Source organism: Larimichthys crocea, chromosome VIII (genome assembly GCF_000972845.2).
Source record: "Larimichthys crocea isolate SSNF chromosome VIII, L_crocea_2.0, whole genome shotgun sequence".
Classification (NCBI taxonomy): Eukaryota; Metazoa; Chordata; class Actinopteri; family Sciaenidae; genus Larimichthys; species Larimichthys crocea.
Window position 1 is genome coordinate 31014653 of NC_040018.1, and position 62604 is coordinate 31077256.

General features: G+C 45.8%; 2 protein-coding genes across 5 annotated transcripts in view; both read right to left on the reverse strand.

Moving 5' to 3' along the window:
* Positions 1–3542: 3542 nt before the first annotated feature.
* Positions 3543–46113, reverse strand: sez6l (seizure related 6 homolog (mouse)-like). 2 transcript variants are annotated; one of them, XM_019278617.2, is made up of 17 exons: positions 45782–46113; positions 21176–21643; positions 20615–20754; positions 19479–19674; positions 18291–18476; positions 18039–18210; positions 17201–17367; positions 16489–16683; positions 15651–15789; positions 14293–14489; positions 9454–9648; positions 8594–8785; positions 7881–8075; positions 6474–6509; positions 6073–6187; positions 4550–4655; positions 3543–4464 (listed from the first exon to the last, which is right to left on the reverse strand). In XM_019278617.2, the coding sequence occupies exons 1-17, from the start codon at positions 45864–45866 to the stop codon at positions 4435–4437; spliced, it is 2814 nt and encodes a 937-aa protein (XP_019134162.1). In that variant the 5' UTR covers positions 45867–46113; the 3' UTR covers positions 3543–4434. The 2 variants fall into 2 exon arrangements, with proteins under 2 accessions (XP_019134162.1, XP_019134163.1); XM_019278618.2 differs by lacking the exon at positions 6474–6509.
* A 12827-nt stretch (positions 46114–58940) lies between these two features.
* Positions 58941–62604, reverse strand: part of myo18b (myosin XVIIIB) — a 30662-nt gene continuing 26998 nt past the window's right edge. For 2 of the 3 annotated variants that reach the window (XM_027281785.1, XM_027281783.1), the window contains 5 exons: positions 62201–62334; positions 62030–62071; positions 60810–60974; positions 59728–60668; positions 58941–59116 (listed from right to left, as the gene is read on the reverse strand). In XM_027281785.1, the coding sequence (XP_027137586.1) occupies positions 59738–60668; positions 60810–60974; positions 62030–62071; positions 62201–62334 (1272 nt within the window). In that variant the 3' untranslated portion in view covers positions 58941–59116; positions 59728–59737. The remainder of the gene's footprint in view (positions 59117–59727; positions 60669–60809; positions 60975–62029; positions 62072–62200; positions 62335–62604) is intronic. The other variant, XM_027281784.1, reaches the window with a different exon arrangement.

Below are 62604 nucleotides of genomic sequence, written 5' to 3' on the forward strand. Positions count from 1 at the left end.
TAATTACTGTAAACACAGATCCTCTGAGTTTGGATGATACCGTCTGCTGAAGCTGAAGCTCATTCAGCCGGTTCTGTTCAGCCCAAACTCAGCAGGTCTCCATCAGCCTAAATCAGAGGCCGCCACACCGGTCTACATCTGAAAGTCAACTCAACATTTTAAGAACGCTTTGAATGATTTGTGTTGTATATTCTCAGGTGTTTGACAAGGACTTGAACTCCTGTAAAGTGGCGAGGGTCAGAACATTGACAGTCCTCTTGGACTGTCTAAAACTGGACGTAGTCTCCTGACGTCCCGCGAGAACTGTCTAAAAACCTGGGACTAGTCTCCGTGACGTCCCCGCAGACTGCCTAGATAAAACCTGGACGTAGTCTCTGTGAGTCCCCTCAGACTGTCTAAAACCTGGACGTAGTCTCTGAGACCGCAGACTGTCTAAAACCTGGACGTAGTCTCCGTGACGTCCCCGCAGACTGTCTAAAACCTGGACGTAGTCTCCATGACGTCCCCGCAGACTGTCTAAAACCAAAGAGAACAAAAATACCAATGTCTACGCAGCGTTTCGTTAATTGAAACTGTATGTATCACGTCTGCGTTCAGATCTGAGAACACCTCGCACACGTTGCTGCTGCTCGTTACCGTTAAGTGTTGTTGTTGAAAATAAACAGGAACAAACACCGGGCTAACGAACGGCTCACAGTGAATTACAGCTGTGGCTGCTCTCTGCTGAACACAAACATCCTGGACTGATGTTTGCAGCATCTCTGACCCATGCTGTGAGTCTGACCCATGCTGTGAGCTGCTCGTATATTAATGATCTCATTGTGTTGTTGCTGCACTCATTACCAGACTCTCTGGGTAACAGTAGCAGCTTTTAAACGCCTTAAACGCAGATAATGTATTTGTGGCTCTGCGAATGCCTGCGCTTCATTAAACTTGTGTGGGTAGCACTCAGTTTCCTCAGAGCGCCTAATATCATCAAGCATCTGGTTAAAAGCTTCTCCACAGTGGAATTAACCGCAGCAGGAAAGCCTGTGAAACTGCCACCGTGGCAGGAAGCATTATCTTCGTATTAGCATTCAGGATGGCGACAGAAGGAATCATTAGCACGTTGGAATGGGTTGGCGGTGGGGAAATGCTGCGGGGCAGGATTTACCTCCCACCCATCAGAGGACATTTCAAGATAACGACAAGTCAGTCCAAAAAAAAAAAATGAAGCCCAAAAAGTGCACGATGGGAAAGTAAAGAGCCAGACTTCAAAGAAACTTTCAGGAATATTAAGAAAGATTAAAATCGTTTCATGTCGGTGATGTCGGAGTTTTACTGATGACAAATCCAAGATGATGAAAGCTCGGCGAGTTCATGGAGACGGATTCCTCTTTACGTCTCGACAGAAATCAATAAATCCAAAAAAAAGAAATAAAAAGAAATTATCAGCTGAAATACAAATACATGCTGCGTATTTATGTCCAGATGAGAATATCTTCCAATGATCCCCAGAGGGGAAAATTCAAAAATAACAAAAAATATCTGGAATTTAAGGAAAAATTTGAAATAAAAATAGAAACTATGAAAAGAGAAATTCAACAATCGTGCAGAGAGACACAGACTGTCTAAAACCTGGACGTAGTCTCCGTGACATCCCCACAGACTGTCTAAAACCTGGACGTAGTCTCCGTGACTTAAGCCTATAACACAAGCAGGCACTGCTTTATTTCAACTTGCTGCCTTTTTTATTACTTTATAAAAAATCTGATGTTTCGAGCTCAGTCTTTTCTTCTTGTTCAGAGGAATCAAAAAAACATCTGTCTGTGATCCCTAAAAACATTTTCATTTTAAAGGATGAAGGTCTGAGCCTAAACACAGACCTGAACTCGGTCTCTGGTGTCACGTTTACCTCCACCCTCAGTGACTATCTTTCATTTAAAAAACAATATTTTTGGAGACACGTTGATCGTTTTGTTCCTTTTCCTGAGCGTCAGGAGTTCCTGACTGTCTCCTCTGTCTGACTTCATGCAGGACGAACACACACAAACAGAAATCAATAAAAGCTGCATACATAATCAGCAGACAGGCGGAGGAATCATCCACCCACTCGTTGGACCTTATCTGCACACTGCAACTGCAACTTATTTATCATTTCCGACATTTTCTGTAATCCAATCAGAATAATAATAAATAATAAATATAACATCATCACCTGAAGATGAACTCGTCGTGCGCTGCGTCCGTAGTGGATCGAACACAGTTTCAGTCTGAAACAATGAGCAGGAGGCGTCCGTGTTCAGAAAGTCTTTTGTACTTTTTATTGAAGTTTTATTTATTTATTTAGGGAAACTGTTAACATCTGTCTTCTCATAATGAAAATGTACATTTATCAATCTGCATAAAACATCACATGTACAGTACATCAAAATAAATACATCATCTGGTGGGCTGACTGATCGCTCAGTTCACTACAGCTACAGCTATTCACATCGCAAACCTCCACATCTGCAACAACATGTTCCTTTTTGAACCCCGAGCCGGTCCGGACCTGTGGACTCCGAGGCCGGTCTACGACATGTGAGGGACTGCACCGGCCATGAAGTCAGAGGTTTAAATACAACTTAACTACAGCTAAAGCCAGAGCTGGACCGGCCGGAGTAAAAAGGCTCGAATGTGACGTCAGGCTGGGGGGAGGTCGGGGACACGAGACATCCTGTGACGGAGACATCACTTCCTGTTTTTATCATTTCGTGGCACCAGACTCACGAGTTTGGATGTAAACAAAAATCTACCTGCCAACGCGCCGAGACTCGTAAAGTCGTAATCCTCAAGATTTCAGGTTGAGCTGCTGACTCTGACCAAACGTTAAAGCAACGCTGACAAACGTTGCTACCAGACGTAGCATGTTGATGCTACGCTGACCTGTAACCAGGTGAACGGGAGTACGTAACGCTTTACGGCAATAAGTCAGACTGATGGACGGTAAACTGCTGCCAACTGTAGCTGCTGTTAGCTGATGTTAGCTCAGTTTGTTAGCTGATGTTAGCTCAGTTTGTTAGCTGACGTCATCTAACATTAGCTCAGTTTGTTAGCTACTGTTAGCTAATGGTAGCTCAGTTTAATAGCTGCTGTTAGCCAACATTAGCACAGTTTAATAGCTGCTGTTAGCCAACATTAGCACAGTTTGTTAGCTGCTGTTAGCTCAGTTTGTTAGCTACTGTTAGCTCAGTTCGTTAGCTACTGTTAGCTAATGGTAGCTCAGTTTAATAGCTGCTGTTAGCTAATGTTAGCTCAGTTTGTTAGCTACTGTTAGCTAATGGTAGCTCAGTTTAATAGCTGCTGTTAGCCAACATTAGCACAGTTTGTTAGCTGATGTTAGCTTAGTTTGTTAGCTGACGTCATCTAACATTAGCACAGTTTGTTAGCTGTGCTAATGTTAGCTTCATTTTTAGCTGCTGTTAGCTAATGTTAGCTCAGTTTGTTAGCTAATGTTAGCACAGTTTATTAGCTAATGTTAGCCCAGTTTGTTAGCTGCTGTTAGCTCAGTTTGTTAGCTGTTAGTTCAGTTTTTGATCATAAGTAATGTAACCAGAACAAAAACACGAGTACAGCTGAACATATTTAGCACAGTGGGATTACGCTCTGACACTAGGGGGCGCTGTTGCAGTGAGATAATCTCCTGCTAGCTAAACAGCATTTTCCCCTTAGACTTCAAACATGTTGAATTATTATTATTATTAATTATTTAAAGTGTCGTCATCGCAACGTAAAGTCAGCGTGCCTGTGAAGTTTATTTAACGAGTGAGATCGCTGAAATCTTTTATTGTGAAACAGCAGCTGCAGGAAATGTTTGGCTCGCGGTTTCCTGTGGTTGTGAATGGCAGACTCCGCCACTGACAATGAAAACTACCACACAGAGAGGTGATTAATTAAATTAATGAATCTAAATACACTGAAACAAAAAAATCCAATCAAACTGTATCAAAAATCTTCAGGATTATAACTTTAACTTTAAAAAATACTAAAAGTGCTTCGACCTCGTCTTTCCTCAGTCTGTGTCCTGTCCCCTACTCCTTCCCCTTCTCCCCTCCTTCACTTCTTTCCTCACCACGTTCGACGCTCTTCGACGATCTTCGGTTTTCTCTCCTCCATCCTCCGTCTCCCGAGCGACGCTGATCCACAAAACGTTGTGTCGTCGACCTCCTCTGTCTCTCTGTCCCGCCTCGTGTCTCCTCTCCTGTTTTCCTGCCATGTCTTCATAAACTGTCACGTCTAAAAGGAGGAGAGAACAGGATCGCTCGCTGCGTCTCATGGCAGAAGGGGCTGGACATCATCTATTTGTATTTACATCGCCTCCTCCTGGGCGGAGAAGGAGGACGGAGGAGGAGAGGATGAAGAGTTAGGACGGGGCGGTCGGTCTCGGTTCAGAAATGTCTTTTGTGAGCCGTCTCATATCGATACTTCATATTCACGAGTGTCCTGTGGACGGCGGAGGAGACAGAGACGGTGTTAGTCCAGCGAACGGTGAGAGGAACGATTAGTGGTGGAGGTCTTTAACACTCACCCCTCCTGTCTCATAGAGCGGGTTGTCGAACTCCGTCTCCACAGTGATCTGTCGGTAAGGGTGGGGGTAGATCAGAGGAAGCCTCAAGTTGGAGTGATATCGACACCTGAAGGAGGAGAAGAGGGAGATCCATCATTCAATTAACATCATGTTAGCGTCGTCAACAAACTGCAGTTCCTCTAACGTCCACTTGAGGCTGGCTCCAGAAGTGAGTCAGTCTCCATAAGTCCCCATGTCCAAATGTCCAACTTCACAGCAGAAATAAACATGTTTACAGCCTGGTACAAAAAACAGTTTTGGTCTCTGTAGCTAATTTCCCCGTTCATGACAACTGTACTGAGGGTGAATTTATATACAACTCACCTGTTCACATTATATTAAGGCTTAAAGTTATGCAGGATTAAGAGCGTGGACGCTTTGATTGACAGGTGGGTGTGGTTACAGGTGGTTTGTTTCAGCAACCGGGCGTCATTCGGCCAATCTTAGGTCCGCAGATTTTGCTCCATTGTTTATACAGTCGGTAGTGGAGTGTGATAATGCATATTTCTACAATTTCAATTACTTTTCATGATCTGTTTTTTGTGATGTTTCCTTTTTTATTATTATATACAGTGGTCCCTCGTTTATCGCGGGGGATACGTTCTAAAAATAACCCGCAATAAACGAAATCCGCGAAGTAAGTTTTACAATTATTATACATGTTTTAAGGCCGTAAAACCCCCTAACCACACACTTTTATACACCTTTTTACACGCATTTTGTACAGCACTCCCTTAGTTAATCAGGACGCAGAACACAATGCGCGTTCATACTGTAAAAAAAAGCATGCAAAATTACACTAAAAAAATCCGCGAACCCGAGAAAAGTAAACCGCGATATAGCGAGGGATGACTGTATATCGGTATCGATCCGATAATGAGTGGATGCGTCATTGAATTGCTAAGCCTCGATTAATTTTTATGACCTTAAGTGTTTTTTGTGATGTTTCCTTTTTTATTATTAAATAGTTAAAACCCAGAACAGAATCAGGACAATATATATGTTTATATAAATTGGTTGTTTCCACTACACCTGACTAGCTTTGTACAAATCCCATAATTTTGCTGTTGTCTCGCTTTTAGCTTGATAATACAGCCACACTCCTCTTCCTCTGCCATTCTTCTGCTGTATTTATAGGCTCGCACTGTGTGTGCTGATGAACCTTCGCCGGCAGCTTGCTTGTTTGTTTGCTTTCCCCCTCCACCCTATCGTGTTCAGATATTGCGCCGTCACGTCACGTGAGGGTGGAGGGTGAGCAAAGTGTGGAGGGTGAGCAAAGTGTGGAGGGTGAGCAAAGTGTGCCTGCTCTGCGCTGACACAGGAGCGGCAAGTCCGGCGACCTTTGCCGAAACCTCAGCATTACAAACAAGAGCGGAACTTAAAGTAAAGAATCGATCCCACCAGGCTAGCATCGATCCGATACCGATGCCGACTTGGTATCGATACTATCGATCCGCCCACCACTAACAGTCGGTGATTTTTACCGTGTGACGTAGACGTAAGCGCCTCCAAGCAGCACAGACAGCAGGAGAACTAGGATGAAGATGGCCAGCGCTATGTTCCCTCCGTCCAGGGTGGAGCCTGCGCTCGCCTCTGCAACTGACACACACACAACACGAATGAAACAAGGTTGAAGGAACGTGGAGTCTAACAGAGGAACAACCTGCGGAGACGAACGCTACGGGGAAACGAATGAACACAAACAGGTGGACGGACGAACACGAACGGTGGATGACACTTGGCAGGCAGAGCACACACACACACACACACACAGATTATTTTTTCATTCTTTGGTTTGTTTGAGTCGAGGAAACAAACGGTGTGGGTCTTTTTGTTTGTGCAGCCCACGCCATCAGAGCACAGCGACGTACACAGGTAGACTCACCTTCCAAAGCATGGTTGCCAAAGCAGTCATGGTTGGCTGCAAGACATCATTCTGTCAGTCAGTGCACATGAAAATCACCATCACACTTCCTGTGCTTTGTATTGAAACAGGGAGGTGACCGCTCGCCAGTCCTCGCCGCTAAACAGCTGCTGCTATCTTTGGTAACACTTCCCCATACACAATAAAAAACAATAAACCCTCCAGACTCTTCAAATGCTCAGCTGTGATTGGACAGTCGCTGTTTGGGAAAGGGTTAGCGAGCGCTCATGAGCGTGGTCGTGTCCGGATGGTAACAATAGATTTAGGTTTGGAAGCCCTACGCGGTCATTTGTTTTATCACGAGTATTTCAAGTATTCAGTCAAGTATTTTTGTCTTTATGTCGAAACAACAATTGTTGTTATCCCGAGAATTTCATCGAGATCTCAAGATCAGGAAACATTGTTTTTTTGTTTTTTTAAATAAAAGAACAGCGCCGGACGAACAGGAGAACGTTGCAATTTAATATACGCCACTATGCTTTTGTTTTCTCGTGATCTTGGAAAACAAAGTTACGTTATCCTGGATCTCTAGATAAAGGGTCTTCAACCAGTCCGTGACCCCTAGGGGGTCCTCAGAGGTACTGCCAATTTTTTGTCATAATAATTGACAATTCTCACCAAAATAATGGTGAATATGAGAGCACAGATCACTGAGAAACTACAGACAAGATGAACAGCTCTTAATAATTATATATATAGGCTAATAACCCAGTATATAAATAGGTTAATAAGGTGAAATAAAAGTTGAATAAAGTAAATATAAAAGTTATTATAGGCCAGGCTTAAACTGTGACACTTTTTAAAATACTAATAACATGTGGGGGTCCCTGTTCTGTTTGTCTCTCGTCCAACAGGACCAAGAGTCCTGCTCTGGATATCGATATAGATGATCTCGTTATCGCAGGAGAAAACAACATTTGTTATTTCGACATAAATAACTCGAGATCTCGAGAAAACAAACAACATAATTATAACATAACTTTATAAACTGTATGAATGTATAACAGCTTGTGGTTGTTGACGATGACTTGACCAAGTTGTTTTGGTGCCTGAACTCAACAAAACTGTGATTAAGTCTAAAAATAAAAAGATTCAATGAGTTTTGGCTCGATCAGAACGTCACGTTTGCTGGATTAAAGTCCTGTTGGACCCATTTCATCCAGCACAAACTGCAGAAGTCTATCTGCCATTACAAGAGTTTGCAGAACTAGTGTTACCGTCTGGACACGACCCATCCGCATGCATAGGGGCATGATCAATCTGTATCAACAAGCATGGGGCAAATAAGTCCTTGAATCTTCCATGTACGTGCATAAATCCAGAGGTTCATTCCACACACACGTACAAATATTTTTTTAAACTCCTCACCCCTGCAGAGCGGAAGTGGGCCGCTCCAAAATGACGGGTTCCCCAGGATGCATTTAATTGCGACCTCCCCGATGAGCTCGTAACCTTGGTAACAGACAAAGGTGAGTGATTCGCCAGGCAGGTAAAGTCTCTTGGACAGGATCTGGTAGCCGTTGTCAGGGAGACCAGGGTTTTCACAGGAAACAGAATCCTCGGCTACATGGTGGAAGAAGAAAGAGAGAAAGAAAAAAGAAAAAGATGGATCCTGGCGAGTTTCTCAACACGAATCGAGTCTTTTTTGCGTCAGAGCTCGACTGACAGATTTGACAGGCTCTGGCTGAGGTGACATGACTCATGGATAATCTCCACCCCCTCCTCCAGGTGGCTGAGGACTGATTGGTACGGTGCATTAGCATTGCATTTACATATCAAACATTTCACACAAACATTAATATCACCACACACACACACAGTCAGTCGTAAGATGAAAAACGCTGGAGATGAAGCGTCGTCTCTGGCATGCAGAGATGCTGCGATCGGTGTCAGCAGAGGAGAGAGAGCCAGAAATCACACAAACCCACTCGTGTTAGATCGTACGGGCACAGAGAGAGAGCCTCTCATCTCCAGTTAACTGTCTGTCCCGATGACGAGGCTCTGAAATCAAAGAGCTGCCAAATAACCCGTAAACCGCACCAGCCTGGTTTGAGGAAATAACGGGCTTTCTTGATACTCACAGACACAGTGAGGCAGTCGGGATGTCCACACAGGCGTCCCTGGCTCGCGGCCGTAGCAGGTGATGGTGGCACCGCCCTGCAGGATGAAGCCGGGGTTGCAGCTGTACTGAATGGTCGTCCCCACCAAGAGTTTCGGGTCGGACAGAGACCTGATGGAGTGCTCCACGTGTCCGGGATCTGAACAGTACATGACTGAGAGGAAGAGAAATGGATTTTAATAAAGAAAGCAAACATAAAACACGACACGGGCAGATTTCATAAAGTATGATTACCTATAAGGTCAATTAGGCAATAACGCACTCGAGGTCGTGCTGTTATTCAGAATAACGACCTCATGTGACCTCAATATAACACGTGCAACCTCGAGTGCGTTATTGTTTTTACACAACATCTCTACACGCTTAATTTATGAGCTAAGAAAACGACATAATCCCAGCAAGTAAACTAAGTCTGGCACTTCTGAAGCTGTGTGGAGGCTGGACCATGGAGACATGCCTGGTGGGGGTTCTCCTCCGTTCTGATGAGTTCTGGTGGGGAGATCGGAGTATTTAGCCTAGGCCATAGTGTCCACCTGGTGCCGTTTGTGTCCTATACTTCTAGATTGTCTCATTTTAGCTCTGTTTTTGTTCTCCACCAACTCCAGAGGAAAATATGGTGCCCGACAGTCAGTCAAAGCCTTTAAGGTTTCCTCGAATGTGTGGGTACAACCATAGCTGTCGAGACATCAAGCGTTGTTCGAGGGGACATTTGGACTTATTATGTCGTGGTCATCGTGTAAATTCATCTCATATTTTAGTACAGTGAGTCCTATAAATAATGACAGATATACATGCTGACATAGACGTGATATAAGGACTGACTCTTTTCGCAGAAGGGCGGCTGTGAGCTCCAGGAGAGGTCTAACTGACAGGTGAGGGTCTCCCGTCCCACCAGGTCATAACCGGGGTCACACTGGTAGGTGATCCGAGCCCCTCGCACCAGTGCAATGTGGGACGTCGTCTTCCAGCCGTTCTGGATCTCCGGCAGGTCTGGACAGGAGTCATTCCGGGACACCTCTGAGAGAAGAGATAAATCAAATCACAAAGGTTCAGCTCGGTTACGGTGCTGTTATTGCTCGTGCTGCAGGTTCGCTACGATGACGCATGTCGTCTTTAGCAGCAGTCACGAGGGTCAAGACGGGGACAAGATAAACAACAGTACATCAGATTTGGACGTGACACCGGGACATATTCTCTGTGAGATGATTGATGGACTTATTGTGCGATTACTTGACCGTGTGACAGGATGATGGATCCCGTCTGTGTTGGACAATCTTCAAATATCATCTCTACCGTGTATCCGCTCTGACGGTTTGCCTCCGCTTGGAGAAGCAACTTTTACCTCAGACTCTGAAACAGCCTCAGTGAAATTATTCCAGGCTGTCACGAGAAAAATGATTTTGTTGTTTCGCCATGTCACGCTGATTTTCTTTATAATGAAATGTAGACAAGATAATCCTGACTGAGAGCGAAGTGAAGCCAAACACAGGAAGTGCCAAAAACAAACTGCAGTTCCTCTAACGTCCACCTGAGGCTGGCTCCAGAAGTGAGTCAGTCTCCATTAGTCCCCATGTCCAAATGTCCAACTTCACAGCAGAAATAAACATGTTTACAGCCTGGTACAAAAAACAGTTTTGGTCTCTGTAGCTAATTTCCCCGTTCATGACAACTGTACTGAGGGTGAATTTATATACAACTCATGTCACAGAGACTACGTCCAGGTTTTAGACAGTCTGCGGGGACGTCACTGAGACTACGTCCAGGTTTTAAACAGTCTGCAGGGACGTCACAGGGACTACGTCCAGGTTTTCGACAGTCTGTGGGGACGTCACGGAGACTACGTCCAGGTTTTAGACAGTCTGCGGGGACGTCACGGAGACTACGTCCAGTCTTAGACAGTTGTGTTCTCCAAGTCAAGAATGAACTTTCTCTCTTTTAAAAGAATATTTGTGTTGTCTGATCCGTTTCCTGTTTAAAGGGATCAAACAGCTAATCAGTGCTGATGCTCATAGAGAAGTGATGATGATTCAGTACATGCTGAATTAATTAGACATTACAATCACAACAGCCTTGACTTGAATTTACAAAACACGACTCGTCACACCAACTTTTCAACCGTCCACCACGATCCAAGTGTTTGCTCATGGTGGGACCTGTCGGGTACGATGCTCTATGTGGAGATACGGTGCTGTAAATAAACTGCAGACTGCACTGAGCTGCCAGGCTTTAACCGGAGTAAACAGATCACCCAGGTCTTCAACTCGTTACGCTGTTCTTTTAATTAATTACAAGCTCTTCTGTCTTTTATCCCCGTACGACCTCGCTCGCACATGGAGATCCTCTGGCAGGAGCCTCCTTTATCTGGTCCAAACTCTGGGCTGAACACTAACAGAGCTTTTAGAATAAAGAGCCCCGAGGACCTGGAGCAGCCAGCCTGAGGATAAATGTCAGGCTGAGTCAGTGGCTTCTTTAAAATCAGCTTTTTTCACAGCACCGTCCCTGATTTCATCAGATTCTAGTTTTCATTCTGCTGAAGGGTTTTTGCCATTTTTCATTTTTGATGTAGTTTGTTTGCTGCTTGTATTCTTTTATTGCTGTTTTCATGTCTCTATGTTTTATATGTTCTTCGCTCGCTACATGAAGCACTTTGTAACTTTGTTTTGATTAATAATTTATATTAAAAGACGTGAAAACAACGCAACCCTGTGAAAGTTGTTGCTCGTTGCGATCTGAAGCTTCGCTCTGCTTTAGTTTTTACAGTTTTCTGATGTTTCAGCTGGTTGTTTGTCTGTTTTACTGCTCATGGCGTCATTTCAGCCACACGAGGCGACAGTGTTCTTCAAAGAAGCTCCGATAAACCTTCTGTACATGACCAAACAGCAGAGTTAGACCAGCTCGTGAACATACTGGAGACAGATATTTCCCTCAGGGGCTGGTGGAGACCAAAATTGGAGCTAGAAGACAGCGAGTACTGGAAAAACACGACTTCAAGTGAGTTCTGTTGCTGCAGGTCGTGTAAATAATCAGCTGTTTGTGTTCCTGCTGCTCTCGAGTGGACAAAAAAATCATCTGTTGTAGGTTTAAGGTTATGAAAACGTGGTCGCAGGTAATAAAAAGAAAAACATTTACTGAAGCTATGAGAACCGACGGAGACTATGTCCAGGTTTTAGACAGTCTGTGGGGACGTCACGGAGACTACGTCCAGGTTTTAGACAGTCTGCGGGGACGTCTCGGAGACTATGTCCAGGTTTTAGACAGTCTGCGGGGACGTCACGGAGACTACGTCCAGGTTTTAGACAGTCTGTGGGGACGTCACGGAGACTACGTCCAGGTTTTAGACAGTCCTAGAAGGACAGAGGAAGAACAACATAACAGGGGACCAAACTTCTACAGGATGAGGTCTGAATGTTTTGCCTGTGATTCCTCTGTCAGCTTCATAGTTTACATGCTGTATCTGAGAAGACGAAGCAGCAGGAGTCTGTTGATCGTTCTGAAGATCTTTCTGAATCAGTAACTTCTCTGATCTCAGATTAAAAGTGTCCAGCTCGAACTTTCTTCGTGTTATCTCGACGGCCTTCAAAAATCAATAGAGTGAAATTCATTAAAACCAACAGCCGTGGAAGAAAAACAACTCTCCCTTCAGATTCACGAAGAGACAAGTTACCACGAGTTTCTGAAGAGTTATGAAGCTCAGTGTGGTGACTCAGCAATGACCATCGGTGGACCTGAGGCGGGCTGAGTGACGCCTGGTATAATGTGAAAACGCCTTAATATAATGTGAACAGGTGAGTTGTATATAAATTCACCCTCAGTACAGTTGTCATGAACGGGGAAATTAGCTACAGAGACCAAAACTGTTTTTTGTACCAGGCTGTAAACATGTTTATTTCTGCTGTGAAGTTGGACATTTGGACATGGGGACTTATGGAGACTGACTCACTTCTGGAGCCAGCCTCAAGTGGAGGTTAAGTTAGGATAGGTTGCTGGTTGCTGGTTCATTGATGCTGAATCGATGACGTACTTGTTAAAGAATCGTTTTTATCTGATTTGACGTCAATAAACATTTTGTTTTTTTCACTTTCACGACAGGAAGTCAGCACCAAGAAACAATTAAATCAAATCAATCAAATCAGCTGATCACAGGTTGGTTACAGGCGGTTTGTTGTTGCTCTTTATATTTTAGATTTTATATTATAATGTAACAAAGAACAAAACAAAACCACCTCCATTAGACGACACACGGCGCTCATAAAAACTGATGCTGTTTAAAGACAGAAAAAAATCATTGCAGCCTGGAGAGATGTATAAACAAGTGTGTGTGTGTGTGTGTGTGTGTGTGTGTGTGTGTGTGTGTGTGTGTGTGTGTGTGTGTGTGTCTGATGATGGATCGGGCAGCATACAGTATTGCATTGCGCTGTACAATATAATAGGACTACAGGGATTTGTAAGTTGAAGGATCCGGGATCAATTATTCATTCTCTATTGACTCTGGTTGTGCTTCCGTGTGCAGCCTGAGTGTGTGTGTGTGTGTGTGTGTGTGTGTGGTGGGTAATTTATTCCCACACACACACACACACACACACACACACACACACACACATATATAATCAAAGGGAGTAGCCTACGTATTCATGCTGTGTCTACTTGATTTACTCCTCTGGGAAGCGTGTGAGTTTGTGGGTGTCGAGCGGGTGACAAGTAAATTGGACGGCGTGCGGGACAGTGCGATGCTGAAATTGGAGTCAGGTGTTGGGGACGGGAAGCTGCTGCATATTACTGCGTGTAAAAAAAAAACAAAAGGAGGAAGTGAGCTTATTTGGCTGCTTGTTAAACTCCGGGCTCGTGCGTAAGACCAACAGACATTGTGAGATGGTGAAACAAATGGGATGTGATTGAATAAGGGCAGAGGGAAATGAAAGGAAAAGACAAACAGCCACGAGAGGAGAGAGAATGGAAGATGAGAAGCAGAGTCGGCAGCTCGAGGAGGAAGGGCTGAACGGAAACCAACGAGAAGATCGAGACCAACAACCTGCCTGAAGACGTCCACCTTTAAAACCACACCTCACAAACAGTTTGATTCTAAAGACAGCTGCTCGCTGTGGGTTTTATCTGTGCGTTTGTTGGGACTATTTCCAGGCGTGGACTAATACACGTTTTCCTCGAAGGCCACAGACTAAAGTCTAAAATCTGGACATAGTCTCCGTGACGTCACCCACAGGTTTCTGGAGATCATCAGAGGAGCTGAGGCAGGCTGAATGAATCCAACACCCACCTGTCAGTCAAAGCGTCCATGCTCTTAATCCTGCATAACTTTAAGCCTTAATATAATGTGAACAGGTGAGTTGTATATAAATTCACCCTCAGTACAGTTGTCATGAACGGGGAAATTAGCTACAGAGACCAAAACTGTTTTTTGTACCAGGCTGTAAACATGTTTATTTCTGCTGTGAAGTTGGACATTTGGACATGGGGACTTATGGAGACTGACTCACTTCTGGAACCAGCCTCAAGTGGACGTTAGAGGAACTGCAGCTTGTGGCTTCACTTCACAGTCACAGAAGTTCGATCAGTTTGACTAAATCATTACGGGTGAAGTCTCGGTTCTGTTGGACTGACGGAGTTGTGGTGGTGTCGGTTGCTCTGACACTGTTCAGAACTCACCCATATAGTTGATGATGAAGCCTTCGCCCTTGCCGAAGACGAGCCCCGCCGGGTCGGAGTGGAAGGTGACGGTCAGGTCGGGGGTGGTGGAGGAGAGCTTGAAGGGGCTGCTCCCCCCGACGTACCGACCCAGGATACGAGTCGTGACCTCGTCGCCGTCCGTGATGGTCAACATGTCGCTGTCGCTGATGTTGAGCCTGAGAACGTGTGAAAGAAACAGAGTCAGAGACAGAGAAGAAGAAAAAGAAGAAGACGAGCCAGTGGTGGCATCAGTTCAGGCCGAGAAACGATGACTCAGATCAGCCGACCGCGTGGGAGACGAGATGACCTCGGAGGCTAAATGTTGCAGTCAGAGTGTTTAACAGGCTGTAAACACAGACGTGCTTTTATTAACCCTGAGACGTTTGTTTCCCCACCACCAGCACACGGAGGCTTCCTCCAGCACACGGAGGCTTCCTCCAGCACACAGAGGCTTCCTCCAGTACACAGAGGCTTCCTCCACCACACGGAGGCTTCCTCCAGCACACAGAGGCTTCCTCCAGCACACAGAGGCTTCCTCCACCACACAGAGGCTTCCTCCACCACAGAGGCTTCCTCCAGCACACAGAGGCTTCCTCCAGCACACAGAGGCTTCCTCCAGCACACGGAGGCTTCCTCCAGCACACGGAGGCTTCCTCCAGCACACGGAGGCTTCCTCCACCACACAGAGGCTTCCTCCACATGCAGAGAGCACACAATGGAACATTTACATATGTGTAAATATGATACCAGAGGACTGAAGTGTAACTAACCATGTGAAACCGTCTTTATTTCATATGTTTACGTCACTTTGTGCTTGTTAAGCATCAACATCCAACATTGTTCCATTGTATCTATGACAGAAACTAATGAAAGGCGTCATGAAGCCCTGCATTCAAATATATTTTGGGGGTAGAGACTTTAGTTTTTAAGGTTCCATCTCAGCTCTTTGGCTTCATGCTTTGACATGAACTGGTAAGAAAGCATCAGACTGCTCTGCATGAACCTACAAACAAAAACCAGCATCAGATTCAACTAGAAGACAAACGTCAGCTCTGAACATTCTCGATTCTCACAGAAGTTTCTGAGACTTTTTTCTGAGACTGTGTGGAGGGAAAGATTCAGTCCAAGCCCAGTGGACCGAGCCAATAAAAACAAGAGTCAAGATAAGACCAGAACAGTCTTAACAGTCTTATCAGCGTGTTCTCTAAAGTTTTGGATCTAATTCGCTGCGTGGACCCCTCGCTGAGCCTCGGCGCTCACAACATTTTTTTATCAGTCGAGCTTCAGATCAGAGTTTTAAATGTTTGTGAGTCTGAGCGTGTCGGTGTGTTTCTCACAGCTGGACGTCCAGTAGCACCCGTTTGTCCTCCCCGACATGAATCCTCCAGCTGCAGTCCTCGCCCTCGCCGTACCACTCGGGCCAGTTCGGAGACAGAATCACACCTCCAGGCCCGGTCAGGTCGCCTCCGCACTGTGCTGCAGAGAGACGTGAAGATCCAAAGTCAGAAATATGATTTTATGATGACGTGATTTCAAAAACTACTAATAAATCACATGACATACAGAGTGTGTCAGATGCAAACAGACTGCCATGATCATCAGTTTGGGAGCTAACCATTCACAAACATTCACCCAACGCTGGTGCAGCCTTCGGGAGCCCAAAGACGACCCGATGTCCCTGATGGTCCCTCAGACAAATCACTATGACTCCAACAACACAAACTTAGATGGTATCGGTTACTGCACTAACTAATGAATCCTGTTTCATTTCACTGACAGGGAGCGACCTGATAAAACCTAATAATAATAAACGATGCTGTATTTTCATCTTTAACACAACGAGCTCTGACGTCAGTGTTCTAACTTTGAAATATAAAGATTATTATAAATTCAACTTTTTGCAGCGCTCAGTAGTTTCCAAGACTTTCAGGCCGCAGCATCCTGATGATGCCCGAGAGGCAAAAGAGTCGAGCGAACACTCGCTGCTGCCTCGAGCGACTCAGACGAGTGTGTCAGTGTTTTTATCACCTCTCTGGGCAGAGTGACATCACCTGTCCTGAAACATATTCTGTTATTGTGGCTGTCACATCCATTCCATCGTCTCATAATTCAGTGATGGACCTCTTTGTGTCCGGTGTTAACCTCATGAGGCCTGTATGCTTCCCTCAGGATTACCCTTGCATAGCGGTTCTGTGTCGTTCCAATACGGATCCCTCGCGCTGATGCACTCGATGACAGGCGGGCCTTGTTCTAAAGAGTGGCCCGGGTCACAGGCAAACTGAACCACAGCGCCGACCCCGTACAACGGGTCGGAGGTGGTGAAGTTTCCGTTCTGCAGGTACGGCTCGTAGCAGTGGCCACGCTCGAAAGCTGCAGGAGGAAGGAGATGAGAGAAACGAGCTGAGTCCACTTCAAGTTAACAACAAAATGTGTCTCATTAACGTCGCAGCATGCAGCACTTTGAATATGAAGTATTTGGGATCTCTCTCCTTGTGTAATTTCCATGAACAGATGCCAAGATGAAAAAGAAACTAAATCTTGTTTCCACTCGCAAAGATGATTCTGTGGTTTCTTTTTCTCTTCACTGATGAGGATAAACACGCTGGACGAGATATTTACATCCGTCCACAACCTGACTCTGCCAGAAACTCTGAGAGCTTTAGCTCAGATTATGTTGGACCTATTATGTTCCTGACGATGCAAGCCAAAAATCAGCTTGGCAGTGCACGAAGTAAGCAGAAAACACTGAGCCCTGCAATCCTCTCTTATTTGTTTACATAATTACACTGTAATTATAGTAATATAACAATACATCTAGAACATTTTAGACGACGCTGCAGAAGTACACGTTTTGTGTGTGATTAGATCCAAAGTTCAGCTCCTGCACCTTCGTAGCGGATGTTGAATCCCATGTTGTGGTTGGGCTGGTCGGTGATGAACTGGATTCTTACAGACGGACCCTCGCTGATCACCCCCTCAAATGGTATCTGTCCGCCCCGACCCGAGTCGAACAGCACCACGGAGCCGGCGTCCAGCCCGCTCCACAACACCAGCCTGCAGGGACGGACAGACAGTCAGCATGATCGGTCGATCATGGAAACTGTGTTGACATAGCTTTTTTTGGCCACTTGGGGGCAGCAGAAACAAGCTGTCAGCACTAAATTCACATTATTATGACCTATCATGGATATATGGCTAAATTATTAGCAAACTGTTGCTTATTTTTAGAGTTTGTGCTCGTGTTTTTTTCGCCCGTTGGCTCATCTGTGCAGCTTTGGGTTGAAACTCTGATCTCTGTGTTATCAGATGACAGTATTGTAACGTTTCAAACACGTGGAATGGAAAATTATCGACATATCGATACTTCTGACACCCTTAGTCTGTGACAGTCCAATTTCCAACGTTTTTTAGCTCTGTTTTTGGTCTCCACCACCAAGTAAACATCTGTCTCTTCAGCTGCTAAATGTTCCACCAGCTCATCTCTGACGGAGTCTGTCTGCTGTTCGGGTGTTTTTGTTTTTTAGAGCTTCTTTTGAAAGACTAAATTAAACGGTGAGTGAAGTTGTGGGCAGCGAGCTGAAAGAGGCTAAAACACTCCATTGAGCTGATGGGAAGCTGGTGATAAATCTGCTAGTTGTCACATTGTTTTTCTATCTGAAAACCCAATAAAACTTAAAAAAGAAGCTCTGACGCTGCATTAAACTCACAAAGATGGGCACTCCTACCTGTCCGTGCGTCCCAGAGCCAGTCTCTCCAGGTGGAGGTGCAGCCTCTGATCCTTGGGTGCCTCCAGTGACCAGGAACAGGAGCGGTCCTGGGTGGCGTTGGGTCCAGGGTGTGGAGAAGGCGAGAGCACCCTCCCCACTGTAGCGTTCTTCACTGTACCTCCACAAAGAGCTGCAGAGAAGACGTCGCTTTGTGGCGTTACATTATATAATCCAAGTTAATGAAGCTAATGAACACAGTGTCACACTCACCCCTGCAGCTCGGCACCTTGCCGCTCCACACCGGCAGCGAGGCGTTGAGGCAGGTGAGCAGCGTCTCCCCCTGCAGGTGGTAACCCATGTGGCAGTGAAAGCGGGCGGTGCCTCCGGGTAGGAGGTCCTGCACGGACACCTCCCCGAAGTGAGGCCTCTTCGGCAGCGAACAGCTCAGCCTGAAGACTGTGAAACAAAAGGAGGAACCAGAGAGGAGGAGCGACCATCACTGATTCTGGTGAAACTGGATCATATTTTATGGAGGAAATGTTTTCTGGTTTTCCCTCTGATGTCCTCCGGCTGCTCCGCCTCAACTCTCTGTGATTTACAGAGTTTATGATGGACAGTGAAGTAAACTGCTGACAGCTGTAGCTGCTGTTAGCTCAGTCCGTCAGCTTGGCGGTGAGCTCAGAGCGACGGGTACCCGTCGCTCTGAGCTCACCGCCAAGCTGACGGACTGAGTGTTTGTACCAACAGGCGTTATGGACGACCAGGAAGAAGAAGAGGAGGTAACCAGGCTCAGCAGCTTCTATGGACATGATGGCAGAGGAGAAGAGAGTGAAGAGGACGCTGACGGAGGACCCTCAAACTGTCTGAGTTCATTATTCTTCAGCTTTAATAAAGGTTTTTGTAAATGAGCAACTCAGGTGAATGTTTCTGTTTCTAATCGAGGTGGAAGGTGAGTTCAGATCCGCACAGGTAGATTTTAGGTGAATCATTTGGATCATAACAAGCGCTGTAGCTCTATTTGTGTTTTTCATCTTCAGCTCTGTGTTGTCGTCTCCGTCCTCCGCTCCTCTGGATTGGACGGCTGTGATTAATGGCACAGGTGGGTCTCCTCCTCCTCTCCGGTCCTCGTCATATCCATCATGAGCCGGCACAGCTGAGCGCGTGCACGGAAACTTACACAGCACACACGCTCTGCAGAAACTCCCATATCCTCAGCCTCCTAATGAGACGAGAGCCAATTAATCAGAGCTTTAATCAGCTAATTCACACGACAGATTCAATCACCGTGCTAAGTGATTAGATGAGAAGATTTCTGATTATGCAATTAGCACGTATACAGAGGACAAACAGGCCCCCAGGCCCTAATGACGCATCCACATGCATCAGATTTATATAGTGTGTTTATATACATGTTAGTGTACACTCTTTATGTGTGTGTGTGTGTGTGTGTGCACTCACTCTGATAGTGCAGCTGGAACACGCCCATGCTTCCCTCCGGCGTGGAGCGGTAGAAGACGGACAGAGTGTTGGTGGGACTGCGGATCACCTGACCTTCCACCAGCAGAGTGTGATTGGCCAGGACGAGCAGGGCGCCTCGTTCGTCTGCGCCCCTGATGGACAGCTGCTCGCCCTCAGACAGGTTCACACTCTTCACCTGAAGACACACACGGGGAGACACACACCGGTTATTTTCCTGTAGTAATCGTCTTGTTCAGATTCACAAGCTGCTGCTGAGTCTGTTTTTTCTGTGTTTGGGTTTTAGTCTGCATCATGACGCTGCAGATTCCTGCACGTCCAGCAAAAAAAACAGAAAGTGTGTTGATAGTTGTCAAACGTTAGAGAGGAAACAGAATTCACCGTGTCAGTGAATCTGATAATAAATGAGATCTGTGTGTGCACCAATAAAACTGTCAGTCGCAGCGAACACAAATTAAATTCTGCGTGTGTGTGTGTGTGTGTGTGCTTAGTTGCTTTCTTTGTGAGTACCATATTTTAGTTTTAAACACTAAAGAAAACACAGGGTTCCCACACCTTCTTAAACTTTGAATTCAAGGACTTTTCAAGCCCTTTCCAGGCCCAGCTCTCTCAAATTCAAGGACCTAACAAGAATCAAGGTTAATTACTGTTTCAACACTGAGAATTTCTATTCTTGCACTTTAAATTCACAAACTTTCAAGGATTTCAAGGACCCATGGGAACCTTGAACCTGCTGTTGTGTTACATACGTGTATTTTCCTCATATATAAATACATATAAACCACACAGGCTTGTACTCAAAGTATCAGTGGTAAAAGTACATGTACTGCAGTAAAATGTGACATTATGAGCTCGTTCGTCCTGATGCACCAATGTTACAGCAGCACGTTACAGGTGGAGCTGCTGCAGGTGGAGCTACTTCAGTCCAGTGAGTCCCACCCTGAGGGGTCGGGCCCCTGCAAAGGGTCACCTGATAATGTTTTGGAGCAGAAGTATGAAGTATCTGGCAGAGCGAGCAGTACCGACAGCTGCCACTCGGAGGCAGAGTTCATCCTGAGACCAGATCCTGGTTCAGTCAAAACCACCCCAACAACAAAATCATGTGAATAAGTGCTGACCTGCAGCTCCACCCCGTAGCCGGTGTACACCGTCACCGTGTAGGTGCAGTGCAGGAAGGTCCCGTCTGGCAGAGGGGGGTCATCGGAGGAGTCGATGTAGCCCTCTGGGTCTGAGAAGTTCACCATGCAGCTCGACAAAGCTGAGGAGAGAACAGAGGACGGTTACTGTTTTCTGTTCTGTGACCCGCCTGGACACTCAGAGGAAGTCCTGCAGAGGATCACATCTCAGAAACCACGAGACAAATTCAAATATTAGATCAAAAGTCAGAGTTACAATTCATCCTGAGGGGAACGTCAGCGTCTGAGCCAGACATCCAAGAGTTGTTGAGAACTTTATCATGATGGCGCTAGAGCGAAAGTGAGATCAGCTGTCCTCCAGCGTCTGTCCAACATGGACACAGAGTGTCACTTCCTGTCTCATGGGGACTTAAAGCTGCTACAAGAACTTTTGTTTGGGTTGATTCTGGCGCCCCCTGTGGACAAACGTGGTAATGTTTCCACCATCTTGTTCCTCTGTGGTAATAATTATAGAAACAGCCAATCACTGATGATTACTCATACCTGACGGAGGTGTCCCCGCCTCTGTGTCCACATCCAGCATCTGGCCCACAGTGGTGAGCTCAGCTTCCTGTTCGGGGGTGTGCGTCTGTGTGTGAGGCAGCCGGGAGTGTGTGTCCGTGGGCAGAGGTTCAGTTGGATCGCTGCCTCGGCCGCCTGACGCTGCAGCTGATGCCGGGGCTTTCACCCTCCGCAGTAATCCCCCGCTTTGATGCTCCAGGGAATGACTTCCAGGGAGGGAGCCGACACTGAGTCCTCTGCCCAGGAGAGGGAGCAGGTTCTGGGGCAGAGCGGAGGGAAGGAGCTCCCCTTTCTGGGAGACAAGTCGTCCTTTCTGAGTCAGCACTGACTGTAGCAAACCTCCAGCCAACACGCTGGAGCTTCTGCCTCTGGGGATGCTTTCCTTTGTGCCGGCCGGTGTCACCCCTGGAGCCTGGGTGGAGGCTGGGGCGGCTGTGGGGACTTCTTCATCTGAAAGAAGAAGTGGAAAACATTAAAACACTGGAAATGCACCAGGAAGCACGACTTTGGGTGGTGCTGTCACTGTCCTGCAGGTCTTATCAGGAGTGGGGTTATCAAGCCGGCACAGCCAGAACCCAGCCGAGCTTACCTCCACCTTCTACACACACACACACACACACTCTCACACACACACACACACACACACACACACACACACACACACACACACACACACAATAAGACGCTGTAGTGGGGAGACAGGGCAGTTAAGCATGACAGGAGCTGAGCCAAGAGGAGGAGGTGGGAGAAGAAATGCAGAGACAGGCAAACGCTCTGCCGTGCATGCTAAAACGCCATCTCCAGCAGCTTAGTGCAAAAAACAGCACAGACCAGCATTTACACACACACACACACACACACACACACACACACACACAAAACAGCACACACTCCACCCTCCTGTCTTCTTGCCTGCATACACCCTCAGCAGCTCATGGTGCAGTCTGCATGTGAGGAATCAGATAAATCATCAGCATCATCCTCTGCCTCCAAACACAGAAGAAGAAGAAGAAGAGACGCCTGCATGCTCTGTTTACCTGCCCGTGCACTTCACGTGACAAAGAAACTCATTTCAGCTTTCACAGCTTGCAGATACTGAGGCAGCACACACACACACACACACACACACACACACACACACACACACACACACGCACACGCACACACACACACACACACACACACACACACACACACACACAGAGTCTCTGCTCAGCTTTTCATATTCAGAGTCGTTTAAATTCAATTTGCCTGAAAATCACATTAATTACGGAGACGTAAACACTTAATGTAAATGAAGATTACATGACTTAAAGAACTGTGACCAAAACATGGACTGAAGTCAACATGGTGCACAAGTATAAACACAGTGACACCTTCAGACAGAGCTGAATGATTCTTTATCCACCTCCCAGTTACAAACACTTCGACAGTCACTGTCAAAGGTTTAAACCTTGTAACTAACAGATCCTGTCGAGTCCCCGTACAGTGGAGGAATATATGAAACATAAGGCTCGCTAACCTACGATAAACTTCAAATGAAACGTCGGCATGAATCATTTCTATCCACATGCTCGTTAGTCACTGTGGCAGGTAAATAGATTTTTCATTCCTGGGTTTGTTGCAGTGGGAGGTTGAACTGTGACAGAGTCTGCAGGTGAGCCGGGTGTCAGTCAAAATCAAATCAAATCAAAATCGCCCGGCGGGGGCAGACGAGGCTTCACGGAGCCTGCAGGTAACGAACTCATTAAAGTGTACTCGAAGCTTTTAGACGTCATTTCTCAATCAAGAGAATTACAGCTGCTGCTGATGACGTCAACAATGGATCAAATCTCTGAGTAATGTGAGGAGGGTCGCAGAGCCGACCCGACTGTGACCCGGCTGTGACCCGACTGTGACCCGACTGTGACCCGACTCTGCTCCTTCAGATAACACGAGGCTGTCAGCTGTCACATATTCTGTACTAAAGCAGCAGTGGGAGTACATTTACTCCACTACTTTCTACTCGTACTCCTCTACATCTCAGAGGGAAATAAACATATACATCTTTTTATTTCACTGCATTTATCTGACAACTTTAGTTACGTTACAAATGAAGACAGAACATACGAAGAGTTTGTGAAATCTGACCCAACAGTTTATAGAAGAGGAGCTGAGACGAGTCGATGGATAGAAAATGAATCAGCAAACATTATTCCAGTAATTGTGCCTTCCTGTTATCTGCTTCAATACGTCTGAGGACTGTGCAGCTGATTCAGAATTCTGCTGTTCAGGTCCCAACAGGACTTCTCTCATGTCGACTACCTGTTAAATCTAGAATATAATTTAAAATCTTCTGCTTACTTACAAAGCTCTTCATATCTTAAAGAGCTCCCACCATGCCGGGTTCCTCGTGGTTCCCGTTGTCTCCAAAAGTAGACTGGGAGCTTTCAGCTATCAAGCTGCATTGAGTACTTTTACTCTGATTACTTTAAGGCACATTTCCTGATTATACTTTTACATTTTCAAACTCGTACACGTATGTTTACAGTGAGCTGTTTCTACTTTTATTTATCTAAATACTTCACTGCTGCTAAGAAGACTTGGAGCTCTGGGAGTTGTAGTCCTTTGTATACGCTGCTAAAAAACACAACATAATAAAATAAATACACAGACGTAGTCCATATAGTTTGAATTTTGATTAAGTGAAACAATGCTTTACTCCACCTTTACTGTGTAAGGGTGGAGGCAGAGTCTCCACATGACTAAATGGAGTTGTGTGGAGGGAGGACATATTTTTGGGCCGTGGTTCCAGAAGGAGAAATCCCGTTTATTTCCACAGACAGTGTTACAGTACATGACTCACACAGCTGGAGCTTCTTCTATCGGCATGAAACTGAACCAAGATGAACAACGTTAGAAAATAAAGTGAGCGGACGCACAAACAAGTCGCCATTTCACCAAGAAACAGCGTTTGTGTGTTGCTGGTTTGTTTTAACAGATTAGTTTGGATCCAGACCAAGTGGCTGGAAAATGAAGCCACTGCGGAAGTACCAACAACCTGCAGTTCCTCTAACGTCCACTTGAGGCTGGCTCCAGAAGTGAGTCAGTCTCCATAAGTCCCCATGTTCAAATGTCCAACTTCACAGCAGAAATAAACATGTTTACAGCCTGGTACAAAAAACAGTTTTGGTCTCTGTAGCTAATTTCCCCGTTCATGACAACTGTACTGAGGGTGAATTTATATACAACTCACCTGTTCACATTATATTAAGGCTTAAAGTTATGCAGGGTTAAGAGTAAACGAGCTCAAACAGCCAAACGAACCTGAACCTGCAGTTTGTTGCCTGAGCAGCACATTTCTATTTTTTTTTTGTTATGCTTTATACTGTTGGCATGATTTCCCAGAATGCCACTGGTGGCTCACAATCTTTTGTCCTTAATTGGTCTCCAGTGTGCACGCACACATTTGCATCGGCCATGTCTTTGTTGTGTCGTTGCACAGTTCCCTTATTTATAGCAGGAGGAGGTCATCAGCTGACTCTGAAGAGATGCAGATAGATCGGAGGGTAACGGTTGATTACGATGTTGAAGTGTGGCCTTGCGTCTCACCGTCCGCTGAACATATTGTATCATTAATTTCCTGTCATGTATCAGAAGAACGTGCTGACAGCTTCAGCTACCTGAGTAATTTGGTGCACTCATCAGATGAATAATTAAAGCCCAGATGTTGTGAAGTCCGTTATCACATTTTCCAGGATTAATACGCAGCATTTAGTTTCTGTGCAGACGACGGTAGATTGTTGACGAGGGCTGACAGACTCTCAGACTTTGTTTGATGGAAATCTTCCGTGACATTCGCCACCGTGACAGCTGTAGTTTGACGAGGCGTTTGGCTTTTTGAGAAGACTGTCAGCCGAGAGGCTCGTCACGCAGACTTTTAATAAAAAAGATAATGAAGAGGATGAAACAATCGGGAAGTAAACAGCCTTAAAAAATGGGAGACAACATAAAGATTCTGCGTCGTTGGAGAGACAAAGTCTCACTCTGAATCTTCGGATCTCGTTTAAAGTGAGAGAAATCCGGCACCTTCAATCAGAGGGGAGGAAATAATCAGTGAAATCAGCCGCTGCTTGTTTTCCCAGCAAACTGCAGCATTAATGCAGCTCGCAGGAGGAGAGGCGACCACAAGAAGGAGAAAACACGAGGCGAGGAGGTAACGAGGGACGGCAGCGCACCGCCGATCTGAACGTGGAGCTGGAAAGGTCACGTGACACCGCTGGGACAGATCGAGAGGATTAAACACTTTAAAGCTAATAAAGGGTCTGAAGTCCGGCCTGCGTGCTCACAGATAACCACAAGGCGAAATCACAGGGTGCTTCTTTACCTTTAAATGCCAAGTCATTCAAATCCAAACTAGTTTTCCTCTGAACTGCACACGTTAAAGTCCGTATACAATCAATTCTGAGATTTCTTTCAAAAATAGTTTCTGAAAACACGTGAAAAGACTTTGAATATATCACTGAAATGTGGAGTCAGAGGTTCAAACTGTTTTTTTACCAGTTTTCAGTCTCGGGATTTTGTGGGCGGTCCTTAAAGGGCGGCTCGATGACACGCTGAGGCCACCCTGAGCAGAGAGACAGAGATGAATTCATCTCAGCTCAGAGTGTTTCAAAGTTAGTCATGTTCATTTTCTGAACTCATCAGCTTCAGCGCCTTCAGAGCACACGCCCCCATAGTCCTGGAGCTGAGAATTCATTTTTACCAGATTTTAATCATTCAAATTTGGCTGGATGGTTAATAACTCTTTCAGAACACAGATTTACTTTACACAGACTTTAACTTGGACTGATGTTGCTCGCTCTTCATTTTTTCTGGTGTTAAGTTGACTGACTTTCTCACGCCGCACGTCCTCCGACTGTCAAGTCAAGTTTTGCGAGAACACGTCTGACAAAACAACTTCGTTCGGCGTCTCTACCTCCCCCTCTGGCACCGCGAGTTACTACGGTTACGGCAACATCCCGAAACTTTATAACGATTCTCAATAAAATCACGAATATAGCCTGATTGTTACTTTTCACATTATGTTCTTGTTTGTAGCTGCTTGCCAACAACCAAATACAGCATGAGATTTGAAGTCTTTCGGGGGCCACAAACAAAATCTTACTTAGGGCCACTAATTGCCTAGAGCCGGCCCTGGCTCTTCAGAAACCTGTGGGTGACGTCACGGAAGCTGTTGATGAGCTGTTCGAAGCTCATCAAGGGTGTTATGATGACGTCAGTCAGTCAGCGTCCTGTCACACGGCTCGGCTGTTTGTACATGAAACTATCTGCAGGCGCTGACGTGAAAGGTCAGTGTCCTCTGAAGATACACCTTTCTGTTTGGGGAAGCCTTGATGTCTGCTGGTTCAAAGGCCTCCGTGGGGAACTCCCCGGGTTGCAGTGATACCTGGGTGACCTCCTGATCACAGAGGAAGGATGAAAGCAACCACTTGCTGGTCTTTGACAAGGGTTTTGTAGAAAACGGGAGCATGTACTGCATCTCACAATAATCAGGCCAGTCGTGCCTATTTCAGGACATCAGTGGAGTTTCTAGACGGTTATATTGATCCTGAGAGTCTCGAGCAGCCTGATCTGTGGTGACAGCCACAACAAAAACAAGTCCATGCTGGAGTTACCGAGGATACAGGTGTGTCAAAGGATGCTACAGAAAGGAGGGCAGAGCTGCACACTCAGAACTCTGATGCGATGTTTGGTACATTTCCTCCTCCAGGACACGGATGGCCTTCTTAGTTTGACCCTGACAGAGGCAGGGGATGCCGACACACCGGCCTCTGCAACTTAAAATATCAAAGTGTTTCCTGTTCACCAGCTCAGGCTAACGTGAGCAGCTCTGTCCAGCTGGACTGAAGAAAGTTTACCAGAGATGACTTTGCCAAACTCAGCGGTTAGTCCTCCAATCTATTTTTAATAGAAGGGCAGCTGGAGACGCCACCAGAGCCAACGGTCCGGTCTAAAACCTGGGACGTCCCCGCAGACTGTCTAAAACCTGGACGTAGTCTCCGTGACGTCCCTGCAGACTGTCTAAAACCTGGACGTAGTCTCCGTGACGTCCCCGCAGACTGTCTAAAACCTGTGACGTCCCCGCAGACTGTCTAAAACCTGGACGTAGTCTCTGTGACGTCCTCATAGACTGTCTAAAACCTGGACGTAGTCTCTGTGACGTCCCCGCAGACTGTCTAAAACCTGGACGTAGTCTCTGTGACGTCCCTGCAGACTGTCTAAAACCTGGACATAGTCTCCGTAACGTCCCCGTAGACTGTCTAAAACCTGGACGTAGTCTCTGTGACGTCCCCGCAGACTGTCTAAAACCTGGACGTAGTCTCCATGACGTCTCTGCAGACTGTCTAAAACCTGGACGTAGTCTCTGTGACGTCCCCACAGACTGTCTAAAACCTGGACGTAGTCTCCGTGACGTCCCCACAGACTGTCTAAAACCTGGACGTAGTCTCCGTGGATTAGCTGTAGATCATTTGGTGAAGTATTTCACATTGAACTAAGAGTTTATTTCATCAGATTTTTGGACTGTTGGACTAACAAAGGTGGTTTTGGTTTGTTTTGTTTGTTTCTGTTTTATGAGATTAAACTGCTGCGACATCTCGTCTGTATGAACCTTTAGAAATCAAACTCTCCAGCTTCGTGTAGGTTCGACCTGAGTGTCCGTAATAAAATGCCTCTTTCATTTATTTTATATTTAGAAACATCCACTCGGGCTGTGAAGTGCCAGTCGGGGAGTTTGGGGCCGTTATGTTGCTGGTTTGAATTCCCCGACTGTGGCAGGAAATGAAGTGTGGCAGACGAGAAGAAGCATCACGGCTGATGTTGTTTTGTTATCAGATGGATGATTGAAGCCGAGAAATTTCATTAAACTCTTGATTGCGTCTCCGTCTTTTTGCCTCCACCTTGCAGGTGCGATGCTGCACACACTCTGTTAATATACACAAACATGTCTCTGTCTGTCTGTCTCTCTGTCTGTCTCTCTGTCTGTCTCCGTGGAGTCCAGGGCGACCTTAAAACAGCTTGTTATCAACATTCAGCGTGTGGCGTGTGCGTGGATACCGTTAACGGCGGGAGGAAAACGACAGCGCCGTGTGTTTGTTGGACGGAGGAGGTGAGTTGGAGACGGGGGCAGAACTCAATGCTCCTCACTGACTGCAGACTTTCAATGCCACTCCAACACAATCAAGTCTGAGGCTGTGAAGCAATGTCACAGAAAAGGTTTCAGTGGCGCTGAAAGGGGGCACCTGGCAACAATGAAGATGGGCTCCCTTTGTGTGTGTGTGTGTGTGTTTCTAAGCCTGAACACACACTGCGCTAAAATACAGAAAAAAAACAAAAATCTGGTCTTTTTGTTTCCTTTGTGACTCAGTTTAATTTGTATTCTGCGAGTTGGTGGCTGTTTAAAGTGCTTTATCAGAGCCGAGACTGGCAGCAACTGTATCTGGAATACATTCCCTGTCTGCCATGTCCGTTCCCCATGGAGACTCACTGTGATAACCACACACACACACACACACACACACACACACACACACACACAGCACGACTCAGCCGTCTGAACAGACAATTTTTGGCGGCATTAACAAGACAAGTCAGGTTAGATTTCAGGTGCAGGAATAAAAAACGTTTCTGCTAAATATCAGATGAATTCATCATTTCATGAAGCCGCAGAGACGACGTGTCTGGAGGTTCAGACTGCAGAGGTTAAAAGACTGAGCAGCTACACTTCCTCTCCTTGGATTATCTGCAGTATATACAGTATATGGACAAAAGTATTTGGACACCCCTGTCTTGTTGGAGGACGGTTCAGCATACCAACACGTTTTGGACAATGCTATGCTTCCAACAGTTTGGAGAAGGTCCAACATGACTGTGCCCAAGTGCACACACAAAGGTCCATAAAGACCTCAACCCCCATCGAGCACCTTTGGGTGAACTGGAACTAAAGACTGCGAGCCAGGCCTTCTGGTCCAGCATCAGTGCCTGAACCTCATAAATGTTCTGCAGAATGAACGACGGGCACAAACTCACACAGAGACGCTCTGTGGAAAGAGTGCAAGAGGGAAAACAACTCCTTATTAAAGTATCTGAATACAATGTTGGTGTAAAGGTCAGGCGTCCAAATACTTTTGTCCATATAGTGTGTATTACTTTATATAAATATTGTTTGTTCATGGACAGAAAATAAAATGTTCAAATTACACATATATGCATGTTTATATAAGAGGGGTGTGGCCTCAGCTAATTAATATTTACATTTATAAACCTCAATCAAGAACTGATTTCAATCTTTTTTAAAGTTAAAGGGGGAAAATTACTGTAAACAATGAAAGATCAGCTCGACACAGTTTGTTACTTCATCTAAATGTTTTTGTACAGTTTAATTATTGGAATTACTGAAGGCATCTTCTCAGCCTTGTTTAGTTGTTTTTTTATTAATGAATTATTTATTGTTTATTTTCGGTGGCAGCTCGTTAATGTGACGCACTCAGTGAGCGAACCTGCTGCTGATTGGCTGAACACTCTGCAGATGAGTCGTCCTCTCAGATTCAGGTGCTGGGTAAGCACACTGCGCTGATTTAATGATTTCCTGTGTGAGAAGTGATGAGTGCCAACACACACACACACACACACACACACACACACACACACACACTGATCGATGGTATCTGAGGGCTGCTGCATGAGGTCAGCGAGTGGAATGACCTGAAACTGAAAGCGGAGCGTCTATCGAACCGACCAATCAACGATGACCTCAGAGCAGATGTGGATAAGCAATCTCCTCTGCACTCACACACACACACACACACACACACACGTGATGCATCCACATGTTAAACACGGCCTCTTCAAAAAAGCTAATGACTTCGTTAAATGACTTCATTAATAAGAACTCGTTCTCACAGAGTTTGACGATTCAAAAACATCCGTCAACATGATGCAGCAGAGACTTAATTAAAGCCAATTAATGAAACCTGGACAAACACCAACCAGGTTAAAGTTTAACAGCCGTTAACGGGAAACTTCTGTCTGCGGGGACGTCTCAGAGACTACGTCCAGGTTTTAGACAGTCTGCGAGGACGTCACGGAGACTACGTCCAGGTCTTAGACAGTCTGTGGGGACGTCCCAGAGACTACGTCCAGGTTTTAGACAGTCTGTGGGGACGTCTCAGAGACTACGTCCAGGTCTTAGACAGTCTGTGACAGTCACAGTGACTACGTCCAGGTTTTAGACAGTCTGTGACAGTCTCAGAGACTACGTCCAGGTCTTAGACAGTCTCTCAGCTCATGCAGACTGACCCTGTAATCTCTGCGTGTCACTTCTGGTTAATTTATTCGGAAGCTTCATCGATCTGAAGTGACCTTCTTCAGGACAGTGTGTGGATCGGTCACACACCTGTTTGTGAAGTCTACAGGTGTGCAAAGACGCGCTGAGACTAAAAATATCAAACCTGAACGTCGCGGATCGATTCAGTCTCATCATCTTAAATACGTGTCCAATCGTCTGAGAGACGCACGCCGTCTCCTTTAACACCTGTGAAAAATCTGCTCTGCTTCTGGTTTAAGGCTCAAAACGTGTGTGTGTGTGTATGTGTGTGTGTGTGTGTGTGTGTGTGTGTGTGTGTGTGTGTGTGTGAAGCAGGTGCTACTGCAGCCAGCCATGACCAGCTCAGATGAGCAGATGGCATCGTCTGTGGGCTCTTTTTCCTTCCCGTCGTCCAGTCTCCCCCTCTTCCTCCCCTCTTCCTCCCCTCTTCCTCCCCTCCTGTTGGGTGCAGCTGTGTTTCCTCCTCCACCTTCCATTTGCTTCCATGTCAACTTTACTTTCACCCTCCGTCTATATTTCTACGTCCCTCTCTCTTTCCCGTGATCACGCGCCTCTCCCCTGGGCAACACGTTTGATTAATGAGCCATAAATCCTGTTGCTCAACCACATCAACTGTTTCCCAAGTGGATTGCACATCAACAACAACAACAACACGCTGAAGCTTTATTCCAGCAACATCTTTTATGAAGAAAGAAAAATCATGACCTGAGCATGAACACACCACAACATGAGCTACAGCGAAACATCAACCCAGCCTCCAACAAACAGTCACAGTGCATATGAAGGCGTGTGGCCTCATGAGATGATGTTTCATATTCACAGATCTGACCAGCAGATTAAAAACGGATCGTCGTCCCTTCTCTTGCAGACTTTTGGGACAAAGTTAACAAACTTCAACACTGCAGTTCTGTCAGAATATTTCAGGGTTCAGTCGAGTCATTTCATGGAACATTAACTCTCTTAAATCATCATAATTTGTTCGGCACAAAAGAAAATGGGACTTTCACTTTCCGCTTCAGTCAGATCACACAGCTCACACGCTCAGTTTCCCTCCTCAATATCACCCAAACCTCGGAGGAAGAACTGCAACCATCGACTGTGATGCTGGAGATCTTCAGCACGTAGATAAACGAGATGATTGTTGTTATATATGCACGTACAGTACCAATTAAATAGCCTCTGTGACCACACCCACCTGTCAATCAAAGCGTCCACGCTCTTAACCCTGCATACCTTTAAGCCTTAATATAATGTGAACAGGTGAGTTGTATATAAATTCACCCTCAGTACAGTTGTCATGAACGGGGAAATTAGCTACAGAGACCAAAACTGTTTTTTGTACCAGACTGTAAACATGTTTATTTCTGCTGTGAAGTTGGACATTTGGACATGGGGACTTATGGAGACTGGCTCACTTCTGGAGCCAGCCTCAAGTGGATGTTAGAGAAACTGCAGTTTGTGTCTTGATTTTCAGAATTTACTGAGCTGAACTGAAACTAACGGCTGACCTGAGGGTCTGAAAATAATCATCAGTTATCTGAAGGAGTGCGCCGAAGAGTCGGTACGGACGTTTCCACATATAAATTTGTCGTTTTTCTTTCCTCACATGAGTTGCCAAAGACAGACGACCTACAACATCACCGTGGAAATCTACAAAGACATTTTGAGTTCAACATTTTTGCTCCAGATCACATGAAAAACATCGATAAACAGATGGGACCTGCTCAGCTCTTACTGCCAGAGAAGAACACTGTTCACGGGGGGAAGTGTGCCGAAGAGTCGGTGGAGAGGACGGAAGTCTACTTAGCTAGACTTATGGAGACTGACTCACTTCTGGAGCCAGCCTCAGGTGGACGTTAGAGGAACTGCAGTTTGTGTCTTAATGTTATGTCTGAAGGTCTGACAATAACACTGCGATCCTCTAACGTGACATTTCATCGTCGCCATCGAGGGCGGCGAGGTTTTGGGGTCTGTGTAGGGATTGAGCTGTGTTTCCTCTGGCTTCACTTTCTCCCATCACTCCCCCTCTTCCTCTTCCCCTTCCTCCCCCCATCAGCCCTCCCCCGCTGCTAACTGGAGGCAGGCCGGAGTGTGAGGAGAGTTTCAATGACTTGTGGCTGCGTCGCACTCACAAGGCAATGTTTCTGCTCAGCGGAGCGGCTAACAAACATGTACACGTCAGCACACGCACACACACATTTGTATTACTGCCGCATACTTCTTAGAAACTGTATTCAGTCCCGAGCCATTCCTCCTAATCCTAACCTTTACCATTACTAACTCTGACATTTCCACTTAATCCTGTCCTAATCTTGGCACCAAACCTAAACCCAACTCTGCGGCGGCGCTGAGAGAAGTCAAAATGTTCTGAATATTTTACTCCTCTTGCTTCTTTCTTTTTTGAGGACGTTTAATCCTCATGAGGATTAGATGTTTTCACATAAGAGCTGCACTACTTTAAGTCGTTTCTTCTTCCCCTGCTTCATCATTGGCACAGTCGCCCCCTCCCGCCTGCACGCCTCATCTCCTTAAACACATACCAAGAGACGCTCTTACTCAGTGTCAGGGCACAAGCGCTTCTCGTGCTAAGATCAGCTGGTTGCTATGACAAACATATTTATGAAACGTAACCGCCGGTGTGAAATGTTCGAGTCGTCGCAGGAGGTGTTGATAAGTCATCTTTATCTGTCGTCGGCGTCCATCTGCGAGCCCTGGCACAACAAATGTGACCAGTGTGACGGCAAATATGGTTTAAAAAGTGCAACGAGGCCCCGTAACGTTTGAAATCAGACAGATGTGATATAAGGAGGTTGTAAATCACATAGTTCTCTATGTATTTATGGCCCGTTCAGACTCATTTGTGCTGCGCTCAACCTCGCTGAACCAAGTTTGAGAACGCCGGCGGCGAGCTGTGCAAGCCATCGGAAATAATGGATTTCAGAGCACAGTGCTGCCGCTGTCGCTTTGTGTCTGCAGAAATCATTCTGGCCTGACAGCGGCTCGGCTCCCCCGTCAGCGCCGCTTTCTCTTCTTCTTCTTCCCGGTGGTCCAACACGCCTGTGGTACAAACACTGACACTCTGAGCTCACAGTCCGCAAGGCCTGGCTAACAAACCCAGATAACATTAGCTGACAGCAGCTGCAGTCAGCAGCAGTTTACTTCACACTTCAACACACACAACAGTAACGCAGCAATAGCTACAGTTTTTAACAACATATGACAAAAAATATCTGTCGCCACGACCTGGTCCGTCCTCCCCACCGACTCTTCGGCGCACTTCCCCCCGTGAACAGTGTTCTTCTCTGGCAGTAAGAGCTGAGCAGGTCCCATCTGTTTATCGATGTTGATCATGTGATCTGGAGCAAAAATGTTGAACTCAAAATGTCTTTGTAGATTTCCACGGTGATGTTGTAGGTCGTCTGTCTTTGGCAACTCATACGAGGAAAGAAAAACGACAAATTTATATGTGGAAACGTCCGTACCGACTCTTCGGCGCACTCCTTCAGATAACTGCTGATTATTTTCAGACCCTCAGGTCAGCCGTTAGTTTCAGTTCAGCTCAGTAAATTCTGAAAATCAAGACAAACACTGCAGTTCCTCTAACGTCCACCTGAGGCTGGCTCCAGAAGTGAGTCAGTCTCCATAAGTCCCCATGTTCAAATGTCCAACTTCACATCAATTTTGAAAGGAGACAAAGAAGAAAGAAAGAAAGAAAGAAAGAAAGAAAGAGAGGAGGAATGCTTTTAGCTTGAACCTTGGGGTGGCCAGGACCCAGATGTCAACATCCAGTCATGAATTATGAGGCAGCAAAGAAATAAAAGTGAACGCTGATCACAAACACAACAATGAGACGTCAGTCTTAAAGCCTGACGGTTTTTGTCTTTTCTGTTCATCTTCTGATGTAAGATTCATCTCAGACTGTGACTCATAGAATCAGCAGCCTGAGTGCAGCGCCGAAGCTTTTTCATATAGAATAATATATGTGCCTAAAAGCAGGTTCACAGAGAGCAAACGTCCACTCTCTCCCAGCTGTCTATTATAGTCTTTATATATAGAATGTTACAGCGCGGAGCTGTTCTCCAGGTACTGTAATAAAAAATATATATTTTGCTTTAAAGGCTGAAATCAATCAGCGCTGACCTTAGAGTCGATCAATGCCCGGCAGCTTTGTTCCCGTCCAGACCTTCATGAGTAAATGATCAAAAGTCAGTGTACGCTGAGGAAAAAATATATATTGATCAGCGCTCAGGACATCCGCGAGATCCAGACCGACTCGAGCTGTAAATGATGAGAACGGTGTCAAACAGCAGAACGTCTAACGCGTATGGATTGTTTTATAGAAGTGTAGATTTCACAGCCGAGCGGCGTGATTGATTTCATCGCTGTTTTCTGGCAGCCGGGTCTCAATCACAGATGTCCTGAAAGCAGTTTAAAATATAAAAGTTATTATTCGTCACGGCTTCATGGCCGTCTGTCTGCAGCACTGAAAAAAGTCAGAATAATGAGTTCTGAGTTTGCCAGACCAAAGAAGAAAGTGTTATTAACCACCCAGCCAAATCTGAATGATTAAAAATATCGACAAGTTTATGAAACTAGGCGCTGAACCCGGTTTGAAGCGACTGAAACGTGTCGGATGAGTTCAGAAAATGACATGACTAACTTTGAAACACTCTGAGCTGAGATGAATTCATCTCTGTCTCTCTGCTCAGGGCGGCCTCAGCGTGTCATCGAGCCGCCCTTTAAGGACCGCCCACAAAATCCTGAGACTGAAAAACTGATTGAACCTCTGACTCCACATTTCACCGGCCGCGGATTAAACTGGTGCTGATCAAATCTGAATCCAGATTCTTTTCCTGTGTACTGCATGACCTACCAGCTCCACGCTCTTGTCCAAATATATTTGGACAAGAGCGTGGAATATTTTAAGGTAACAAAAACAACAGTTCTTATTTGTTGTGCATAATCTGCTGCATTACTGTCATATTCTGTACACGGAGCCTCCTAAATCTGACACACCAGCTCCTTAAGGCTACAACATGTCGACAGTGATGGATCACCTATCAGGTCTCTGCAAGCTGATTTTTATTTGCCGCAGAAATGAATGGATTGCCTGGAGGGCGTGAAGTCAATCTGAAATATAAAAAACATGCAAAAACCAAAACTCTGGTTTCTATCAGCTGACTCAACGAATTCAGTTTGAAAGAAGAAGAAGAAGTTACCGTAATTTTCGGACTATAACAGTCAACGGGGGTCACTTTCTAGCAGTAAACGCAAAAGTGAGACAGACGTGGGGAAAGATGCGCCAAAGAAGACACTAGTTTTGATTATGAACTGTCATTTGCGCATCATGCACGCACCCTCATCGTGGAAAACACACGAAGAAATGCAGATGATGCAGCTTTTAGGGTAAAGGCATCGAGCTGGCCGTCAAAGAAGGAAATACAGCTACTGCACGCAACCTTGGCATCCCGCGTTGGTGCCGTGTTGGTTCTGTACTGCTGATTTTCAGGGACAGTTTAAATTAAAACTAAAAAAAAATCCTCTGTGTAAATACCTCCTGGTACAACGTGAAAACCTGCGGCTTATATTCAAGTGCAACCAATATATGTACAAAATGTATTTATATTTTAAAGCTGGTGCAGCTTATATTCAGGTGCGCTCAATAGTCCGAAAATTACGGTAGTTTCTTGTGGCTCAATCCGACATGAACAGAGTGTGACTGGCAGCCGTCATCCTGCAGGAAGCTGAAGTGTGGGTGGAGGCTTTGCATCTCCTCCAGCCTTTAAATTCATCCTACATCACACTTCAAAACTGTTGGAGCGGAGGTTTCTCCAGAGCTCAGAGGGGCTTTATCGGTGCGAGAACTCTGCACACCCACGTGACAGGACTCAGTCAGTCAGTCAGCCGAGCGGAGCGTACATTGAACCTCGCGGCTCAGACTGGAGCCAATCATGGTAAAGAACAAACACAGACATCTTTTCCATCCCAGAACTCGTCCTCAGATCTATTCGAGGTACGAGAGAGACAAACACGCCGGGTCGACGGCGTGACAGGCGTAGCTATCAGCGGCGGGCGCTCGGCGTGGATTATCAGACACTTGTTCGTGGAAGGCGTCAAACAGAAGCGACTTCAGCAGGATTCCCGTATCAGAAGGCAGAGACGCAGAGCGCCGGCTTAACGTGTAAGCTTTGAGGCAAATGGGAGCTGAAATATTAACCTCTGAAAAGGTTTGGCTGCAGACACACTCCATTGTGCCAATCTCCTCTGAGCGAGTTTGACAAGGCAAAGTGTCAGCGACGAGCTTGTGTGTAACTCAGTCAGACCCAAAATCCATATTGTCACTTTAATCCCAAACAACCGTATCAAACCGTTTCTACGCAGACGACACGTGTGGATTTGACTCAAATAGTTTTGGGCTTGTTCTTGTTTCTCTCGGTGGAGTTAGACGCTGACATCGAACCAGAAGTGAGTCAGTCTCAAATAAACATGTTTACAGCCAAACATGGAGACAAACAGAGCCACCACGCTGAGCTGTGTCCATGTTCAAACAATAGAAAATACTCTGAGTGTCCAGAAGCTTCTAGAAGCTGAATTATGTCGACAAATCCCACGTCTCAATCGGAAAACACACAGCCTAATACTGATCACATGACCCGGGTCAAACTCAAGAGTTAGCTCAGCTTAGCTTAGCATAACAACAAACAACAACAAGGTACTGAACAGAACCTCAGAAACCGTCTAGTTGTACCCTCGCCTCTCGCAAAGCGAGGTCACTCTAAACTCTTCTCTGTGGTCGTCCCCAAATGGTGGAATGACCAACGGCTACTAGAACAGCAACATCCCTTTCTACCTTTAAAAACTTCTAAAAACCTTTCTGTTTCCAGAATGCTTCCCTGCCTAACAACACTAACAAAACTAACAACTACTCTGTGTCCTTTACACCTTTCTCAGCTTATGTCCTCCTCTGTAAGTCGCTTTGGATAAAAGCGTCTGCTAAATGTAATGTAATGTAATGTAATGTAATGTAACCCGGCGATGTCCAGTCTAACATGGAACCGAGCTGACCACAGTTAGCGGTTCACTACCTATCAGTCTTTACATCAAGTAATGGTAGCTAATGTTAGCAGCGAGCTAACTTGAAGGGAAAAAAACTAATGTAGTTAAGTTAATAACGTTTGCTAACATTAGCAGTTAGCTACATTAGCTTTATCTCAAAACCAGCAAAAATACAACATTAGCTTATCAGTTAGCTGTGTTAGCCTTTCCCCTAAACTAGCTAGGTCCACAACAACAACTTATGTAAGCAGTTAGCCACATTAGCACTAGCTCCAAGCTAACTGGATCCTCAGTATTAGCTGTATTAGCTTTATTCTATTAGCTTTAGCTCCAATGCTACTGATCAATCAAGTAATGATAGCTAATGTTAGCAGTGAGCTAACTTGAAGGGAAAAACAAATGTAATTAAGTTAATAACATTAGCGAATGTTAGCAGTTAGCTACATTAGCTTATATTGTCAGTTAGCTATGTTAGCCTTCCCTAAACTAGCTAGGTCCATTACATTAACTTATGTTAGCAGTTAGCCACATTAGCACTAGCTCCAAGCTAACTGAGTCCTCAGCGTTAGCTCTGTTAGCTTTATTATATTAGTTAGCATCATAAAGTCTGTAACTGGACTTGGTACTGTGACGTTTTCCCTGTTGGTCTCTGAGTCCGGTTCTGTTAGCATGCTAACGACAGATTCAGTTAGCAGCGGTTAGCTACTTTAGCATGTGGTTAAAGCTAAAGCTATCGTCAACATCCAGAACCAGAACCAGTCGAGCTCTGATGCAGATTAATCATGTTTAAATCTGTGAGTCGGGATAATTTGTACATGTTGATGCACATTGATTTTCCTCTACGAATGTTTTGATAAATGAAGAAACTGAGACGGACAACAGAGAAACTGGTTTCAATTACACACACACACACACACACACACACACACACACACACACAGATGAACAAACATCCATGGCTTAAAACAGACAAACACCGAGTTAAGCTTCAGTTAATTGCTTCTATTGTAGAGAAGTGTCAGCAGCATCCGTGCAATCCTGCAGCAGGATAATCCCGGATACTGAGGCAGACCCACACTGAACAAAACACACACACACACACACACACACACACACACACACACACACACACACACACACTTTCAAACGTCTTTAAACAGCCGCACCGGGTCACAGAGGTCCAAGCAGACCTGCTGAGGTGGAGTCATCACTGACAGTAAGACCTGCCACCGCTCCTGGCGTCCTCCTTTGATGTCAACACTGCACAGAGGAAGGTTAGAACCAGAGGAACATCAGGGGACACACACACACACACACACACACACACACACACACACACACTTTGAATAATTCACTGGGATGTTGTCGTCTCTGGTAAGTTTGTTGCAGAAGCCCGGACCATATGTCAGCGTGTGTGAGAGAGCGGGAAGCTGCAGCTCTCGGTTCTGGTCCTAATGAGTGCGGGGACTAATTGAGGTGGCAGCTTGTGCTTCGTCTTACACTCCTCCAGCTGCAGCAAACACTAACAAGGATAAACACACACACTCCTAAATACAGAGAGGAATCAGAACAAAGACCCCGAACCAACAGAAAGACTAAATGTGGCCTTTAGAAGATCATTTTTTAATATTTTTGAGACAATAAAGAACTATTTGTCTTGTTTTAGACATTTCATTGCCAGAAAGTCCTTTTGCTATGTTGCAACGTGTATTGTGAAGTCACGAATATTATTTTTTCCAAAATTGCAAATCACCACAACCACCAAGAGGTCACAGCTCTGAATGTGCAGATCGGGTTCAAGAGAAGAGGGTAAGAGCTTAAGGTCGAGGTCTACGTTTCTCAAGGTCATGTTGAGTTTTTCCAAAACCAAAACCTTCCCCTGTCTTTAACAACACGTGGCTGGAAAACAGCGATTCATGAGACAGAAATGATCTCAGCAAATTACAAGAATATAAAATATCTAAATGTGAAACAGCTCACTTCACATTATCTTGAATATAATCGTGTTCTGCAGCCAACTCAAACTTTAGAGGATTGTTTTTTTCAACACTTCCTCCTCACGACTAAAATTACAAGATGCTGATAAGATCGTCTCCATGAAATAAAATAAAGTGGACTCCGTGTTCGCCTTCCAGAGCTCTGCAGGAAATCAGTTTTTAAGTTCATGCCTCAGGAAATGCAGCAAACGTACAGCCGGTATCTCGTTAACCGTCTAAACTGCTGCTGCATTCCTTCAGAGCTGGGCTGCAGCATTAGCTCTTCATTAAGAGCACAATGATCTGTGTAATCGTGTTAATCAGGGGGCTCGTATTCCGGCGAGCTCGCCTGGAAACGAAAGGTTAAACCCGCTCTAAGCCCACCTGTGCTCTGCTGCTGCCGCTGATTAAAACGGGGTCACCTCCAACTTCCAACTGTCTGTTGCTGTCTCTGCTCGGCCGCCGGCTTCTGGAGTTTGATTCAGTTCAGCCGGCACGTCTTGTTATTTCACGAGGATGTAACACACGAACAGAGAAGAAGCCTGAATGTTACTGAAAGACATACGGAGGTCAAACATGTCCTGAGGTCTCTGTGGGGACAGAGACAGTGTAAAGAATGGACAGAACATCAGTGTCATGTAGATCATGGTACTGCCAGCTAATCCAAATATCAGCAAAGACGCGGATCATCGGTGGACCTGAGGCGGACTGACTGAAGCTCCCAGCTCCAGTTCTAGCACGACACTGGTTCAGCTCCTCGTGATTTCATTCCCCCACATCCCGGGCCTGTAAACCTCTTCTTCTTCTTCTTCTTCTTCTTCTTCTTCTTCTTCCCAGTGGTCCAAAACGCCTGTGGTACAAATGCTAACACCTCGCCAGTACTCTGAGCTCACAGTCAGCTAACACTGACTAACAGCAGCTAACAGACTGAGCTAACAGCAGCTAACAGCAGCTAACAAACTGAGCTAACAGCAGCTAACAAAATGAGCTAACATGAGCTAACAGCAGCTAACAAACTGAGCTAACATGAGCTAACAGCAGCTAACAAACTGAATTAACATGAGCTAACAGCAGCTAACAAACTCAGCTAACAGCAGCTAACAAACTGAGCTAACATGAGCTAACAGCAGCTAACAGACCGAGCTAACATGAGCTAACATGAGCTAACATGAGCTAACAGCAGCTAACAGACTGAGCTAACATGAGCTAACAGCAGCTAACAGACTGAGCTAACATGAGCTAACAGCAGCTACAGCTGTCAGCAGTTTACTTCACTGTCCATCATAAACTCTGTAAATCACAGAGAGTTGAGGCGGAGCAGCCGGAGGACATCAGAGGGAAAACCAGAAAACATTTCCTCCATAAAATATGATCCAGTTTCACCAGAATCAGTGAAATAGTTGCTGCTGTGTGACTTAGTGCCGTAAAGCGTTACGTACTTCTCCCGACCCGGAGCCCAAAGTTACATAGTGTGAGAACAGACGTACGAATGACAGAGACACCGTTCAGCTGATCACAGGTCAGGTTTAACTGAGTTAGTTTATCAGAGGAAAGATGTTTGTGAATGTTTTATTATTATTGTGTCAGCAGCTACACAGACACACACACACACACACACACACACACACACACACACACACACACACACACACACACACACACAGTAGCTCTGCTGCTTCTTCCTCAAACTTCTCTTCATGTTTCTGATGCTTATTCTGAAAACTTTGCAGCCCGGGGATCTGGTTGTATAATAAGGCCGGAGTTACTCAACCATGAGAAACTATCTCTCTGTCTCCCCCTCAGTTCAGTTTTTCTCTCCTCTCACTCAAAAGTAACAGCAGAGCCAGAAAAACCAAAGAGGAGTCGACTGAAAGAGGACAGGAAGAGGAAACGACAGAGGTGATGTGATGAGAGGAGAAAGGCGAGTTACAAGACGAATTGACTTCTGCAGAAGAGAAGAGAATCTGTATTTTCCTCTTAAATCCAGCGAACATGCATTCGCAACAAACTTTGTACAACAAAATAACTCCAGGGTGGATTGAATGTTTCTCTGGATGCAGAGCTGCAGTTTGGCTTCGGCTCCCAGCTGGAGAGCTCGAGCCGGCACTCGGCTGTCAAGCTGTCTTTCTGGCAGATTATCACTCTCACCCCGAGAAATTAGACCACGCAGTGATCCAGCCTATCTCCATACACAGACACACACACGTACAACACACACACTAACATGTAAACACACACACACACACACACACAATCACAAGCCTGTTCGGTGACATTACATCTCTGCTGGGTGATCTCATTAAGCACAGACACCGACGGTGAGATGAAGCCAGTGATGCAGAGTGTGTGTGTGTGTGTGTGTGTGTGTGTGTGTGTGTGTGTGGCTTCATTTACAGATCGAACACTTTGTGCATGTACACGAGGAAAGACAGGAGTGACAAGGATTAACAAGCAGACTAAAGCCTTCTGGGAACTGATTGATGAATTCATGTGTGTGTGTGTGTGTGTGTGATGGGTAAATTCTTTAAACACACACTAAAGAAGTCCTCACTGACAGACGTGGGCTCTATGAGACCGACTGTCAGTTTGGATTTTCAAAATAAAATCAAAGAGAGGGAAAGAAGATGAATCTGGAACAAGCTCGATCGAGACGTGAAATGTTTCTGCGTGATCAAACACAGCGTGCTCACGGTGAAAGTATGAACCTGATCAGGGCTGCAGCTAACGATCATTTGCATTATTAATTAATAAGTCTACAGTCTAAACTTGATGTAAAAACGGACTTAACTGATTAAAGATCCACAGACTGAATGATATTAAAGAGGCACTTAACAGTGATGGACTCATAAAGTTGCAAGAGGCAGATTAAAATAACAGTGCTTAAAACTGAAGCAGCATATGGCTGATATAATTAACTTTAATGCCTGATTTTAAACGAGCCGACAGGAAGTCAGTCACAGAAACCTGCATAGAGAATCTGCTCAATTTTCAAAATAAAACACCCAGTGCAGGATAGCAGACCAACATTGAATCAACGTTGATGCAAATGTTGACCAAATCTGAGCCAGTTGGCAGGAAAGACGTTCCTGTTAGGATCTGCAGCTGCATGGAGAATGACCAAAACAGCAATGCAACCTCCTTGACATCACAGAGCTTCAGTAACAGCCTGAAATTTCAGGGTAACGTCGTGACGTCACCCACAGCTCAAAATATGCCTGACAAGTCCTGACACAACTCCTGAGATCATGAAAGGTTCACGAAATCACGAGATCATGGAAGGATCCATCCTGCCAGGATTCAAGCTTTGCGCTTGTGTCCGTCCGAACCATTGTGGTTCAAACCAATCAGCGTCTTATAAGGACCTCGTAGAAGTTTGACTGCGTCGTACCTGACGTTGTATTATTGATCTAATTGGTCCAGTCGCCCTTCAGTTGCCGTGGAAAAGAATGGATATGTCTAATAACAACATATCTAAAATCCTCCTTTCTAGAACATCTACATGGAACTTTAAAGGTCATCAAACCCTCTGTGGTTAAGGAATGGTGAAAACATTTAGATAATGTCAGGGGAAAAGATTGTGGTAACTGTTAAAGTGTCGACTTTGGACGGACAGACAATCGTCCATTGCAGATTTAAGAACATATTTCTAAAAGATCCAGTACAAACAGACCTTTGCTGCCGGTTTATGTACGTTGCAAACTCCTGTACTCTAAATTTGAAGACATAGTTTGTCCATAAACAGTTCTGAGGTCTTTGCACGGTCAGGTTTGGGTTCCTAGCAGTGCAGAAGTCCACATCTTTCAAACTCTACAGGCTTTCCATTACAAATCTGATGACATCACCAGGGAAATATTCAAAGACATGACACAGCTCACGATACCGTCCTCCCAACACAAACAGAATCAGTTGTTTCAGCAAATACCCCAAAAAACAACATTTGTTGACTTTGCAGTGACGAAGACGTCTGCCGTCTCTCAGACTCTCGTCTGTTGGGAGAAAAGGAGGAAGTCAGGTGATGACAGAACAAAACATCGGACTGTTTCCTTCCGACAGCCGGTGCTGCTTTCTTTGAATCATCACTGATGTTTTTACCGTCGATCCGTTAAGAGTCGCTTCATTTCGTTTCTGATCTGATATTTTGTCATTTCTTGTTTTATTGATACTCTGAGCCTTTTCTACAGGTAGAAAACCTCCAAGACACGGAGAGGTTCTGGTCTACAGCAGTAACCTAACACTGATACAGACAAGTGTGAATCTGCAATAGCTGCAGCCTCCTAGAGCAAAAACTGTGGTCACCAAATGGTGGGGAAACATCTGTGGACGGATCGACCAACAGAGCGAGCTGCTCGCAACTAAAAATAACACTGAGTCAACCATTGGGTTCCCATGAATACTGTGATACTGCTGCATTGACCGGCACTGGGTCGATTTGTAATCTAGTGATTTTATTGTTGTTTACCAGTAACTCTGGTTAGAACAACCAGTTGTGTTAAGTGTTTTTCCACCCATTGGTGCCAGATGGATGCAGTCCGTGATGGGTATGAAACCACCAAACAAAATGGTTGTTTTCATTCAGTAACCCAACAGTAACATAAAAATAACACTGGGTCAGAACATCCCATGGTACTGAGTTAAGTTAATTCAGCGCTACGTTGGGGTCCATTTTTAACACAGCTGGTGTTATTGTGTATTTGAATTCAAATACTCAGCATGATTTAAAAATAAAACTAATTCTGGGTCAGAACAACCAATCGTGTTGAGTGTTTTTCCACCCATCGGTACCAAATGAATCCTGGTGCTAATGGACGCAGACTGGGTTCGTTTAGTCCAGGTGATTCTTAGTGTGTAGATTAACCTCTGAATGTAAAAGTGAGGATTTAAAATGATCACACTGCAGCGCTCATTCATATGTTGTTCGCTTAAATGTCAAAACCACCAAACAAAATGGTTGTTCTGATCCAATAACCCAGCAGTGATACAAAAATAACACTGAGACTGGGTCAGAACACCCTGTTGTTAATGAGATGAGTTAATTCAGTGCTGTATATAACCCAACAGTGTTTTTACCCATTGGAAATAAATGAATCCAGTTTTGATCCAGTAACCCAACAGTAATATACTGCATTGGTGCTGATGGACCCAAATTGGGTCCATTTAGAATTCAGCCTACGATAAAACCTTTAATTAATAAATAGTGCGGCATCATAAAGTGGTAACAAACCAGCAGACACAGTCATCACGCTGCAGACACGAGATGTGAAATATATTTGTCATGTTTTGTTGTTGTTTGGTTAAAGGTTAAAAATCACTGAGATAAAAATGGACCCGAACACTCTGCAGAGAAAAGCAGTAACCCAGCAGTAACACACACTGGGTCAGAACACCTCAGTGACAGTAGATCATGTTATATTCGGCACTATATTAGGGTCCATGTCCAACACACATGTTTTATGGTGCACTGAGTTTTAGTTCAGAAATAACCCGGCAGTGTCAGTCCAGTGCTGCATTGGTTCTGATGGACAACATGAAACATTCAGTGTCTCCTGTTAAGATACTGATGAATAATAAGCACAATAAATGCGACTGAATAATTAATTAAGCCACAATAAAAGCTTTAATTAATAAAGACTCATCCCTGCATCACGCACTAACTTACTGAAGGGATCCCCGCATCTCCCACTCTGTGCGTGACACACAGTCCAACTGCAGAGCTTGTTGACAGGTGATCTCTCTCTCTCTCTCTCTCTCTCTCTCTCTCTCTCTCTCTCTCTCTCTCTGCATTCACTCACGGATCGAATCTCCCACGCACACGAGTGGGCTCCGGTCCACATGGATGCAGGCTGGGCATGTTGTGCCAAACTGGTTTGGAAGCTTCCCCGCACACTAAATAGCCCGCAACAGCGTTTATTTCAAGACTTGAAAGGCTGCCTCGGACTCCCTCCATCTCTCCCTCCACCTCTCCCTCCACCTCTCCCTCCATCTCTCCCTCCATCTCTCCCTCCACCTCTCTCCTCCTACGAGTCGCGGGAGGAGGAGATGTCTCAGAACAAGAGGGATGCCCGCGGAGACGCACAAAGAGACGCACAGTTGTTGTTGTTGTTGTTGTTGTTGTTGTTTGTGTGTCTGTCATTGTGTTTGGACCCGAGCCAAGAAAAATCAGACATGCACAGGTTCGTGTCAGAGCCGTACCTCCTGCTGAGACGCTCCACAGCAGCCCGATCCACAGAACCACCGCGATGCGGAGTCCGACCGAGCAGGCGGCCGGCGGCGGCATGGCGACAAGAGCCGGTCCAGAAGAGAAAAGAGGAGAGGAGGAGAGAGGGGAGGATGGTGGAGGGTGGTAAAGGGGGTGCAGAACAGAACCGAACCGAACCGGCTGGCTCTGTGCTGAGGAGGATCTGCAGCAGTCTCCCGGTAAACGTCGCGGTCCGGATCAGAGAGTGGTCCGCATGTCAGCGCAGCATCCTCCGGACTGACTCCGAGCTGTCCTCCTCCTCCTCCTCCTCCCTCTCTCTCTCTCTCTCTCTCTCTCTCTCTCTGTGCGTGCCCCCTCACACGCCCACCCCCCTCACACACACACACACACACACACACACACACACACACACACACACACACACACACACACACACACACACACAGCTGACCTTAATGATAATGAAACTTTTGCTCAGACAGAGTGTATATGTGTCAGGGTGACCAGGACATACTTACATAAGATGGAGAGAGAGAGAGAGAGAGAGAGAGAGAGGGAGAGAGAGGGAGGCAAACATTGTCCCATGTAGTGCAGGTTTACAGGATGGATGGAAGGTGGAGGTGGAGGGCTGACATCTCATCCCGGAGCTGGTAATCTGTTTAAGTAGCTGTGTTTCACTGAAGCTACTGCAGCCCAAAGAGTGCAGGAGGAGGCAAAGATCTCACCAACATCCAACATCTGAACAATGATAAACCTGACCTGAGATCAGCTGAACGGTGTCACTATGTAACTCTGAACAATCATCAAATATGGATGCAGCTTCCAGGATAAACTCGACTTTTTAGGACCTGAAATCATCGCGTGCTGTAACTGCAAGGTGTCTGCAGCGCTTAATATGGAGCAACTGAAAACCTCATTGTGAAATCTCATCACTGCTGAATAATTAAAGTGGCTATAACTGATATTTTACAATAACGATGTATCAAACGACATGGTGGCAGAGGTCACAGGTCGTGATGAACAGAATGATCCTCTGATTGGTTTGGGGCTCGTTGTTTATCTGCCCGCCTGGTTTTCAGAGTAGAAGCCGTAAAAACCAACTGGACAGCACCGGCTCAGCAGCTCAGCAGACACACACAGTTAGAGACCAGGTGGTGAACACAGTGCAGCGTTTGTCAGCTAAAGACACAGATCTGTTTCTCAGGCGTTGGTGGAGACCAAAAAAAAGCTGAAAGAGACTCACCCTCAGTGTCTCCTTTACAAATCTAAAGCCAAAATATTCATAGTCAGGACAAAGGTCTGGTCACTTTTCTGCACTACCTCCTGCATTGGATAAAATGACATTATTACATTAATAGTATATACTAACACATATAGTCATGTTTCCATTTCAGCTGCTGTGATTGTTTTTGCACACTGGCTGTGAAAAGATGGATCCTAATAAAAACAGGCCTCAGTCCTCGCCTGCTTAGTTTGTAAGAAAATGTTTCTGTGGATGAACTGAAGCCGACGTGACGTCTGTCAGTTAAAGGGAAAGTTTCAAGGCCAAAGAAGTGGAGGATTGATTTCAGCAGCCAGACGTATCGACATGTGAGCACAGTGAAAAACGTGAATCTTTCCTTCAGCCGCGAGCTGAACAATCATCAAATCTGGATGCAGCTTCCAGGATGAACTCGACTTTTTAGGACCTGAAATCATCGCGTGCTGTAACTGCAAGGTGTCTGCAGCGCTTCATATCGAGCAGCTGAAAACCTCATTGTGAAATCTCATCAGTTTGTCAGCTGAAGACACAGATATGTTTCTCAGGCGTTGGTGGAGACCAAAAAACTGCTGAAAGAGACTCGATGCTGGACTGAACCAGCTTTCTGGTTTTGGGGAGACAAAAGCTTCCAAGACCTTTGAAAACTAGTGTTGGGACATCGACGTTATGGACGACCATGAAGAAGAAGAGGAGGTAACCAGGCTCAGCAGCTTCTATGGACATGATGGCAGAGGAGAAGAGAGTGAAGAGGACGCTGACGGAGGAAGCTAAGAAGAGAAAAGGAGAGAGTGAGCGAGCAAGAAGCCGCCGGACAAGAGTAAATGTGGGACTGACTTTTAGTGGTTGGTGAGAGCTTGGTGAAATAAAAGGCTGAAAGACAGACGCCGAGCTGGGCTGACTGCTGCTGGACTAGGCAGTGAGATCAGCTGCTAATGTAATCAGAGTAAATACTCGAGTACAGCTGAGTATATTTACCACAGGGGGATTACTCTCTGACACTGGAGGCAACAAATCACAGCAAATACAGATTTCTACATAATGTCGCTCTAACGTCGGCAACGCGTCTTCGTCAGGACGCTCGACCACCCGCACTTCTTCTTTTATCTTAATACCTTCTGATAAACATCTGCAGTGCTGAAGTCCAAGACCAGGATTAAGACTAGTCGAGACCGACTTAAGTACATCTTCTATTTCACGTGCAGGTAACACTGTCCAATCACATTAGGCCATGTTTACTTCAGTACAGACTTTTCATTTCTCAGGCTGGAGTGAAGCTTTTATTTAAATGCAAACAGAAAAACACAAAAATAATCAAATGTACCTTTGTGTGCGTTTCTATTCATTACACAGATTAATTTTAAACTCACAGACGCCTCCACGTCTGCGCTGTCTGCCGTGTGAAAGAGCTGAAATATAAGAATGAAAATAAATGATGGTTCCTGGATTCTCCTGGACCGCTGATAACAAACAACAACAACGACAACAACAAGAAATGAATTCTGTTAACACGTCACTGCAGCTGGACAACGTTATATTACTGGACCCCATCGAGACCGAACAGAGTCTTTGCTGAGACAACAAGTCTCAACATAAACAAAACTCACTGATTTACACCTTTATGTGCTGGAATATATTCATATATCCTACAGGCTGTATCTAACAGGCTGTATCTAACAGGCTGTATCTTACAGGCTGTATTGCAGGGTGGGTTAAGTATGCATGTAGGGTTCTGATAAGGAAAGTGGGCGAAGTACTGACAAGTATTAGAGCATTACCAGGCTCATTATGGGGCTCCTGGAGCTTCAGTGAATGTGATTTGCTTCCATACGTTTTGGATGAATGTGTTTGTAACAAACAGATTTGAACCTTCTCTCCAAACCTGGATTCATAGGGACCTTTACACCTTGAAGAGCATCAAACATATCCTGTGAATACCTGGATGCAAGCTGTGAACAAACCTGAAGTTGATCCGGTGAATTGTTGGCAAACAGTGTGTGTATTTGTCTCTTTTAGCTCCGTTTTTGGTCTCCACCACCTCCTGAGTGAATTATCTCTGTTTAGCTGCTAAATGCTGCGCTATGTTCACAAGTTAAAGACAGAGACCTGATAACGGGGAAATTAGCTACAGAGACCAAAACTGTTTTTTGTACCAGGCTGTAAACATGTTTATTTCTGCTGTGAAGTTGGACATTTGGACATGGGGACTTATGGAGACTGACTCACTTCTGGAGCCAGACAGTTTTTGTTACTTTCTGTGTTGCCTTCAGTTCATAGTCACTGAGGCTGTACACTGGATTTAAAAAGATTTTCTCTCTGCTGGAAACAACGAGGCGAACCGAAACCAAACCAGAGAAAAAGTTGTGATTGTTCTCGTTGGGTTTGTCGCTGACCTCAGTATCAGAGCTGCTCGGGTCTCACTTTGCTTTTAGCAGCAGCTTCATGTTTAAAAGAAAATATTTGTATAACAGACTTCAAACTCTCAGTCTGTCTGTAATGCATGAGGAAGGTCATTAATGATTCAGAGATATCAGTTTATGAAAAAGCTCTTCAGACAGACAGAAGCAGAGGATGTCTGCCTGTCTGTCTGTCTGTCTGTCTGTCTGTCTGTCTGTCTGTCTGTCTGTCTGTCTGTCTGTCTGTCTGTCTGTCTGTCTCTTTTCATGGCTTTGCATGTAGTAGGAAGGAAGCACCACACACACCTCATTAGACACTGTGCAGCTGTTTCACCCTTTCAGCATCTGATTCTTCACTCGTAGCTCTGAGCTGCTGACACATCCAGACGGGAGAAAAACACAGAGCGTAAACCGAGGAAACTCAAAGATCAAGACGTGACCGAGTGTGTGTCTGCTGCTGGAAACATGAAGGAGGCCGAGAAACTGCTGGAACTTTAACCAACACGACATCACAGCTTACTGCTGAAACGTCACTGAAGTGATGGAAACCACATTTCTGAGATTTCATAGATCCAGAAAAGAGTTTTGTGTCGCTCGTCCGACCCAGCAGCAGCTGATATCACTGCCTAGTCCAGCAGCAGTCAGCCCAGAACCAGAACCAGAACCTACAGCAGCAGCTGATATCACTGCCTAGTCCAGCAGCAGTCAGCCCAGCTCGGCGTCTGTCTTTCAGCCTTTTATTTCACCAAGCTCTCACCAACCACTAAAAGTCAGTCCCACATACTCTTGTCCGGCGGCTTCTTGCTCACTCATTCTCCTTTTCTCTTCTTAGCTTCCTCCGTCAGCGTCCTCTTCACCTCTTCTCCTCTGCCATGCTCACAGAAGCTGCTGAGCCTGGTTACCTCCTTTTCTTTCCTGGTGTCCATAACGCCTTTGGTACAAACACTCAGTCCGTCAGCTTGGCGGTGAGCTCAGAGCGACGGGTACCCGTCGCTCTGAGCTCACGCCAAGCTGACGGACTGAGCTAACAGCAGCTACAGCTGTCAGCAGTTTACTTCACTGTCCATCATAAACTCTGTAAATCACAGAGAGTTGAGGCGGAGCAGCCGGAGGACATCAGAGGGAAAACCAGAAAACATTTCCTCCATAAAATATGATCCAGTTTCACCAGAATCAGTCAAATAGTTGCTGCTGTGTGACTTAGTGCCGTAAAGCGTTACGTACTTCTCAGAGTTACACAGTGTGAGAACAACCTAAATGCTAAAGATCTCATGTGACCATAACGTTGTCACGGCTCGATGTCCCAACACTAGTTTTCAAAGGTCTCAAAACCAGAAAGCTGGTTCAGTCCAGCATCGAGTCTCTTTCAGCTGTTTTTTGGTCTCCACCAACGCCTGAGAAACATCTCTGTGTCTTTAGCTGACAAACTGATGAGATTTCACAATGAGGTTTTCAGCTGCTCCATATGAAGCGCTGCAGACACCTTGCAGTTACAGCACGCGATGATTTCAGGTCCTAAAAAGTCGAGTTTATCCTGGAAGCTGCATCCAGATTTGATGATTGTTCAGCTCACGGCTGAAGGAAAGATTCACGTGTTTTCACTGTGCTCACATGTCGATACGTCTGGCTGCTGAAATCAATCCTCCGCTTCTTTGGCCTTGAAACTTTCCCTTTAACTGACGGACGTCACGTCGGCTTCAGTTCATCCACAGAAGCATTTTATCACAAACCAAGCAGGCGACGACTGAGGCCTGTTTTTATTAGGATCCATCTTTTCACAGCCAGTGTGGAAAAACAATCACAGCAACTGAAATGGACACATGACTATATGTGTTAGTATATACTATTAATGTAATAATGTCATATTATTAAGTGACCAGACCTTTGTCCTGACCATGAATATTTTGGGTTTAGATTTGTCAGGGGAGACACTGAGGGTGAGTTTAACACAAACCATGAACTGTGTTATCGAACTATTGAAGTTTAAATGAATGAAAACTAACAACAACATTTCTCCTGCAGCATGTCTCCTGCTCACACTGTGCTTGTTAAAATCCTGAAACTGAATCCACTAATTTATCCTCAACAGGCAGCGAGACGAACGCTTCTTATTTAAAACAATATTTCGATATTTTAAAGGATTATTCCAGTTTGTAATGAGCTGTGTTGCTGCTCGTGGAGACGTTTTGAATGTAACTCTATCCTCACTGTATCAGTGGTGCATCGTCTGCATATCGTGGAATCCTCTGCTCATGTCTGCGTTCATCACCCTGCAGACTAAACAGGATCTTTGTCCACATGAATAAACTCTCAGTGCTGACACAGGCAGCTGTGTTAACTGTGTGGCTGTCGGCCAACATGGCAGATCTGTCTCCTCCAGCTCTGATAAGCAAAGAATGAAATGATTAGACAACGGCCTCTGAAGGAGAAAAGATATGATTATTTCTGTGAAAGATCAGCCTCCTCCCTCCTTCACCACCTCCATCCTCCCTCCTTCCCTCCGCTGTCATCCATCCTCATCCCCTCTCATTCTCCCTGTCTAATCCCTCCTCCCCCCTCTCGCTCTTCCCAATCTCATCTCTTTTATCTCTCTACTTTCCTTCCTATCGCTTCTGCTTCTCACGCTGCTGTTGTGTGTTTTCTTCTCAGATACATGTGAGTGGAGGATAAAGCCTCGGCTCAGCTCCATGCTCGATGCCTCCACGTCTCTGTTTCACGCTGCATGGTGGAGGTGCAGAGGTCACATTGAGAAAACTAAAAATGCTTTTTAGGAACTTTTTTGTGCAAAAACACAAAACAAACAGCATCGAGGGAATTACAGTGATTACTGCAAACAGACTGGCTGCGAATAAAAGAGCTGATAAATGAAGATTTGCAGGCGGTCGTAAACAAACAAAGATCCATTATGTTTGCGAGCAGCACCGCGTGCTCCAAATTATGTTTATAGGCCACTAATTTACACCGTTAAAGGTCCAGTGTGTCGGCTTCAGGGGGCTCCATTAACACAGCACAACATTCATAACTCTGTTTTCATTAGTCATCCGTGTAACTCCTTTAATATGAGAGAGCTGGGCCTGGAAAGTGCTTGAATTTGATGTTTAAGAGGATGTGAGTGACCTGGAAATGAAAGAAAAAGGAAAATACACATGTAACATTTAAAAACAGCAGACTGAAGTACATTTAAAGGGCCGGTGTGTCCGGACTATAATATCATGGTTACCTTGTGGGGAATAAATCAATTCCTTGAAAGTCTTTAAAAATAAACATGGGTCATTAAAAGTGCTGGAGCGTTTGTGCTTTGTGTTTTTGTTACCTCAGGATGATGCTGCAGGTGAAGCCAGACGGTTACGATGAGAACTACTCCACGTACGTCGATGTGTTTAGTTTGAGACGTTTTGCTGCTCAGGTTTGATCAGGGAAACAGAAAAGACCAAACCAACATTAATGTCTGTGTAAGTATTGTGTCTCCAAAGCCTGGAAACACATTAACGGTTTGACTCTTGTGGTAATTTGGGGTCAGACTAACGATTATATCGGAGAGCAAATGGATTGGACTGCAGCTGAGCGCTCTGTGCTGATTTATGAGCTCCTGTGTGGCTCAGTTTAGTGAGGATGAAGCCGGACACAGACCCAGGACAGGCAGGTTCAGTAAAAACAGCATCACTGCAGAGAGATCAGCCTGGTTTACACTCCCTGATATCAGGATTTATAATCTTAACTTTATGCTGCGTGCTGAGGCGAAGGCGATTGTTCCAGTCTTCCCCGCTGGCCTGTTTTGAAGGATTCTTTCTAATGTGGGACACTTTTTAGAAGATCTTCAAGCTCTCCTGCTGCTCGGGAAACGTTCATTGCAAAGTCCAGATCAACCCACAACGAGGAGAGGCTGAAGGAAGAAACACTCGACACGAGGAGGCAAGAGAGTCCTCAGCGTGAGGACTGAACCTCTTCTTCCAAAGACGAAGGGAAGGTTCGGATTGATGGAGTGTGTCCACGCTGCTCACAGAGGACTCACAGGTTTAACACTGAAGCTGATTCTTCTTCTGCTGCAGGAGGAAAAGTTCAGAGCAGATCAGGAAACTGTTCAACGTGTCGGATTCTTTCTACGGGTTTTTTTAGGAAACCTGCTCACAGCTGAACCAGCTTTAATGCTGACGAGCAGGAAAACAGAACAACAGACAAACAGAGCACACACACACACACACACACACACACACACACACACACACACCACTTAGTCAGACTGCCGTACCTCAGACACAATGCCATGTCGACAAAAGCAGCCGGGGACGATATTTTAGGTCAGTGAGCAGGATGATTTACACTGAGCGCTGCCTCCATGCACAGCTTGTTTGGGACATACAATTAACCAACACACACACACACACACACACACATACACACACACACACACAGTGTGTGTGTTGGGCTCTAACACGCCCTGAGGCGGTGAAGACTTGTGTTGATCCTCTATAGTTCCTCTGTTGTCCGGACCGGGCCTGCAGCGGTCCGATAACACGAACACACCTCGCTGTGTTAACGAGCAGACAGTCGATTATTAATCGCTCAGCTTTAGTGTTGTTTGTCTTCACTCATCAGTTTCATTAACGGGACCCAGAGAACTTAACGAGGATTCATTAGAAGTCGTTAACTGACTGTTAGTGGTTGGTGGGAGCTCGGTGCCGAGCTGGGCTGACCCTGCTGGGTCCAAACTGTCAGAACCTCCTCTGCTGAGCTCCATGACTGTGACTGTAACCATGACGATCACTGTGAATCATCAGAGACAAGAGACGAGAATCAGGATCAATACTCACACACACACACACACAGCACTGTGTGTGTGTGTGTGTGAACATATACTGTACACTGATTTTAGATCTGGTAGCTGCTGTTAGCTCAGTTTGTAAGCTGCTGTTAGCTCAGTTTGTTAGCTGCCGTTAGCTCAATTTGTAAGCTGCTGTTAGCTCAGTTTGCTAGCTGCTGTTAGCTCAGTTTGTTAGCTGCTGTTAGCTCAGTTTGTTAGCTGCTGTTAGCTCAGTTTGTTAGCTGCTGTTAGCTCAGTTTGTCAGCTGCTGTTAGCTCATGTTAGCTCAGTTTGTTAGCTGCTGTTAGCTCAGTTTGTTAGCTGTTGTTAGCTCAGTTTGTTAAGATGTTTTCAGAGAATGGTAACAGGAACTGGAGCAGGTGTTGTGCTAGAACCCGAGCTGGGAAAGCGGGCAGTGTAACCCAAGTGTTGATGTTTGTGTCCCAGTTTTTGTTTGTAACATTCTTCTGTTTCTTTCAGGTTTCCAATAAAGACGTTATTGTTTGCTTTAACTGATCGTTCTGTTTCTGTTTTCTCCTTGTGGGGCTGAAAAACAATCCGTTAAACTTTAGGAGCATTTTACCTTCACACTGACTCGTCATCATCGTCATAAAACCATCAGAAGAACAAAGGAAGCATCATGAAACAATCCTGAGAGGAAGCAGCCGCCATCACGTCCACTTCACCGCCTGAAGGTCGATCCACATCACCTGAGTTATTCACTGATATAAAAGCTGCAGTGATGAAGTTACTGAAGATCGGCCGTGGTTTAGAAATCAGGAACATTAAGAGTCGGATCTTTTGTGCAACACATAAAAAAATAGATTAGTGAGAAAATGGAGAAATTGCACTTTGAATAGATTCTCCTTCAGGGTGACACGAACTGTTTAAAAAAGATTTTACATATAAAACACTTGAGTTACATCATGTGTACAGCTCAGCACAAACACTGGACACAGTGGAAACAGTCACACTTGCCGTCACCTCGAAAACTCAGTTTACATCTTTGATTTGGTTTGTTTAACCGATGGGACAGACACAGGAGCATGTTTCTCAGCCTCTGCTGCTAAAGTTACCATTTCATTTAAATAAATCTGTCTGTTGTGAGTCAGTTGACTTTTTGGAAGTTTAATAATCGGTGGAGAATTACTTTAAGAGGTCATAATGGATTCATAACACGTCATAACTGGAAACTTAGAAATAATAAACTTCTAACTATAATAATGTCCTTTGTCCCTCCGGCTCAGTCGGGTCAGGCTGAAAGGAGCAGAGTAACCTTTAGGTAAGAGCCGCTGGGACCCGTCACAATGTGAGAAATTAATTAAAAGAAAAAAGGTGACAAAAAGAAAGTGCAGAGTGTAATTATGTCTGAGCTGAAAGATGAGAAGCTGAGAAACCAAAAATAAAAGTTCCTGCAGAGAGCGTACAGCACACGTACAGTACGAGTCCAGCGATCGAGAGCGTCCCGTATTATCGATCCCGTCATTTGATCCTGAGAGATTCCAGCTGACTGGAACTTTATGAGTTTGCTTTGGATCCTGTGGAAGTCATTCAAATCAAATCTGCAATGCAACACAGTCACTTTAGATAATTAGGCCAGTCAGAGAACATGATGTATGGCATCATCAAGCCGAGGCGCTGGACACATTTAAAATCAGCAGACGTCAAGTTAAAGTCCATAATTAAAAGTTTGTCCAGAGCGTTCGGAGGGAAAACATTTAATATAAGATCTGTTTAAAGGATGATTACGTGACGCTGGAATCAAGTTTCATAAAACTTCTGCTACAGCTACAGGAAACACATGAGAGAAAGCATCTGATGCAAACATCTAATGTCACCTGATGAACTCTGGAGATGTTCAAGCAGAGCGCAGCAGAGGAATGCTTTGAACTGTGTGTAACAGATGCGAGCGAGCTCCTATTACACAAAACTACATCACTGAGCCGACAGATCTCTGAATTTAAGTAGTTAGAAGTCCAATGTGGAGGCCTCATGTGCACTACTGGCCAGACGACTGATTCTGGATTACAGAGACCATGAAGACTGAAGCTAGAACAAATAAGACAATCTCTCCAAGGATTGAAGATCTCTGCAAACTTCTTGGCATTTGTGGATCAAATGGAAGCAGAAGATGTGACCCTGTCACACGTGAACCTCTGACCTGCATCGTCACATTTGTTCTTCTTCCTGTTTCTGCGACTCGCCTTGTCAACAAGTACAAAAGTGCAAAATGACTCTTTGAGCGGCACAGGTCTTTGGGCGGCACAGGTCTTTGAGCAGCACAGGTCTTTGGGTGGCACGGGTCTTTGGGCGGTACAGGTCTTTGGGCGGCACAGGTCTTTGAGCGGTACAGGTCTTTGAGCGGTACAGGTCTTTGAGCAGCACAGGTCTTTGAGCGGCACAGGTCTTGGGGACCAGGGACTGTTTGTACTTTGCATATCATGAAATTCTTCAATAGAAAGACCTCGATCAAAAGAGGTCGTCCAGCATACTCCCAAAGCCAAGGAGCAGTTTGGGTTCACGGTTCAAGCAGGATAACCAGGAAACACGAGGTATCGAACCCGAATGCGGACTACAGATGCAGATCAATGTTTCAAAACCAGGACGGGGAGTCCAAGCAGGAACACCAGTTCATAAAGGTGCAGGTCCATAAAAGAGACCAAAGAACACGAGATGCAGGAGATTCATCCTGATTCAGTGAACGGCTGCAGACTAACGAGGATTTGAACCAATGCTACGAGTCGTTGTTTGTTCTGTTCTCCTCGGCTGCAGGACTTCGATCGGCTGTAGAAACAAGGCGAGAAAAGAGTGTGAGTGACCCGCACAGCTCCTCTGAAAACTACACTGATGATCCCTGAATGAGCGAATCGATCACAAACGTCCTGCAGTGCTGCAAACGCTCTCACGCCTGTTTTACTGCATCGACACTCAGAGTCTGCAGCCTCCGTCTGATCTCCAGATAATGTCAATCCATAATCCATAATATTAAGCCTATAATCCATGAGCCGGAGATATTCTTATGAACTAATTATCTTGATTGCAATGAGTCTTATTAATGTCACCTTTAAGATTTCATCAGGCAGAGCTCGTCCAAGTACTTTGCCCTCACGTCATGCAGTCATGGGTTGAATTCGAACGGCACTAAATGAAAATTCTGAATTATTTATTAATGTAATAGCATAAAAAATATGCTTTTTAACTATTAGAGGCCCAAACTGTCACGAGGCAGGCAAACAATTGTTATGTCTCAATAAATGGTGTCATATCAAAAAATAAAGAAATGGAAGTTAATTAAGTGTGTGCTAGACTCCGCTACGAGCTAGCATCAGCATCTACCTTCCAGGTACCAAACAGAACCTCTGAACCGGCAGTGTCCAGTCTAACAGTGAACACAGCGACAGAACCTCTGAACCAGCAGAGTCCAGTCTAAAAGTGAAGGCTAAAGCTTTTTAATCAGAGTTGGTCCAAACACTGGCGTATAGGTGACATAAAGTAACATATGTGATGTGATGTTATGATTTTATATTGAAATATTCATATTTTCACTCTTTTATCAGCTGGGCAGCATGTTCACACATCTGCTGGAGGAGTTCAGGTGAAAGCAGGTGGATGGAGGACGTGAAGCTGTTGGAGAGTTTCTGTTTGTACAGCCTGACTCAGTCAATAAGCTGCTCGCCCGCCGTGACGAGCTTCCAAACATCATCCGGACCAACAATCCAAATGTTGGAAGCACAAACCGAGAAGCCGACCTCGTGTGCGGGGTCAGTTTGCACGTGACAAAGAGTGCGCAGTGTTGATGAAGTTAAAGCTTTGTGTGTCTGAAGGTGAAGGCCGACCTGTCAGCGCTTCACTGGATCTGTTTCCTATGTTCTTCATCCCCATCTGTTGCTCTGCATGAGCCGAGTTCAGCGAGAGGTAACGTTTACTGCAAATAAAAGAGAGAGGAGCAGAGTGTCCTCTTCAGACTTCTACCAGACTCATGCTGCGTCCACGCTGATTAGACTTTAATGTTTCCTCTTGTGTTTGGAAAAGTTTGCATGAAGATAATAAATGTCATTCAACACAAACACGAGACGTTAATGATGAATTGTATTTCACAGCTTCTCATCGTCTCCTTTCCTTCACCGCCTTCTTTCGTTTGTGGCCCAGAACTTTGAGATGTTTGCCGACTGTCGCCGTCCTGCAGGAAACCAGATAGTTTGATGGTTTCCACACAGGTCCGTGGTCTGGAGCATTCTTCTCTATCCGGACCTCCTGAAATCAGAACTGACTCACCCTGGTCATCTGTCCATCTCCATCTATCTTCAACCAATGAGATCAGCAGATCTGATTGGTTCAGAGTGAAAACTCTGTCAGATACTTCTTGTGTTCTTGTGAAACTTTAGCTCAGGGTCAGAATCTGTGAAATGAAGCCAACGCCAAAGTGTCGAAAACTGCAGTTCCTTGAACGAGCCTCCTTCAAAGACCGTCTAAAACCTGGATGTCGTCTCCGTGACATCTGCCACAGTCTAAAAAAACCAAAACTGTTTTTTGTAACAGGCTGTAAACATGTTTATTTCTGCTGTGAAGTTGGACATTTGGACATGGGGACTTATGGAGACTGACTCACTTCTGGAGCCAGCCTCAAGTGGACGTTAGAGGAACTGCAGTTTGTGTCTCTTCCTGTAAATTTGTCTCAGAATCACAAAGAAGCGACAGAAGGTTCATGAAATATTTTTATTGGTATACAAACAGTGCTTCTCTGAAAGTACAGTCGATCGAGAGCTCGTGGGTTGAACAAACGTGTTTTCAGGTGATTTTAACGAAGTGGAAAAACAAACGTTGTTGACTTCTGAAGTTTTCCATTCAGCTGCTGCAGTCTTCAGTCTGTCAGCTGGATGTGGACACACAACAGCAACAAAACAGAGACGAGATGGTCAGAAGACGAAAGACAGAGACAAACGTCCAGGCCTGTTTCAGAATCAGATATTCATGGATCGTGCTACACCTGCTGTCAGACAAAGGATCGATGGAAGGAGCTAACGCTACAGCCGAGGCTGATGGGAATGTTCATTAGTTTCGTAGATATTTGGACGTGAACTAAAACATTGGACAAATTCAAACATTGATGATTCTGACGATGGAAATCATCCAACAGTTGACGTGATATTTCGCTCAAAGCTACAAATATCAGCCTCATGATGGCGTGAGAGTAAAAGTCACGGATTACCAAAGTTGTTCGACACTGGGGACCATGAATGTCTGCACAAAACTTTATTGCAATCCATCCAGTAGTTGTTGAAATATTTTCAGTTTGGACAACCAACGTTGCCACCTTGAGATCTTTGATGATCTCTTGATGGCAACGCAAGTCCAGAAACATGAACTGATTATTCAGTGTGAAAACAAACTAATGACGATCTTATAATTCATGTTCCTGGTTTTGTTTCAGTCGACAATCTGACACCTGAGAGGTTGAATCAAAGCCGTTAAATGAAGACTCACCTCGTCTCGTTCAGTCCACTTCCTTCTTCAGGTACCTCTTCATGACTGAAGCCACGTCTCCGCCCTCGCTGCCCTCCGCCTCCAGTCTTTCTCCTTGCGGCTTGCGGCGGGGAACGCCGTTCTGGGAACTTCCTCCTGATCCGCCTGAGCTGGACGACTCGGTTTCAGAGCCTTTCCTGCTGCGGGTCGATGGAGGCAGCTCCCCAAAGTGGACGCTCAGCGCCCTCCTGCCTCCTCTGATGGAGCCGGCCAGGCTGCTGGCGGACTGAGCTCTCCGGATGGCGGGCAGGATGTCGGAGGCCGCGTCGTCTCGGTCCCCGATCAGGCGGCGGTTTTGGAAGACCATGGGTTCTGAACCCAGAGAGCCTTCCCCTCCGTCCTCTGTGGCAAGCATGCACCGCCTCGGTGCCTGAGGGGAGCGCTGGATGGGAGTCGTCATGGAGCGGAGGGCTTGCTCTGGGTCCTCCTCCGGGATGGACAGGGAGGGAGGGTGATGGCGAGCGGCGAGGGAGGACGCCAAGGAGGAGAGGCGTGGCAGCGAGGGAAGCGAACAGACGGAATCACTCGAGTTGAACCGGGAGAGTTTGGCTCCAGCTGTGGAGGTGGCGGGGGACGTCTGAGCGTCGCCGATGGAGCGAGCGCTGGCAGCACGAGGCAGGAGCGGGGACGGCGGCTTAAGGATGCTGGGGCCGGGCCGGGGCTCCGGGCCGTCCTCTGGACTGAGAGAGAGCGCCGAGGCTCTTCGTCTGAGACTGGAGGCCGCGGTTGTTTGATAAACGGGCAGGGAGACGGCGCTGCCGGCTCCGTCGCCTGCATCGCCGCCGGCTCTGCGTTTACGGAGTCCGTCCAGCAGCTCGGACAGAGCTGAGGAGGACGGAGCTCGACTGGGAGCTCTGACACCTCCGGCCTCAGAGCTGTCGTCATCAGGGTCCACGCAAGAACTGTGGAGACAGAAGAGACAGACTGTTAACATGTCGAAACTAAGAGTCAACTTTAAGATTTCAAATGACTGAAACGACTAATCAATGATAAACAGCTGCATGTTGTTCTATCTGGGAACGTTCGGTAGTTATCGGGCTCACCGGAAGCTGTAGGTGCTCATGGTGTCAGCGACAGACTGGCGCCCCCCTTGGCTGCTGATGGTACTGCCGGCGCCGCGGGAGCCTCCTCTGGGCACTCCTAACCAATGACGGATCCCCTGTCCGACATCCTCTGTCCCGACAGACCCGACGCTGGACACCGAGTCACTGCAGAACAAAATCCATCTTTACCCAGAAGAACGGAGACGTCTCTGCAGCGTCAGCATGCAAACACGTCACGACATCAGCAGCTCAGGATTCAGCCCAAACCACATGCACACGTGTGATTAACATGTAGCATGTTCACGATTAGGATGAGTCATATTTATTTCATAATTATAGTTTTCATCTTTGTCCGTCCACCACGATCCAGGTTCAGCTCGGGTTCTTCGTCGTGGTGGATCTGTTAATACAGAGTTCAGCCTCAGCTTGTAGCCATGCATGTGCACATGTTCGCCTTCAAGGATAATTCTTATTTTTGGACTTTTGGCCGTCAAGTTTCCTTCAGTGGTGAAAAACTTTGACACACTGACATCACTAAAAACGTGAAGAGTCGGTTTTCATCAGTGCTGAATCACCTGACTTTACAACGAGACGCCGTGGATCCTCCAAACTGAACTCTGCAGCCACACCGCTCCTTTAATTAGCTGAATCTGATGAATAAAGAGTTGGAGTAGTTCGCTGAGTGATGAAGAGGCTCTGGCTGCAAAGACGTGGTTGGTGGGTGGAGCTGAGGCCACCTGTGACCACACCCACCTGTCAGTCAAAGCGTCCCCGCTCTTAATCCTGCATAACTTTAAGCCTTAATATAATGTGAACAGGTGAGTTGTATATAAAGTCACCCTCAGTACAGTTGTCATGAACGGGGAAATTAGCTACAGAGACCAAAACTGTTTTTTGTACCAGGCTGTAAACATGTTTATTTCTGCTGTGAAGTTGGACATTTGGACATGGGGACTTATGGAGACTGACTCACTTCTGGAGCCAGCCTCAGGTGGACGTTAGAGGAACTGCAGTTTGGATCAACACTGATTCAAACGATGCTTTCAGTGATGTCACGTGTTTCCATGACGGCTCCGTAACACAAGAATTATTCTTTCTGTTTCATATTTAACGGACCGGTTGCGTCACTAGAGGAGGTTCTACTGTGTGTGTGTGCAGCCAGAACACACACACACACACACACACACACACACACACACACACATTCATGTGGTTCTTACAGGTCCTTCTTTCGAGTCAAGGACTCCACAGCGGTCTGAACGCTGCAGTGAAGGGCAGAGCGGTGAAAGGGTGAGTTTACCACTACAGACGTGATCATTTAGCGTGGAGGACCACCTCCACCTCCACCTCCACCCCCCACCTCCACCTCCAGGGGGGGGTAAGTCAATTACCTTTCCGAGTCGCTCTCATCGCTCGACTCCACCTCCTCCAGGGCGGCCTGCAGATCCACGATGCGGCGGATGGACGTCTCCAGGTCGGCTTGTAGCGTCTGTCTGACGGCGCTCAGCTCCTCCACCTGCATCTCCTGCGAGCGGGCGAGAGATTACATGGAGAAAGAATGACAGGCTCACCTTCAACAGGCCAACACCACCCATCAACACCAACACCACCCATCAACACCACCCATCAACACCACCACCTATCAACACCACCCACCAACACCACCACCACCACCCATCAACACCCATCAACACCCATCAACACCACCACCACCCATCAACACGACCACCACCACCACCACCATCCATCAACACCACCAGCACCCATCAACACCAACACCAACCACCAACACCAC

Bases quoted from the DNA above. Each gene is read 5' to 3' on its own strand.
- sez6l (XM_019278617.2), bottom strand. From the start codon at position 45,866: ATGCCGCCGCCGGCCGCCTGCTCGGTCGGACTCCGCATCGCGGTGGTT. The intron at 15,790-16,488 runs GTAATCCTGAGG...GTCTCTCTGCAG, and splicing joins CACAGAACCGCTATGCAAGG to CACAGTGCGGAGGCGACCTG. The intron at 4,656-6,072 runs GTAAAAATCACC...CTCCTCCTTCAG, and splicing joins GCTTACGTCTACGTCACACG to GTGTCGATATCACTCCAACT.